Source organism: Xenopus tropicalis, chromosome 5 (assembly GCF_000004195.4).
Source record: "Xenopus tropicalis strain Nigerian chromosome 5, UCB_Xtro_10.0, whole genome shotgun sequence".
Lineage (NCBI taxonomy): Eukaryota > Metazoa > Chordata > Amphibia > Anura > Pipidae > Xenopus > Xenopus tropicalis.
Window position 1 is genome coordinate 149,536,738 of NC_030681.2, and position 72,089 is coordinate 149,608,826.

The following is a 72,089-nucleotide window of genomic DNA, read 5'->3' on the forward strand; positions in this document are numbered from 1 at the left end:
TGGAAGGACCGGTGAAGAGCGAGGAGAGGAGGAAAATAAACTTTGAAAAGAATCCATTCGTTTATATCTCTATGCAGATGAAGAAGCGGTGGAGGTCACGGTAATAGATACAATAAATAATTAACGCCTGCCCTGCAATAAATTATAGGGAAAACAGCATCCTGGAAAAAATAAATCAACTCATTTTACATTATTAACAGTGCCCACCTGTGTGGTAATGAATTCCTTACTGTCCTCTGCTACTGCCCAGTAATAATATTACACTCAAAAATAACCCCCACATATTACACCCAACAGGGTAAATATGCCTACTCTGTTGTATATTGGTAAATAAAAACCTACTCAGTATTTAGAACCGTAATGTTTGCATCCTGTGGAATATTTGTAATTACTGACAAATGATTTATAAAACCATCATTTACACTCGATGTTCATTTTTAAGATGGGGAGAAAGGATACCATGGATAAACCCAGAGATGGTTTAGGTACAGCCAAAATGCACTTTTTGGCCAAAAATACACAAGTGGGTACATTTATATCCACTTTCCCATTAAACTCAATGGCAGTTGGCAATATTAGACGCCTTTCAGCCAAAAGCTACCATAAGACTTAAGCTGGCCATACAATATAAAAGCACAAAGCATAGTTTTGTATGATTTTCGGACCATGTTTGGACTCCAAATTGCCGTCCTGATCATTTTCGTACCATGGCAATTGGTGGTTTAGTTGATCGGACAGGTTAGAAAATTTCAGTCGGATACGGATAAAATCCACTCATGTATTGTGTATCTGCTGATACCCTTAGGGGCCCTACAATGGGATTCACTTTGGTACCATTGGTGCCTGTAACTATTTCATGTTCAGAACATCCTCCCATTGGTTATATTTAGGGCTTTATCCTACAATTTCAGTCTGAATGTTAGTTTCAGATCGTTGCATTTATCCGAACGTTTGTCAGAAGACTAAAATCTGAACGTGTATGGCTGGCTTTAGGGTTGGAGCCTCCAACACTAGAGAAGGAGAAAATGAAGATACAGGTATGGGATCCCTTATCCGGAAACCCGTTATCCAGAAAGCTCCGAATTACGGAAATCCCATCTCCCATAGACTCCATTTTAATTAAATAATTCAGAATTTTAAAACTGAATTTCCTTTTTCTCTGTAATAATAAAACAGTACCTGTACTTGATCCCAACTAAGATATAATTACCCCTTATTGGGGCAGAACAGCCCTATTGGGTTTATTTAATGGTTAAATGATTCCCTTTTCTCTGTAATAATAAAACAGTACCTGTACTTGATCCCAACTAAGATATAATTACCCCTTATTGGGGCAGAACAGCCCTATTGGGTTTATTTCATGGTTAAATGATTCCCTTTTCTCTGTAATAATAAAACAGTACCTGTACTTGATCCCAACTAAGCTATAATTACCCCTTATTGGGGGAAGAACAGCCCTATTGGGTTTATTTCATGGTTAAATGATTCCCTTTTCTCTGTAATAATAAAACAGTACCTGTACTTGATCCCAACTAAGCTATAATTACCCCTTATTGGGGGAAGAACAGCCCTATTGGGTTTATTTCATGGTTAAATGATTCCCTTTTCTCTGTAATAATAAAACAGTACCTGTACTTGATCCCAACTAAGATATAATTACCCCTTATTGGGGCAGAACAGCTCTATTGGGTTTATTTAATGGTTAAATGATTCCCTTTTCTCTGTAATAATAAAACAGTACCTGTACTTGATCCCAACTAAGATATAATTACCCCTTATTGGGGGCAGAACAGCCCTATTGGGTTTATTTCATGGTTAAATGATTCCCTTTTCTCTGTAATAATAAAACAGTACCTGTACTTGATCCCAACTAAGATATAATTACCCCTTATTGGGGGCAGAACAGCCCTATTGGGTTTATTTAATGGTTAAATAATTCCTTTTTCTCTGTAATAATAAAACAGTTGATTCTTTAGTAGATTTAAGGTAGGAGATCCAAATTACAGAAAGACCCCTTATCCGGAATACCCTTGGTCCCGAGCATTCTGGATAATGGGTCCTATACCTGTACAAGAATAAAGGATATAAATGATAACCACTGTTTTTCTTATATACATCAGAGGACGGCCTGCCTTAGGAACTTTTTACAGGTAGCGTTGGACTGGGGAGTACAAGGAGCCTACCAGAACACCTTGGATCACAGCTTCACTCTCCAGACAATTATTCTTCCCCTAAGGAATCTTAGTCCTAGTCTATTCCATTCTCTATTTCTTCTCTTATTTCTCATACAGAAATGGAAAATGACCATGGTATAAACCTACAAGGCTAGTTAGCTGGTCAGCCACTTCCAACATTGCTGGGTTAGCAACTTATCCCATTGTTTAAAAATGTAAGAATTTATAGGTGAGTTCCTCAACCTAACCTATACTGCAACCAACACACTCATGCTGTGAGTCACTGACAGATTTCCCCTGCTCTGATTGGCTGATCCCAACAGCAATCACAGTGCCACCACTACTCACACAAGGCATGATTGGGTTGTTTGCAGCAGAAAAAAATGGGCTGAAGCTCAGCTCTCTTATAAACCATCACAAAAACGTGTTACAATATTTGATATATATAGACAGAAGCCTGAGCCTAACATCATTTATCAAAGTTTTAATTAAAAAATGTTCACAATTTAAGATTTTTTTGCACTAAAATTTGAATTATGGTTCAAAAACTTCAATGTCTGATATTTATTAAGTGCAAAAACCCCAGAAACTTTGTCCAAAAGTTTGTGAGTTTCTATAGAAGTCAATGGGAGTTGTCCTAGACAAAGTCAAGCCGTTTTTTACAATTCGAGATTTTCGAGTTTTTTTCGAGTTTATTAACTCTCAAATTCGAGGTATTCGAGTTTCTTTTTTATTTACACAAGTTTCCCATATTAATAAATAAGCAAACTTTCAAGTTTTTTCAAACTGGGAGTTTATTCGATTAAAAAGAAACTCTAAAATTGCTAAATAAGCCCATAAGAATCTGCTACGGTTTAGTAGATTTTTTTTGTATCGACCGGTTCTCTTTAAATAATTGTTGGCCAAATATTACGTTTGTAAAAAAAACAAATACCATTATTTTTTCCGCCAGACTCCCCCACACCCAACTCTAAACCATTCCATCAGCGCAGTGTTTGGTTTATTGAGAAGTCCTTACGTGAGGATGGAACCTATTCTATTATTCAATATAAATACAGTATAAAAAGGATTAAAAAAATCTCCCAGACTCTTTGTGACCCCCCAATTAAATAAAGGATGACCCTGAGACGCCCAAACTCTAGAGAGACATGAATATTCTCTATGAATCCATAGGCTTTTATGCACTCTTCTCATTCCCTTTCTACTCGTCTTGTCCAAACACTTCCAGCCAAACATTCCTCATTGTTATTTTATTTACCTTTTTTATAAAGATTTCATTTGCCTTATTTATAAAGATGAGCTTTGTCCGTTTGTGGCTTTGTTCTTTATACAATCGGATACAGAATGCCGAACTGCAAGGCAATTTCTTTGGGACCGTCTTCTCAATGACTATTTGTTGATAAAACCTTGGACCCTATCTACAAGGGCCTTCAGATCGATCTGAGATCAGGTTTCGGTGTCCCATAAGGTACGGCCAAATGTAACAAACAGGGTAGTAAGTTTATAACTAGTGATGGGCGAAAAGTTTCGCCAGGCATGGATTCGCGGCGAATTTCCGCGTTTCGCCATTGGCGGATTGTTTCGCGAAACAGATGAAAAATTTTGCAGCGGGAAAATTCGCCGCACGTCCAAAAATTGTCGCCAGCGTCAAAAAAGAATAGTCGCGGGTGACAAAATAATAGCCGCGGGCGACGAAACAATAGCCACGCGACAAAATAATAGCCGCGGGCGACGAAATAATAGCAGCAGGCGACAAAACAATAGCCGTGTGACAAAATAATAGCCGCGGGCGACAAAACAATAGCCGTGTGACAAAATAATAGCCGCAGGCGACGAAACAGTAGCCGCGAGACAAAATAATAGCCGCGGGTGACGAAACAATAGCCGCGCGACAAAATAATAGCCGCGGGCGACGAAACAATAGCCACGCGACAAAATAATAGCCCCGGGCGACGAAATAATAGCAGCGGGCGACAAAACAATAGCCGTGTGACAAAATAATAGCCGCGGGCGACGAAACAATAGCCGCGAGACAAAATAATAGCCGCGGGTGACGAGATAATAGCCGCGAGACAAAATAATAGCCACGGGTGACGAAACAATAGCCGCGTGACAAAATAATAGCCGCGGGCGACGAAACAATAGCCGCACGACAAAATGATAGCCGCAGGCGACGAAACAATAGCCGCGCGACAAAATGATAGCCGTGGGCGACGAAACAATAGGCATGCGACAAAATAATAGCCGCGGGCGACAAATTTTTTTTGTCGCACGACATTTTCGCCGTTTCGCAAATTCGCAAACGGAACAGATTCGCTCATCACTATTTATAACTTCCATACCAAGCACAAACCAATTCTACTGCAGTTTGATGAGTTTGTCTAATGTAGAAGTCAGCTCTTTGACTCCATTTCTTATACTACTCCTTGAAGGCATACCATTCACTCTTCAGCCAATCAGGGGGCTCGTAACATGATTGCACACTGTTGATTGGCTGGTCTGTCTATGAAAAGGAGATAAGCTCAGTAGGTATGCCTGTGTGGAGGGAGAGGGAAGCATTGATAGATTACTGTATACCCTTATATTTGTCACTCTCTGACATCACTAAATGGCAAATATAAGGATATGTTTAACTGTATATCTGTAGCTGTTGTGTTTTATATATTTATCATCAGAATAACATAAAACTTTGGCGTAAGATCCCTTCTCTGACACCCCAATTGTTTGATAGTCCATTTCTAGAATTGGACGCCATGACTGCTTTGCTGTTGCTTTATTGGGTCACATGTTCAAGTCTGACGCCCCCAAGCTACCGCCAAGTCACGTTCCTCCTTATGCAACACATGCAACTTTTTTTGTCGTGGCTGTGACTTTCTCCTCACTCTGTGGATTTTTGCTGTAGTTTCGGGAAAAAAATTGTCAGCGGCAAAATGTGGAATTTGGCAGAGAATCCACATTACCGGTGATGTTGCTCATTTTCTTTTTTTGCTGTTTCGCAAATTTTTCTGTAGTTTCGCCGATTTTTCTGTAGTTTTGCAAATTTTTCTGTAGTTTCGCAGCTTTTTCGGTGAAGCAAAACGGGACAGTTTCACTCATCACTAATCGGAGCCTTAAGGACTTCCAATCTGCCCTGGTGTAAAGAAGAGAAGCACAGAAGCAGTAAATGAGAGCAGGGATAAAGGGCTTTTTTTCAAGGCTTTTCTCTGCCTTCTTTTTCCTACCCGCAGCAGCCACAGCACTCTCCCTCTTACCAGCCCACGCAGGGTTGGACTAGGGGGTGCTGCCCCAGGGGCCCTGCAGATGCCCCACACCCCCTAACCCCTCCCGCTAAGCCTCCCTTTCCCCCCCCACAGGGGCCCCCACTGAGCCTCCCTACCCCCCCCCCCCACAGGTTCCCCCCCCGACATCCTCCCCTGAGCACACATAAGTTTTTTCCCGGTGGCCCAGTGGCCCAGTCTGACCCTGAGCCCTCGGGCCCTGATTGGCTTTTCTGCTTTAGGGGCACATTGACTAAAACTCCTAACATTTACTAAAAAAAAATCTGAAACCTCTAATGTTTTTGACAAAAGAAGGATCTTTAAGAAAAGGAAAAGGACCAGGGTCGGACTGGGGGGGTGAAGGGCCCACCGGGGCTCCCATCCCAAGGGCCCTGCAGGTGCCCCCAGCCGGGTGCGGCCAGCAGCTCTCCATTTGGTATTTTAGCAGCTATCTGGTTGCTAGGGACTTTTTTTACCCTAGTAACCAGGCAGTGGTTTAAAAGAGAGATGGGAATATGAATAGGAGAGGGGCTGCATAGAAAAATAAGTAATAAAAAGTAACAATAGCAATAAAACTGGAGCCTCACAGAGCAATAGAATTGGCTGCCGGGGTCAGTGACCCCCCATTTGAAAGCTGGAAAGAGGCAGAAGATGTTGACAAATAATTAAAAAACTTTAAAAATAAATTGCAGAGTTGCAAGGAATAGGGCATTCTACTGTACAACATCAGACTGGGCCACTGGGGCAATGGGAAAAAACCCGCTGGACCCCAGCTCTGGTGGGCCCTGGTGGCCCAGACCCAATCCTTAAAAGGCGCTCCACTGATCCCAGGTGTTGCCCCTGTGGGGTGTGGGTGTGAAGGTGGCGGGGGCCATTGGGGGTGCAGGGGCCCATAAGGCAGATGCCCCAGTGGTCCCTGCACCCCCCAGTCCGACCACTGATCCGCCGCTCCCCTGGGTGTTGGGGGCCCCTGCAGGGTGGGGGTGTGAAGGCGATGGGGCCACTGGGGGGTACAGGGGCCCATAAGGCAGAAGCCCCAGTGGTCCCTGCACCCCCCAGTCAGACCACTGATCCGCTGCTCTCCTGGGTGTTGGGGGCCACTGCAGGGTGGGGGGTGTGAAGGTGACGGGGCCACTGGGGGGTACAGGGGCCTATAAGGCAGAAGCCCCAGTGGTCCCTGCACCCCCCAGTCAGACCACTGATCTGCTGCTCTCCTGGGTGTTGGGGGCCACTGCAGGGTGGGGGGTGTGAAGGTGACGGGGCCACTGGGGGGTACAGGGGCCCATAAGGCAGAAACCCCAGTGGTCCCTGCACCCCCCCAGTCCGACCCTGCCATTCTATAACATACTAAAAGTTAATTTATAGGTGAATCGCCCCTTTAATAAACCTGCCCCATAAAGTCACAGCATTGCGACTTCTAGCAGTAAAAATCTGAATCCAGGAAAAAAAAAATCCTGATGGTCAGTAAATGGGCCCCTAAATCTAATCCCAGCATCACCCATTGTTTTCCTTATATTAATTCCCTGCTATTCGTTATTCCCCCCCTACAAGCCAATACAACCCCAGCAGCTAAAGCGCTCCTTCCCTGCACCCTTATGGCACAATTCCGCCTGAATTAAAAGTTAAATGTACAAGTATTTAGCGACTAATCCCTTTAAGTATGTGAAAGCCTAATGAAGACTCGTCGGAGGAAGGCAGACATATGCCGTTAGTTTGCCTGCGGGCTGGGATTCAGCGCATTGCCCTATTTATAGAGAGATATTCAGTAATAGCGCAGCGCTTTGTATCGGCCGCTCCGGATCGCCCGGTGCTGAATGGACAGCTCCTCTCCGCCGCTGCAATCGCTGATTCAAATCGCATCCGGAGCAGCTGCCGCTTCAGTCTGCGTCCAAACATCGTGGATTATTCTCCTTTTTATTGTCGGGATTAAGGAAATAATTAATATAGGAGCTTCTGTTTGTATTGCGACGCGATTTTATGGGGAAGGAAGGACTTGGTCGCACTTAGTAACGATTGCCTTGGAGACTGTACGGATTTTTCCTTTGTTAGCAGAACCAATAGGGCAATAGGAAAGTACCCATAAGCCACAGACTATATATACAGTATTTACATAGATATGTATCTATTATAAATCCATTATTCATGCTATTTCCATTATTAAAAGATAAATCAATTGTTATTAAACCAATGAGTGCAGCTCTGGGTTCTGGGGTTCTGGGGTGCTTCTCTCTTTATCTATAACCAGGTTAGGGTAGGATCACTTGAAAATATAGGAATACGTCTAAAAAATCCAGCTGGCAGGGCTGAACTGATTGCAGTTTATTCTAAATGCGCTCAGTGCAACCTGCCCTGCAACGTGTATGTATTAGACATACCCCTGAATTTTCAAGGGATCCGGTCACCCTAGGGGGATTTATTTCTCTTGCTGGTCCCAGTTCTTCCATATTGTTCCATTTAGTAGTGATCCAACAAATAAGGCAGTGACCCTTTATATTAGATCGGATTGGGGCCCTTGGGTGCCACCTATGGGTGCCACCTGTGGGTGCTAGTTAGGGCAATTGGTTTATCTTAACAATAAAAGCAAGTGGATGAAATGACCCAAGTGTAACTGTAGTCTGTCTTTCTCTCCATATAATAATGAGCTCTGCTGCAGCCTTCACCCCCATGTCACTTCCATAAGGAGTTAAAGTTCATGTGTTTATTGGCAGAAGTGCCCAGGGCAGGTTTTAGCTGGGGCAGAAAGGGCATTTGCCCTGGATCTCAGACCTCAGTGGGGCACCTTTGGGCATGAACATAGATCCAATTAGGAATGATGTATAACATTGTGCAATTAGTTGGACCATTTGTGTTTGTATAGGAGGGTTGAATTGCCAGTGGCCCCTGTTATAGCCACTAAGGAAGTGGGAAAGGAAAAACGTTTGGCCCTTTCAGTTTTTTACCCACAATGCAACATTCCTTCCAAACCGCAGGCATAGTTGTGTAGGGGTGACTTTACTGTACCTAATGGCGCTTTCTCACCCAAAACTGGTTGTGTCCTATTTAATGACTTTGTTGTAGGGGTGACTTTACTGTATTCAGGGGGATCCGCTGGGAAACGGCATGGGAACCAATAGTGTCTGGGCCTGACCCAATTGCACCCAAGTGGGAACAGTTTGCACCTGTCAGGGACATTGCTGGGCACATAAAGGGGCAAAAGTACAGATGAGGGGGCAATAGTACAGATGAGGGGGCAATAGTACAGATGAGGGGGCAATACTACAGATGAGGGGGTAATAGTACAGATGAGAGGTCACTAGTACAGATGAGGGGGCAATAGTACAGATGAGGGGGTAATAGTACAGATGAGGGGGTAATAGTACAGGTGAGGGGGTAATAGTACAGATGAGGGGGTAATAGTACAGATGAGAGGGCAATAGTACAGATGAGGGGGTAATAGTACAGATGAGGGGGCAGTAGTACAGATGAGGGGGTAATAGTACAGATGAGGGGGTAATAGTACAGATGAGGGGGCAGTAGTACAGATGAGGGGGTAATAGTACAGATGAGGGGGTAATAGTACAGATGAGGGGGTAATAGTACAGATGAGGGGGTAATAGTACAGATGAGAGGGTAATAGTACAGATGAGGGGGTAATAGTACAGATGAGAGGGTAATAGTACAGATGAGGGGGTAATAGTACAGATGAGGGGGTAATAGTACAGATGAGGGGGTAATAGTACAGATGAGGGGGTAATAGTACAGATGAGGGGGTAAAAGTACAGATGAGGGGGCACTAGTACAGATGAGGGGGTAATAGTACAGATGAGGGGGTGATAGTACAGATGAGGGGGTAATAGTACAGATGAGGGGGCACTAGTACAGATGAGGGGGTAATAGTACAGATGAGAGGGTAATAGTACAGATGAGGGGGTAATAGTACAGATGAGAGGGTAATAGTACAGATGAGGGGGTAATAGTACAGATGAGGGGGCAGTAGTACAGATGAGGGGGTAATAGTACAGATGAGGGGGTAATAGTACAGATGAGGGGCAGTAGTACAGATGAGGGGGTAATAGTACAGATGAGGGGGTAATAGTACAGATGAGGGGGTAATAGTACAGATGAGAGGGTAATAGTACAGATGAGGGGGTAATAGTACAGATGAGGGGGTAATAGTACAGATGAGAGGGTAATAGTACAGATGAGGGGGTAATAGTACAGATGAGAGGGTAATAGTACAGATGAGGGGGTAATAGTACAGATGATCGGGTAAAAGTACAGATGAGGGGGCCCTAGTACAGATGAGGGGGTAATAGTACAGATGAGGGGGTAATAGTACAGATGAGAGGGTAATAGTACAGATGAGGGGGTAATAGTACAGATGAGAGGGTAATAGTACAGATGAGGGGGTAATAGTACAGATGAGGGGGTAATAGTACAGATGAGGGGCACTAGTACAGATGAGGGGGCACTAGTACAGATGAGGGGGTAATAGTACAGATGAGAGGGTAATAGTACAGATGAGGGGGTAATAGTACAGATGAGAGGGTAATAGTACAGATGAGGGGGTAATAGTACAGATGAGGGGGTAATAATACAGATGAGGGGGTAATAATACAGATGAGGGGGTAATAGTACAGATGAGGGGGTAATAGTACAGATGAGGGGGTAATAGTACAGATGAGAGGGTAATAGTACAGATGAGGGGGTAATAGTACAGATGAGGGGGTAATAGTACAGATGAGAGGGTAATAGTACAGATGAGGGGGTAATAGTACAGATGAGAGGGTAATAGTACAGATGAGGGGGTAATAGTACAGATGAGGGGGCAGTAGTACAGATGAGGGGGTAATAGTACAGATGAGGGGGTAATAGTACAGATGAGGGGGCACTAGTACAGATGAGGGGGTAATAGTACAGATGAGGGGGCACTAGTACAGATGAGGGGGCACTAGTACAGATGAGGGGGCACTAGTACAGATGAGGGGGCACTAGCACAGATGAGGGGGCACTAGTACAGATGAGGGGGCACTAGTACAGATGAGGGGGCACTAGTACAGATGAGGGGGCACTAGCACAGATGAGAGTAAGTAGGTACAAGTACACCTAGTGGTTGTACAGTTAATACCCAATCATTTGTACTCCCTGCCAGTATATGTGCAACTGACACTCTGTATTTACATCTAATGTGTATTATATACTGTAGACCTGTAGAGTGTGTGAGTGTGAGTGTGTGTGTGAGTGCGAGTGAGTGTGTATAGAGAGCTACATCCCATAGGATCTAGTAACTATAATTCTAAATTCCTTCTCTACAGACTACAGTAAGGTTTAGCCAATAGCCCCATAATATCTCATTTTAAAATCCCCCTACACCCCAAGTGGCATAAATGGCTTATAATAAACGTTTAAAATCACGATCAATCCAGATTACAGATATTGGAAAGGACTAGGGGCTAAAACGGTGCGATATAAGTTGCAGTTATTACACAGCCAGCGATTCTGCCCTTCAGCTTCTCTGGTGCAGCCGCGGCCCCTGCAGCCAATGAGTTCCCTGTATAGGGGGGAATCTGTACCTTTAATTATGTTTGTATAATCCCCATCCCTGGGTCCAGCCGGGGACTCCTGTCCCCACTTCTAGGGGGGGAATTAGAGTGTTTGTCTGTAGCAGTTTAACCCTTATTTGCCAGAAACCCACATTTATACAGGAATAGGTTTCAGATATAATGTTATATATTGCTGAATTCTGTAATGGTTCATTAATATATCATTTTGCCTAATGAAAGTTATGCAGAGGGTTTATATCCCCTTTAATATGATTGTAAGTAAGGCTGACATATACATTTCTGACAGCTCAGACCATATTGTTTGGGGGGGGGGGCGGGGGATTTGCTATGGTTAATAAAGAAGATTTAGGCTGATTTTTACCCACTGTGAGTTCTATAAAGCCTTTGGCTCAATGAGATTCCTCTAAAGTTTGAGAGAGAGAGAGGGAGTGGGGCAGCCAGACATCACAGATGGGCACAAGAGCTTACAAACTATGCCCATATGGCCCTTGTGGGGTTCAGCCCTGGCAGGCAGCTTTCTTCCTATGCCAACATTGTGCTGCTCCCTGCCATCAAGTCCTGGGCGTTATTCATCCAAAAATGAATTATTGATATTTTCCCTTCTCTACAAAAAGAAATATTGATTTTGTTCAACTTCAGAAATTGTATTTTACTACATGAGAGTTTCCCAAAATGGGACAACACCCTGGCAATAAATAGGGTGTAGCTGGAATGAGGGGACAGATGGGTGCAACTCCCTGCATCTCCTGTATGCTCCTATCAGCCACATGATGGGGAAATATTTATAAGCAAAACCAAATTGGCCTTTATTTTGTTTGCCTTTGCTGAGTAGATCTCTCCCTATTCCTATAATTACCCTTCCAACTTATATATATATATTTTTTTTTTTTAGATAAAGGTCCCCGGTGAGGACCGAAACGTCAATCCAAATATATATATATGTATATGTATTTGGATACATATTTCTGGGATGGGGAACCCTCCAAAAGTAGGAGACAATACCTGGGTGCCAGTGCTCTCAGGGTTTGCACAAAAAGGAGTAAAGACTTGATCAATGCAGAAGGTGAAGTTTATTTATCCAACATTTCAGAACCTTCTTTAGGTTTTCCCTGATGAAGGTTCCAGTAAGGAACTGAAACGTAGGATAAATAAACTTCACCTTCTGCATTGATTATGCTTTTATATATGTAGATAGATGATAGATAGATAGATAGATGATAGATAGATAGATAGATAGATATTGGGATAGATAGATAGATAATAGATAGACAGATGGATAAATAGATAGATATTGGGATAGATAGATGATGGATAGATAGATAGATAGATAGATAGATAGATAGATAGATAGATATTGGGATAGATAGATGATGGATAGATAGAAAGATGGATAGATAGATAAATAGATATAGAAAGATTGATGAAAGATGGATAGATAGATAAATATTTGGATAGATAGATGATAGATAGATAGATAGATAGATAGATAGATAGATAGAGATAGATAGATAGATAGATAGATAGATAGATAGATAGATGGTAGATAGATAGATAGATAGATGATAGATAGATAGATAGATAGATAGATAGAGATAGATAGATAGATAGATAGATAGATAGATAGATAGATAGATAGATAGATGATAGATAGATAGATAGATAGATAGATGATAGATAGATAGATAGATAGATAGATAGATGATAGATAGATGATAGATAGATGATAGATAGATAGATAGATAGATAGATGATAGATAGATGATAGATAGATAGATAGATAGATAGATAGATAGATGATAGATAGATGATAGATATAGATAGATAGATAGATAGATAGATAGATAGATAGATAGATAGATGATAGATAGATGATAGATAGATAGATAGATATAGATAGATGGATAGATGATAGATAGATAGATAGATAGATATAGATAAGCTTTGTCCCTATTTAATAGACATTCAGATGCAGATTCCCAGCCTGCCTTGGTCCCCTGCCCCCCCCCCCCCCCCCCCCCATTGGGTGCTACAGTGCATTACAGGGGGCTGGATGGGCTAATCATGGGGGGGCCTGCTGACCCCACTGGCAGTTAGTGAGATGCCCCTGACTGCCCCTCGCACAATCGCTGAGCCCTATCCGTGTGCCTTTGTCCATTAGCTGAAAGGCAGAATGACAGTTGCTTTTACACCAGCAGCCGCACAGCAGCCCCAGCCAACCCTCCTTCCTCTCCTTCTTTATTTTCCTCCCTTCTCCGTGTGGCAGGGCGGATAGAAGCTCCAGCCCTTTGTTTGCCTGCGGCTCTTTATTAAGACACCTTCCTTATGTTTAACACTTGAAAGCAAAAGCCCCATTAGAAACCAATTAAACAAAGGGGGTTTGGGGATCCCCCTTTATCTCCAGGCTGGATCTTTTCCCTTATTCTAATTTCTATCACTGATTATTTCCCCCCCTTCCTTCACACCTTCAATTCTTTCGTTTTAAAATGTTCTTTTTTTCCTTTTCTGCCCGCTGTAAATTGATTTACAACAAGTGGGTTGATCGGCGCTAATGTGCATCATTGGGCTTCAATGGGGGAACATTCCACGTCATATAAAGGGGGCTTCTCTCCATAGCTTGGGATACAGTGTCAGGATTAATTCGTTTTATTAAGGTGTGTGGACATCATAATAATTAATATATATATATATATATATATATATATATATATATATATATATATATATACACAGTAAATAAATATATATATTTAATAGGAAACGAAAACTCCCGTTGTATCGAATTTATCCTTTAGATATCGATATCGATATCGATATCGATATATACAGTCCCGTGTTCGTATAGCCGATCTAATATTAGAAAGTCCGACATCTGAGCGGTACAACCACTATAAATACGGGCAAATCACAAGAAATGGCATCGGCAGATATATATCCGTTGTAAAAAGATAAAGTAATAAGAGATTAGGAGAGAGGGGAGAGGAAAAAAAAATGGCTAAATTGTCAAAAGATCCCACAGTTCCTTATTAGGGGAAGATACAATATTTATTCCGTGTCTCTTGGGATAAAGCTCTTCTATCTATTGTCCTCCCCATTCCTCACTGCTGATGCTTAATTTTCAAAACTTCTATATTACCAAGGGACCTACGACATCAGCGAAAGAATTACCCAGCAAGTACAAAATCTCATCCAGGCTGCTGGTTTCGAGCAGAGGGGAGAATATTTTGCTACAGGATTTTTCTAGCAGACTACGGGGGGAAACGAGATTCGTGTCTGGGGCCGATCGAACGAGCTTTTATTGGGGGGAAAAAAAATAGAATAGAATAGATATAAACGCGAACTTCGGATCTACTGACAAAAAAAACGAAAGAAGAAAAACAAATATTAAATCATGTCAACTTCATTCCCAGGACTGGTCCACGATTCCGAGGTATTTTGTTGTTTTCGTTTTTTATTTTTCTGTGACAGATTTTTTTTTTGTTATATATATTATCCCCCCCCCCCCTTTTTTTCCCCTTAATCCGTGTAACCGTTACAGTGACTTAAATATCTGCCTCCCCAAAAACTTACAGATATAAAAAGGGGGGGAGAGAGAAATTCGTTATGACATCTGTCGCCTGGAATGGCATTCTGCACAATACAACAGTTGTTATAACGAAATTGAAGAAGGGGGGGGGGGAGAGACAGATACAACAACAACAAAAAAAAAATAATCCCCTCGTAGAAAGACATAATATTGAGGCATGTTGCAAACGAATTAATCATTTCTGGGCATAGGATAAAATGGCTGGGGGGGACAGCGGATGCGATTAGTATTGGGAGCGACTGCGTTTTCTCACCTACGGAAATCTGCTTTTGTGATACAGTAAGTTTGATTTTCTTTGATGTGGGGGTCACTTTGAATATAACGTTGCAATCGGCCGAGGGGAAGATCAGTTTGGACTCTTCCCTGCGACCCTGCGATTTTACCGTTTCATCTGTAATATTATTATCGTCTAGAAACCTGTATTTTTCTCCTATGTTTATGGCTAATGCCTGACGGCTGTTAACCCCCTCCTGGTTGTTGCAAACAAATTGATTGGTAACCAATGTCGATAAAGGATCCGAAATAAAAACGATTTTTCGTAGCCCGGGACGGATTTATATCGTATTAGGGGGAAATAGCACGTCTTCTGTGTTATTTAAAACGACAAACCTATTTTATGTCTCTGTCTTTTTCTTCCCTTTCTCCCTTCCTTCCAGATACGTCATGACGGATCAAACAGCTATCGTTTGATGCAACTTGGTTGTCTGGAGTCTGTGGCCAACTCGACTGTCGCCTACTCTTCCACGTCTCCTCTAACTTACTCCACGACTGGCACTGACTTTACTTCGCCTTATTTCTCTACTAATCATCAATATACCCCCCTGCACCACCAGTCCTTCCACTATGAGTTCCAGCACAGCCACCCAGGGGTTAATCCAGACGCCTATTCCTTAAATTCCCTCCATCATTCCCAGCAATATTACCAGCAGATCCACCATGGGGAGCCCACAGATTTTATTAACCTTCACAACGCCAGAGCACTCAAGTCATCCTGCTTGGACGATCAAAGAAGGGACTTTGGCTGCTTAGACGCATATCGCAGGCACGACTTGTCGCTGATGAGCCATGGTTCCCAGTATGGGATGCACCCAGACCAGAGACTCCTGCCCGGATCCAGTTTGGGTCTCTCAGGTGCAGGAGGAGACGATTTCCAGGTAAAAAAAAAAAAACAACAAAATAATCAATATACGATTTGATCGCAAGTGATCGAATCGGCTGCCCAGGTATTTCCCTCTCTCCCTTGTAACTTGGGCGGGGCTCCTTACACAAAAAAAAATAGCTCATTGTATTCATACTACGGAAAGCTGTAGGGGGGAAATTGGGTTAAAAGCGAAGTAAAACCAAGAAATAAAATTCAATCTATTCGTTAAATGTTTCCAACGGTATTGGCGAATATAATTCCAGATCGAATGCCTGTTTGTGAATTCGTTTTTGCGCTGCTGGTTCTGCGGCTTGGAACAATGTAGGAGAAGGGAGGTCTATAAGAACATTATTGCAATAGTCGCAGGGAACAGACACGGCTTTCAGTAGCTATTGTAAGGATGGAGCGACTTAGTTGCAGCTACTAAACGCCAGAAAATCCCCTGCCATAGACAATACTGAGAATTGCCTCTGCTAAAACACACGTTGCGACAATTATCAGTAAATGATCAGCATTGTCTGTTTTAGTAGCCACGACAAGTAGCTGCTACTAGTAGCTCTGTGTGTCTTCACTTAAACCACTAAAAATGAGTCGTGAAAGTTGCTTAATTGTATATTTAAAATAGGTTATTTAGGGGTTTACTCAGCGATCTGCAATAGGGATTCTGAAAAGAATGTTAGAAATATATATATATATAATATATATATATATATATATATACAGTATATATATTTCTAATATTCTTTTATAGATATTTAGAGACACAAAGCTAAAATGATCATTAGGAATTTGGCGAATTAAGTGAAAAAAGATATGTTCTTTTTCACTTTTATATATATATATATATCTGCTTATCTATCTATATCTATCTATCTATCTATCTATCTATCATCTATCATCTATCTATCTATCTATCTATCATCTATCATCTATCATCTATCTATCTATCTATCATCTATCATCTATCTATCTATCTATCTCTCTATCATCTCTCATCTATCATCTATCTATCTATCTATCATCTATCTATCTATCTATCTATCTATCTATCATCTATCTATCTATCTATCTATCTATCTATCTATCAATCATCTATCATCTATCTATCTATCTATCTCTCTATCATCTCTCATCTATCATCTATCTATCTATCTATCATCTATCTATCTATCTATCTATCTATCTATCTATCTAATCTATCATCTATCTATCTATCTATCTATCATCTATCATCTATCTATCTATCTATCTATCTATCTATCATCATCTATCATCTATCTATCTATCTATCTCTCTATCATCTCTCATCTATCTATCTATCTATCTATCTATCTATCTATCTATCATCTATCATCTATCTATCTATCTATCTATCTATCTATCTATCATCTATCTATATATATATAACAAGATATGTTCTTTTTCACTTTTATATATCTACATCTGCTTATCTATCTATCTATCTATCATCTATCTATATATATATATATATATGAAACAAGATATGTACTTTTTCACTTTTATATATCTATATTTATATATCTATATCTGCTTTTATATATTTATCTATATATATATTTTTATTTATTTATTTATCTATCTATATCTGTTTCTATATCCCCCTGTATATAATTCGTTCCCCTACTCGCTGGCTGGGAGAGAGCAGGTTGTTTAACAGCAGAGCAGGGTGACTGGGTCACTCCAACATGACTTCTACCCTATTTACTCCATTAAATCACTTCAGACTGCTGTTTAGTCTCAGTTCCTAGTCTATTTAAGGGAATAATAATTGAATTCAATAGGGGATCCGATTTATCCCCTTCTCCTTTTCTAAGCACAGTCTGCTGCTGATTTCCCCCTATCTGTACAAATGTTTTTTTCTTTTCTTTTTTGCCTTTTAGCGAGAGCTGAGCTTGGCCCCTTCTCTCAAAAGAAGGGATTAGTGCATTTGCAAGGGGGGCAGACAATGGCTAAATCCCAGGCAAAAAGAGCACCGTAGTTTATCCAATTTTCCCTCTTAATACCATTCAACTAGTCATTTATGCAATGTCATCCGACCAAACAGCACAAGGAGAATAAGCTGGTTATAAACAGTAACTAATCCACAGGCAGTAAATCGCAGCTGCTCCTCTAGACAAATTATTTAGAAACCGTAAAGTTGCAGAGATCGGGGAATTCAACAGCCGAATGATTTCGTTGATGGAACCAGTGTAGAGTCTTATTATAAAAATAGTTCTATACTATTAGTCATAAAACAAATATAATAAAATGGTTATAAAAATATTAACGAGGCGATTTTGTTCGTGGGTTTTTAAACATCGCAGTAATCAAAATACGGGCTACTGTTCGTATAAAGTATTTTATGGTTTATTTAATCATTTCATTGCAACGAATGTAAAAAATTGGCTCGGCTCCCACAGAACATGAAGGGAACCCCCCGGATAAGTTTGCAGGGTGCTTACAAGTCAAACTGAACAGATGTAGAGGGTCTTGGGCCTGCGAGTCGCATCTTTCAGTCCCCTAAAAAGATTTTCCATGGGCAACAATGAAACCTGTCACACCTTGTCCAATCACAGGGGCTAATTTATGCGGCCCTTCAAGAATTCCTCCCTTTTTTATATTTATATATCGATTTCATAATCAGTTTAAAGCTCAGGGCTCAGAATTATGTTTCTGGAGATTTTTTTTTTTTTTTGTTCCTTTTTATTCTGCCACAAATTTGAAGAGGTGAGAAAAAAAAGAAAATAGAAGCAGTTAAATTAGTTGTTTGGAAAGAGACTTACTGATTGTGATCAGGGCTTTCCCAAGGCTTTGGGCCTGCTTAGGGCAGGTTACTAAATGTGTATCCAATTATTATTATTATTATTTTATTATTATTTTATTATTATTATATTTCTATAAAATATTCTCTTTATTACTCGATAGTCAGAAATAAGGTTGTTTGGTGCATATAACCCTAATATAGTGTCTAAAATATTATATGTCTGTATGAGTAAATATAAATAAATAAATAAATATATATATATATAATGTCCAATATATATATATTGATAATAGATGAGTGCAGATAATCTCTTGTTGTTGTCTATATATATATATATATATATACTGTATATTGTGTCTATACACACAAACACATACACTTCATATGAAATATATCATAAATAACTGTCATTTCGCTATTTGAAATATTAGAACATATACTGGATACATAATAAATTGGTGCAGACCCTAAAGGCGCAGTGGCATTAATTTGGTTTGTATATAAAAAACATATGAAATGAATACGCACCAACGGTATTTATAGGGTTAACTGGATTTTTGATATATGGGGAGAATGTTTAGACAATTGACAGTAATAGAGAGGGAGAGATGTACAAATTAAGAAAGAGATATAAAAAGCTGCTTCAGTCAATAAAAAGAGAGTTTATAGTATTTTATATAGCGACAATTTAACTCTATAAATATGAGTTTTATGTTTCACAGAAAGAAAGTGGAGACATGGAAAGAAATAGATGATATCGATATAAAATGACTAAATACAGCTGTATACATGTGACTATTCGCCGCTAGGATGAACAATAAAGAACTTAGGGAAAGCTGATGATATTGGCTGAATGGATGCGCTTTTATATGAATGTTTACCTATTTGCCCCTGTATCTTATTTAAGGGTTCGGTGGAGGCCCAGTGCGGATTAGTTCTCAACAGTCAAGGCGGAGTAATCAGAAGAGGTAAGTTGATATTTAATTGCTTAATGGAATTAAAATAAAATGTTATGTACTCAGCTCACCAATGCGCATTTACGCGAAATTATTACTATGATTCCAGACAGACGCCAGCGCTATACATTGCGCCCCCAAAGTGTGTACGGATATTCCATACAATCACCTATACTGGGGCTTTACTGAATATTCCAATTCCCCTTTCTAATAATCACCTTTTCGAGCATTGTCTTTGTGGGTGAAATTGCGCAATTGTCGCACTTACAGGTGAACTAGTCCGGCAATTAAACCCGCCCGTTATTTTCCTATTCTCTCTATTGTATTTCTTATTTGCAGATACAACTATTATGTCGTTTAGGATTTATTTATTTGTTGCTGAAGAATAAGTGGAATAAAGGCTAGTCAAAATGACTCCACATTTGCCATGCTTGGATGTGGGCATTATTTAACGTTTCCATTGATAGATAATAATAAGTAGCCATGATAAGTTCCCTACTGTAGGTCATTTTAGACGTAAAACGTATAAATAAATTGATGAACTGATATGGTATAAAATATATAACAAATGATAGCTACACAGTAATTTGGCACATATATACACATAGGCGCATTTACAGTAATTAACATTGGATTTTAGTATTGTCGGTATTTAATATTATGTATATAGCAGTTTAGTATTATGTATGTATGTGAGTGTATATATATATATATATATATATTGTCTGTGAGGGGGCTGGCAGTATATTAGTACCCCAATGAGGGAATCCAAGTCGGAATATATTCAGAGCAGGGGTCGCTGCGATTCCTAGAGGCTGCTGCAGGTTGCAGTGCAGGGTGGGATGCATATTTTAACTGTTAGCCTGGGGCTGGATAAGGCGCTAATGAGGCAGACAGCTGGTACAGTAGAACAACAAAGCGTGGGACTCGTTGCGCTTTGCGCATTTGGTGCTGAAATGGACAGCGCCTCTGCCCCTCGCTATTTCCCCCATTATCAGGGACTAGGAGCTTGCAATCAGTTGGCTCAGCCGAGCAGCGGGTTTAGCCTATGTATTTCTCCCCGCTATATGTTTTCTCCATGTATTTTGGAGTCCCCTTTGTTCACAGACTGAGCATTTTATCCATTGGAATTATTCTACCCATAGACTCCCATAAACTGTAAGCTCTAGCCAGCTCTTTCCTCCTTCATAGCTCAATGCCTATATATGCGCCTATTGTACAGCGCTGCGCAATATGCCTGCGCTTTATAATACATACGTGTCAATCATTTTTCCTACAGCTCTTTATTTCATCCTTTTTCGCTTATTTATTGCAAAAGACATTTTTCTTACATTCTAGAGCCCCAAACCAGCCACTTGTCTAGTTTATTCTCACTCTCCCCAACGCTTATTGATATGAGCTCCATATGATTGCACTGCAGTATCTGCAATAGCATATAGCTCACTGGGTTGTTTGTATACAATGTTGTTTGATAGAGCCATTCCCTGCCATTCTCATTATTTCCTGTCATTTTCTTTGATTATAATATTCACTCTCTGCAAGAATAAATTCTATTTTTGTGAATTTCTACCAAAATCGATTCTCTCTACACATATGGACTTATGCAAGGTATATGCCTTATTAATTACAGTAGCAATGCAAAGCAGTTTGGGTCTCCCTTTGTACATGAGTCTGGTGCTTTATTAAGGGAATAAAGGCAGAGAATGTAATGGCTGCACTGATTTATAATGTATAACCCGACACATTCCCAGAATAAACACCTCCCTATACACACAGAATAATGCAGTTTCAAGGTCTTCTGTTGAGAAAAAGAAGCATGGAATGTTATCAATAAATTCTACTATAAAATACATTTTTTCTGTTCTGGGGTTGATCACTACTCTAATGATAATTCTATGAATTTTGGTGTCTTCCCCATTAGCTCCTGTTAAATGGACCCCCCCAAACAGGGTGGTGGGAAATACAAGTCCTCTTTTATAATCCCACTTTGGATCCATGTTTTCTGTTACCATATATAATATTAAACCTACACATTTAGGAAGAAGGAAGGGCCCAAGTATTTTATGGGAACTCAGTGAGTTCTTAGGTGTCTTCCCCATTGCCTTCTGTTTAGGCCGGGACTGGCAATCTGTGGATTCGGGCAAATGCCAGAGATGCCATAGACAGTCACTATTTATTGGGCTCCATGTACTTGGAATACCAAGACCTACTCCGACTCCCAATCCAGACCTGCTTTTATTAAATGGACCCCCCCCCAAACAGGGTGGTGGAGAATACAAGTCAGTTTACATCCATATATTCTGTTCTGGGGTTGATGCCTATTCTAAAGGTCCCACATATAATAATAATAAACCTACAGAGTTTGGAAGGGTCCACATATTTTATGGGAACTCAGTGAGCTCTTAGGTGTCTTCCTCATTGCCTCCTGTTTAGGCCCAGACTGGCAATCTGTGGGTTCGGGCAAATGCCAGAGGGGCTGCTGTAAGGTGCCATAGATCAGAGATCCTCAAACTACGGCCCACGAGCTGGATCCCTAAGGTAATTTACCTGGGCCCCCATTGCGTCCTGACCCCTGGCTACTACCTGTCTGCAGACACAGTGGGGAGTGGGGGAGCAGGGAGCTGGAGGATGCAGTGGGGAGCCGGAGGACCCAGCGGGGAGCGGGTAAACAGGGAGCCAGAGGATGCAATGGGGGAGCCGGAGGACTCAACAGGGAGTGGGGAGCAGGGAGCCGGAGGACCCAGCGGGAAGCGAGTAAACAGGGAGCCAGATGATGCAATGGGGGAGCCGGAGGACCCAACGGGGAGTGGGGGAGCAGGGAGCCGGAGGACCTAGCGGGGAGCGGGTAAACAGGGAGCCAGAGGTTTCAACGGGGAGTGGGGGAGCAGGGAGCCGGAGGACCCAGCGGGGAGCGGGTAAAAAGGGAGCCAGAGGTTTCAACGGGGAGTGGGGGAGCAGCGAGCCGGAGGACCCAGCGGGGAGCGAGTAAACAGGGAGCCAGATGATGCAATGGGGGAGCCGGAGGACCTAGCGGGGAGCGGGTAAAAAGGGAGCCAGAGGTTTCAACGGGGAGTGGGGGAGCAGGGATCCGGAGGACCCAAGGGAGCAGGTAAACAGGGAGCCAGAGGATGCAATGGGGGAGCAGGGAGCTGGAGGACCCAACAGGGAGCGGGGGAGCAGGGATCCAGAGGATGAAGCGGGGAGCGGGGGGATGCAGCAGGGAGCAGTCCATATTTGGGGTCTATAGTCCGGCCCCCCAACAGTCTAAGAGACCATGAACTGGCCCAATGTTTAAAATGTTTGAGGACCCCTGCCATAGAAAGTCACTGCTGGGGGGCTGTGGGGGGGACTCTGTGTACTTGGAATTCCAAGGCCTATTCCGACTCCCAATCCAGGCCTGCTTCTGTTAAACAAACCCCCCCCTCCCCAAACAGGTTGTTGGGGAACACAAACCCCCCTATTTTCCTGTAGCTGCTGTTTCTAATCCCAGTTTAGCTAAACTATATTGCAGCAAAGCAGACGCCCAGATCCCCCTGCCTTCAGCTCCTGTTAAAAAAAAATATATATATATATATATAATAAACAAGAAGCAGTGGCGGCTTTTCGCCCGCAGCCTCTCCGACCATCACTCCCAATAATCTTTACTCTACCCCGGTGCCTGTGTATCGATGGCTTCTCCCTGCCTCGGGGCATCTCCTTTGATATGATAATAACCAGAATACCCAACTCTGCAGAGATCATATTAATGTTGCTCATACAGAGTGCAGCTTCTTGCCCTAGTTGAATATTCACATATTCCAATTTTTTTTCTTTTTTTGAAGACGAAGCTGCTATTTACAGGAGTCGTCTGTGGGTTTTTTTAATCATTAAAAATAATCTTTTTTTTAAAATAAAAGACTCCCCCCCCCCCCCCACCCGCCGCCTTTAGATCAGTGTTTGGAAGGATATAACTTACCCTTTGAGTGGGCTGGAGATATTATGAGCCTCCGTCTAAAATATTGGGATAAAAAGGAAACACAGTGACTTTTGCCCCCTGTTTTTTTTTTTTTCATACAATCTAAACTCTAAAAAAAAGTTGCCGTTAGTCTGTGTGATCATAAAGCCTGCAGGCCCCAGGCAAATTTCAAAAAAGCTTAAATACTGTTCTAGCCTCTAGGCCAGGAAGAGGACAAGACTATAGGCAATCGCGGGCTTTTTTTTTTTTTTTCCCTCTCCGATTGCCCGGGGCAAAATAAACTACAAACTACTTTGAATCAAAACATTTTTGGGGAATTAATATGATCTGAACTCTTTGCGTTTAAAAAGATCTTGAGTTTGTCAAATCGCTTAGAGGTGACTGACACTGAAGTAACGATGCATTTATTGCTATCTGGGAGCCATGTCAGATCTGATTTTGATTAAACACAAACAGGCCTTCTCGGCCCTACTGCTCCATACTGTCCTGCCTCTGAGCTGCCATACTGATTATCCTATGTGCCCAGGTACACCCCATACGGGAAAGGAGGGTTGGTTGGAACTATAGCAGGGTGACTGTTACCCCATTGTTTCTATATATCTGTAACCTTGTTATGGGCTAAGGGGGCCCAGCCTGAAGGCCAGTTAGGGGGGGATTTGGGGTGAGTGCTTATTTGTGCCCTGGGTACCCCTGGAACTATAGCGGGGTGACTGTTACCCCAATGTTTCTATATATCTGTAACCTTGTTATGGGCTAAGGGGGCCCAGCCTGAAGGTCAGTTAGGGGGGGATTTGGGGTGAGTGCTTATTTGTGCCCTGGGTACCCCTGGAACTATAGCGGGGTGACCCCAATGTTTCTATATATCTGTAACCTTGTTATGGGCTAAGGGGGCCCAGCCTGAAGGCCAGTTAGGGGGGATTTGGGGTGAGTGCTTATTTGTGCCCTGGGTACCCCTGGAACTATAGCAGGGTGACTGTTACCCCAATGTTTCTATATATCTGTAACCTTGTTATGGGCTAAGGGGGCCCAGCCTGAAGGCCAGTTAGGGGGGGATTTGGGGTGAGCGCTTATTTGTGCCCTGGGTACCCCTGGAACTATAGCAGGGTGACTGTTACCCCAATGTTTCTATATATCTGTAACCTTGTTATGGGCTAAGGGGGCCCAGCCTGAAGGCCAGTTAGGGGGGATTTGGGGTGAGTGCTTATTTGTGCCCTGGGTACCCCTGGAACTATAGCGGGGTGACTGTTACCCCAATGTTTCTATATATCTGTAACCTTGTTATGGGCTAAGGGGGCCCAGCCTGAAGGCCAGTTAGGGGGGATTTGGGGTGAGTGCTTATTTGTGCCCTGGGTACCCCTGGAACTATAGCAGGGTGACTGTTACCCCAATGTTTCTATATATCTGTAACCTTGTTATGGGCTAAGGGGGCCCAGCCTGAAGGCCAGTTAGGGGGAGATTTGGGGTGAGTGCTTATAACCTTGTTATAAGCTACAAGGGAGGGGGCTGTACAGGTATTGCAGGATTTAGTTCATTAATAGCATTAATAGCAATCTTTTTGTATGGATAGTGTTATTGCCGCATGGTGGCCTAACATGCTTTGACTTTGTCTCATTCACTGGCCTTCATACTGCCCTCCCTAAATCCAAAACTCATGGTGTTCTTGCCCCACAGTTTTGGAGCCACTGATTTGCTATCACTCACCTTGCAGTGGGCGACTCTAAGCCTAAAATGGGTCAGAACTACAAGATAATTATAAAGTAGATGAAATGGCTGATGCTATTAGATATTTGCATTTCCAAATGTATCTCTGGGCTGATTGTGTTTTTGTTTTCATTGTCCCATATGCCCATGGCCGCACCATAACTATTGCTGCAAGTATAAAGAGTGAGGGCTAAACTGGTGGCGCTAGAGAGTCAGAATTTTACTCGCTTGCTGTGGGTTCCGTATCCATCACTAAAAGGGCAAAATTAAGCACAGTACCCCTTACCTATTGGCCCAAACACTTATGTCCCCCATAACCACCTATAAACTAACCAACCCTAACCCCCTGTACAGGTAGTAGGGACTTGGCCCCCTTCTTACTGCAGGGGTCAACGATCTAATCAGTTGTGCTTATGGTATTGTAATAACCCTTGCAACCCCTTTAGTTACACCCCTTTGTTATTAATTATAAACACCCCGGTTCTACAGTGCCTAGAAATATATCAGAGACAAATACACGAATGATTTACATTATCCTTTCTAATATGAAAGAGTATGTAGCAGCGCTCAACGGGATCAATTATCAGGAATGCTCTGTAATATGGAAAACCATATTGCTTATTTATGCTGAGCCTCCTATGAATTTCTTGGTTGACCTTTTGTCTTCAAAATGGCCGATCAATAGTTATGGATATTGACCCGCCAACTGGTTGGAAAGCTTGTTCATCCAAACCACGGACTCCTTTGTTTCTGAGCTTTGGGTGACTTCCAAAGGGTTTCATTGAAAGACCTTGGTTGGCTCCAAACACCATAACAGATGCCAGAGCTGAGCCAGTAGCTTGAGGCCTAGCAGTCGGAGAAGGATAACACAGCTAGGCGAGTGAATAATACATGGTGTTTATTAGCTAGTGACAGAATACAAACAAGGGAACACATTAATATGAGACACGGAGGCCGCCTTCCCAGGGTAGATCCTTCAGAATGTGACTGAGGAGATCTAAGACATTGGGATCTTGAGTCTAATGAACAAAGTCAAGGCACGTCAGTGTGGCACAGTCCTTCATGATAACCCAATGGTGAGATTTGGAAGCCCATAGGATCATTGCCTTAGAAACTATTTCTATGTCCTTCGGCACACAGCTTAAAGTCTTTCAGACAGATGTTTTTCCTCCACCACCTCCCCCCCCCTCTTGTCTTGAAGGGGCACATTGACTATAGAGCCTAAAAAACGTCGACCTGTCATTTCGACAATGCCGACAAGGATAACAATGGGATATTTACAATTCATATTGAAGTGTTTCTTTTGCATGAAAGGAAAACGCTTGCTCCCTCGTCATAAAGAGAATAAATATGAGTCTATTGAAGTCCAATATGGCCGGACTCATCTTTCTTTCCTGACAGTTGCACCAGAAAGCCAAGGACTGGGCAGAACAAGTGGGGTTTTATTTCTTCCTCTGCAAAGGGTTAAATAGATTGTCCTTTTATCTAATAATGGACTGTATGACTGTATATGACGTTGTATAAAATATAAAGAATTGTGTGTACCCAGGCACCAGAGGAATAGTGGATAAGGATATTGGGAGTGGCCAAGGTTCCCTTGACTATATAGGCACAAGGGTTCTATCAGAACTTTGGGGAGGATAAAGAAAACTATTCCATGAAATACATGAATGAAGATGTCATTAGAACCACCAGTAGCAACTGGTTAGCTTATTGGTTATAACAATATATCTTACAATGGGTCAGGGAGCATTGGCACCCAAGGCAACAGTGGTATAGTCCATGTTGGTCACCAAGGGAGCTGTATTCATGGGAAGGATAAGGATGATTTGCTAGTGGAGGCTACCAAGAGAAGGCTTCCCGGGTATGAACCAATAAATTATATGTGGCAGTTGGTCTGTTTAGGGCAGGCCAAGCCTCCCTAGACCTTCTCCAAGGTCCAAAATGCAGTTGTAGGGACAATGAAAGTATATAAAACTGGTATTGATATGTAACTGGATTTTTTTATTTTCTGAAATTGCGCCCCCTAGGCAGGTACACCTAGTTTATTTACATTTTTAGTTGTGCAACTTTCAGAATTCAAACTGCTATCTGGTTGCTAGGGGGTTCATTACCCTAGCAACCCTGAAAAAAAGGATAAACGTAAAACATTAATTTATATGGGCTTTGCGAACACGGAAACTGTTTAGCGACAGTGAAAGAAACTTTGCGAATTGAGTTGTTTGTGACAGTGCAATGTAATAACAGTCTAATGAACCATATTACATTTCGAAATGCAAATTTTTATTCTTTTTTTGTGCGCATTTTTTTTTCATTTATGACTTTTATTACATTCTCCCCATTAGAATAACGCTAAAATTGTAGCTGTAGCAGTTAGTCTCATTGCAGGGTCAAAAATCCCCCCCGACAATCGAACAGCGTTTTCAATTTTAGGCTTTTGCAATTCGAAAATGGTTAAAAACAAAGACCAACTGAAAGCTGTTTAAATTAGGTCCATTTCTAACAATCTTATTGGTTATGTGAAATGAAATGTCCTGTTTATTTAAGAATTTACTCCCTGGTGTCTTTTACACCATATACAGATATACAGGTATAGGATCCATTATGCAGAATGCTTGGGACCAAGGGTATTCCGGATAAGAGGTCTTTCCGTAATTTGGATCTTCATACCTTAAGTCTACTAAAAAAAAATCGATAAAACATTAATTTAATCCAATAGGATTGTTTTGCATCCAATAAGGATTAATTATATCTTAGTTGGGATCAAGTACAGGTACTGTTTTATTATTACAGAGAAAAGGGAATCATTTAACCATTAAATAAACCCAATAGGGCTGTTCTGCCCCCAATAAGGGGTAATTATATCTTAGTTGGGATCAAGTACAGGTACTGTTTTATTATTACAGAGAAAAGGGAATCATTTAACCATTAAATAAACCCAATAGGGCTGTTTTGCCCAATAAGGGGTAATTATATCTTAGTTGGGATCAAGTACAGGTACTGTTTTATTATTACAGAGAAAAGGGAATCATTTAACCATTAAATAAACCCAATAGGGCTGTTCTGCCCCCAATAAGGGGTAATTATATCTTAGTTGGGATCAAGTACAGGTACTGTTTTATTATTACAGAGAAAAGGGAATCATTTAACCATTAAATAAACCCAATAGGGCTGTTCTGCCCCCAATAAGGGGTAATTATATCTTAGTTGGGATCAAGTACAGGTACTGTTTTATTATTACAGAGAAAAGGGAATCATTTAACCATTAAATAAACCCAATAGGGCTGTTTTGCCCAATAAGGGGTAATTATATCTTAGTTGGGATCAAGTACAGGTACTGTTTTATTATTACAGAGAAAAGGGAATCATTTAACCATGAAATAAACCCAATAGGGCTGTTCTGCCCCCAATAAGGGGTAATTATATCTTAGTTGGGATCAAGTACAGGTACTGTTTTATTATTACAGAGAAAAGGGAATCATTTAACCATGAAATAAACCCAATAGGGCTGTTCTGCCCCCAATAAGGGGTAATTATATCTTAGTTGGGATCAAGTACAGGTACTGTTTTATTATTACAGAGAAAAGGGAATCATTTAACCATTAAATAAACCCAATAGGGCTGTTCTGCACCCAATAAGGGGTAATTATATCTTAGTTGGGATCAATTACAAGGTACTGTTTTATTTCTACACTGAAAAAGGAAATCAGTTTTAAAATTCTGAATTATTTGATTAAAATGGAGTCTATGGGAGACGGGCTTTCCGTAATTCGGAGCTTTCTGGATAACGGGTTTCCGGATAAGGAATCCCATACCTGTACATGGATTGAATGCCGTTATAGGGTGGGGAGATCTGAGTTTGAAATGACCATATTGTCCCAATATTTTTGTTTGGGTTTATTTGTATTCACTTCCGCATAGGCTAAAGGCTTCAGTGTGACCAATATCCACCCCCTGTGTCCAGTGAGGGGCAGATCCTATTTAATCTAATTCAGTTGCAGACTGTGTTGGTTTTTCATACCGGCAGACAAAACCCATTTTGGAATATACACAATAGAACCCTTGACTCATTTGCTGCCAACAGAACCCATTTCCAGTGTGGCCTCCCTTTTCCAGCCTGAATGAGCCTCTGCCATTTATCCACCTCCATTGCTGTCGGAATTCAAACCCCAAATCCTACATTATTATTATTATTATTAACATTTATTTATAAAGCGCCAACATATTCCGCAGCGCTGTACAATAAGTGGGTTTCATACATTGGGCATACAGAGTAACATATAAAGCAATCAGTAACCGATACAAGAGGGGAAGGGAGCCCTGCCCAAAAGAGCTTACACTCTACAAGGAGTAACATATAAAGCAACCAATAACCGATACAAGAGGGGAAGAGAGCCCTGCCCAAAAGAACTTACACTCTACAAGGAGACATACAGAGTAACATATAAAGCAATCAATAACCGATACAAGAGGGGAAGAGAGCCCTGCCCAAAAGAACTTACACTCTACAAGGAGACATACAGAGTAACATATAAAGCAACCAATAACCGATACAAGAGGGGAAGAGGGCCCTGCCCAAAAGAGCTTACAATCTACAAGGAGTAACATATAAAGCAACCAATAACCGATACAAGAGGGGAAGAGGGCCCTGCCCAAAAGAGCTTACAATCTACAAGGAGTCACATATAAAGCAATCAGTAACCGATACAAGAGGGGAAGAGAGCCCTGCCCAAAAGAGCTTACACTCTACAAGGAGTAACATATAAAGCAATCAGTAACCGATACAAGAGGTGAAGAGAGCCCTGCCCAAAAGAGCTTACACTGAGTTTTTATAGTCCTCGGTAACGATCGTCTCCATATCACGGTGCAACGGCGAGGAGAAGCGGCGCCGTGCCGAGGAGCCGGCCCATTCCTTCCCATAGACGCCGTAAATAATACATTCCATCAACGCAGGCGGCATCGGGCTGCAGCGGAGACGTTGCCTTCAGCGATGCGATTGTTGTTGCCAGCGTGATTCTTTTGTGGGCTTGTTCATGATTTATTTCACAGGGCAATTGTCATTCATGTACATTAAATATATATAGTGAGCCGTCGTCTTCAAAGTAGGCGCCCAGACCAAGAATGAAAAAAAAAAATTAAAAGTACAAGCTTTGTGCTGAGTTCAACTTTAAAGTATAGTATATGTGTGTGTACGCAGTGCCGTAATTACCAGGGGAGCACCCAGCACCCATATCCGCTAGGGCCCAACGTAAACACTGGTGGCAGAATGGGGGGGCCCGGGTCTTTTTTTTTAACCAAAAGTCTAGTAGTTACGCCACTGAGCGCCCTATGCAGTCTTAAACCCAACTGCGTCAGTCTCTCTGTCTGTATTGTTTTGCTTATCTAATCATGGGTAACCACCAATATAAATCCGGAATTATAAAAACTGTACAGAAAGGAGGTCCCTCGGCCTTATGATGGCTGGTCAAGTTCTGTCCTGTATGTCTAACTGTTTTCAAGCTTCCAGTAATTATTAGGTGAAGACACACGGAGCTACTAGTAGCAGCTATTTGTTGTGGCTACTAAAATAGACAATGCTGATCATTTACTGATAATTGTCTCTACGTGTGTTTTAGTAGAGGCAATTCCCAGTATTGTCTATGGCAGGGGATTTTCTGGGGTTTAGTAGCTGTGAAAAAGTTGCTGCTACTAGTAGCTCAGTGTGTCTTCACCCTTAGTTATAAAAGATCGTGGTTCAATATCATGTTAATACCAGCTGCTTTGCCCTTTCTCAGCACCTTCTCAGATCCCAGTGAGGGACCTAAAGCTGGCCATCTACGAGTGGGCGATATCGGGAAAATTTAGGCTAATTCGATCGTTTGGCCTTGGGGCCAAAAGATCGAATTATAATGACGGCAATGGGGCAGTCGGTTAAGCGACCGCATCCTCGATCCGACTAAATCTTTTAACCTGCCCGATCGATATCTGGCCCGTTGTTGCTGCCCCGACAAGGGCCGATAAGCTGCCGAAACGGTCTAAGGGACCGATATCAGCAGCTACAATCGGCCCGTGTATGGGGACCTTAACCCGAAGACCAGTTAGGATGAGATTTAGTGCCTATTTGGTCTTTGATAGGGTGACCAGATCAATTGACAAGTCTAGAAAATGCAGCTAACAGGGCTGAACTGATTGCAGCTTATTTTGAATACAATCAATGCTGCCCTGCAACATGTATTTATTAGACGTATCCCTGAATGTTCAAGTGATCTGGTTACCCTATATAGGACCAAATAGATATACCTGGAAGTCCAGCTGGAAGGTCATTTAGGGTAATAGTTGCTCATGGGAAATTCATACTAATAAGAAGACCATGCTCATAAGAAGACATCTACAGTCTCCATCCCTTGGCCGTGACGTGACTTCCACATCAATACTCACCTACATGTTATTATCCAACATGGTCTGAGTCCCCCAAATGTATTTTGCACTCCTGCACATATCATTAAATGGGTTCATTTTTACGATTGAAATCTTGGGGGCGAGGGCTATTGTTGGGAACTTTGCATGGGAAGATCTGCTGGTGCTTTAAGAACAGATCTATCAACACATAGTTGACAAGAGAAACCTTCCCTCTGGCAATGGTGCCAAAATACATGTGTGGAAGAGACTACAGGGCATAACAACTATGTATTTTTTCTAAAAAGAGTGCAGCATGATACCCAAAATTTTACTTTGATCTTTACCAGTGATGTCATAAAACATCAAACTAACAATTACATCAAACTAACAATGTCATATTACTGTCTCTAGGTGGCACCTGTGTGGTGAATCCTACTGATCTCTTCTGCTCGGTTCCTGGGCGCCTCTCCCTTCTAAGCTCCACCTCGAAATACAAAGTCACCATAGCCGAAGTGAAAAGACGCCTTTCGCCGCCAGAATGCCTCAACGCTTCTCTACTAGGGGGCATATTGAGAAGGTATATGTTTTTTTAAGAAGTCTTCTTTTAGAATAGAGTTTACCTGCCCCAAGTCAGATATATCATGATGTGACACTATCCAACTTAGGTTTGTGGGTACAGAACTTTTGGGAGCAAATAACCTATAATAATAATAATAATGTATTAATTTTTATTGAAATTGAGGTTCTATGGATATTCTTATGAACAGACACCACTAGGGAGGATCACGCAGACTTGTATTAGTTCTTAACTCATTGAGTTTGGGACTGGGGGTTCATTCACTCAAAGTACCAATGGTGAGGAAACAACTTCAGCTTCTCTTTATCTAGTAGGGAAGGGAAGCTAGACAAGTAGGTGGATATGAGGGTGACTGGTCCAATGCTAGTTTTAGGGCTACCGGAAGTTTAGATTTCCCAATCAACTGCAAGTTGAGGAATTTTATGGTAGCATGGGTGGGTGGACATAAGGGTGACCAGTCCAATGCTAGTTTTAGGGCTACCGGAAGCTTAGATTTCCCAATCAACTGCAAGTTGAGGAATTTATGGTAGCATGGGTGGGTGGACATAAGGGTGACCAGTCCAATGTTAGTTTTAGGGCTACCGGAAGCTTAGATTTCCCAATCAACTGCAAGTAGAGGAAGTTAATGTTTGCATAAACTTTGATCATGATGTTGACTGTAAAATATTGGGTATTGAAATATATCAACATTAATAGCCTGAGATTATCTCAGTGGATCTTCTCATTTTTCTATATCTTCTGTTGTTGTGGTGGAGGTGGTGACTGTCAATTACACCTACCTAAACCTGAAATGTGAAGTGCTATCTGGTTGTTGGGGATCAAGACTGCCCAACAACTTATACTCTAATTGTGAAGTTAATTATGTAGTCATCTTCCTGTATGTCAGACCTTTGGTTTATTCTATTTGAATCACCAATTCTGTATCTGTTGCTCTTCTACTGGATCCCTATTTGGAGTGGTCCTGTAGTGGTATTACCACTATAACCTATAAACCATAGAGCGTGTCCCAGAATTAACTCAAAGAACTCTACAACATTTCAATTGTAAGATAAAGAAAACCAGCAGATATACAACAGAAAAAATAACCTCAGTTAGATGGTTGTCTCATCTGATCATCTCATGATCCTTGTTCTCCAGCCAAGCTATGACGAAGATTCTTAACCCAAATTCTATTATTTCCTATAGAGCAAAATCCAAAAATGGGGGCCGCTGTTTGAGAGAGAAACTTGACAGACTGGGTTTAAACTTACCCGCTGGAAGAAGAAAAGCTGCCAATGTAACTCTATTGACTTCACTGGTAGAAGGTAAGTTTGAAATATATTTCCAGCCTGTGCCCCTAATATTGTTGTTCATCTTCAAACCCCCATCGCCTCTTGACAGGAGTTCTGGTTCAGCAATTACTGGGGTACAAGGGGTACAAGCTTGTAAATCTTTGTACAGATATTCTTTACATTCATAATATTATCAATGTACATAGCATTTATATGATCCATGGCAGTGATGGATGTATTTGGCCAAGTAGAAGAATCATCCAAACAACTGACTCTCGGTCCACGTTCAGATAACAAGGGGGCCTGTGCTAAGTGCCAAATTAAGATTTTCTATCTGCCTCTATCAATATATGAATGAGACCTGGAAGGCCATTGGTTGTCTTATTAGAGATAAGGAAAATATTTTTTTCCAAAATGTATTGAATGTTGGTGTTTTTGTCACTTTGTAATACTTGGTGGAGATCCTTGGTGGAAATAATCTGTTTTAGAACAATATTTTTGCAACTAGGCATCAATCGATCCATTGGGACCCCAGGGTAGCGGATTGATCTACTGGATCTCCTGGTTCAACCTCTAGTCTGAAAAGAAAGTCCATTTCCTAGACCAGGACTGTTCTGTAGTCACATATCGGATAAAATTGCAGCTTCACAAAGTCTTTCTTTCAACTCTTTGTCCATTACTCTGAGCCACTGATTGCAGATAGAGCCGATGATCTTCTGAGGCCTTTGAATACTCTAATTTAACCCATATCCACTTTGGTTTAGTTTATTTTAACTCATTCTATGGGCTGGGTAGGGGGCAGAGCAGTTTGGTGCCAAGATTTCTCATGATTTCCCATGATATAATATTATCAATAGTATAAAAAAATATTTTTGGGGGCTTAACCCCCCCCCATTGTTGTCCAGCATGTGGTCAAGCCCTATTATCTTACATCCAAGTTAAGGCTACATTATAATAGGGTGGTGAAAAGGTAGGCTTTTGAGTATTTCCCCTATATCTAAATCTCTCTCAAGTCTACCCCCCCCCAACAGTCTAAATAGATGGAACTCATTTTTTTCAGCAATTATTATCTTTTGATTTTACTTTTTTTACTGGGCGAATACCCCTTTAATGGAAAGATACTGTATAATAGAAGAAACACTGCTTCGCTATGAAAGGTCTTAGCCTTCAAATCTCTACTTGCCAACCATGTAGAATCTATGTTTCAAGCAATGCTGATTTCATATTACAGGTATAGGACCTGTTATCCAGAATGCTCGGGACCAAGGGTATTCCGGATAAGGGGACTTTCTGTAATTTAGTCTACTAAAAAATCCATAAAACATTAATTAAACCCATTAGGATTGTTTTGCATCCACTAAGGGGTAATTATATCTTAGTTGGGATCAAGTACAGGTACTGTTTTATTATTACAGAGAAAAGGGAATCATTTAACCATGAAATAAACCCAATAGGGCTGTTCTGCCCCCAATAAGGGGTAATTATATCTTAATTGGGATCAAGTACAGGTACTGTTTTATTATTACAGAGAAAAGGGAATCATTTAACCATGAAATAAACCCAATAGGGCTGTTCTGCCCCCAATAAGGGGTAATTATATCTTAATTGGGATCAAGTACAGGTACTGTTTTATTATTACAGAGAAAAGGGAATCATTTAACCATGAAATAAACCCAATAGGGCTGTTCTGCCCCCAATAAGGGGTAATTATATCTTAATTGGGATCAAGTACAGGTACTGTTTTATTATTACAGAGAAAAGGGAATCATTTAACCATGAAATAAACCCAATAGGGCTGTTCTGCCCCAATAAGGGGTAATTATATCTTAGTTGGGATCAAGTACAGGTACTGTTTTATTATTACAGAGAAAAGGGAATCATTTAACCATTAAATAAACCCAATAGGGCTGTTCTGCCCCCAATAAGGGGTAATTATATCTTAGTTGGGATCAAGTACAGGTACTGTTTTATTATTACAGAGAAAAGGGAATCATTTAACCATGAAATAAACCCAATAGGGCTGTTCTGCCCCAATAAGGGGTAATTATATCTTAGTTGGGATCAAGTACAGGTACTGTTTTATTATTACAGAGAAAAGGGAATCATTTAACCATTAAATAAACCCAATAGGGCTGTTCTGCCCCCAATAAGGGGTAATTATATCTTAGTTGGGATCAAGTACAGGTACTGTTTTATTATTACAGAGAAAAGGGAATCATTTAACCATGAAATAAACCCAATAGGGCTGTTCTGCCCCAATAAGGGGTAATTATATCTTAGTTGGGATCAAGTACAGGTACTGTTTTATTATTACAGAGAAAAGGGAATCATTTAACCATGAAATAAACCCAATAGGGCTGTTCTGCCCCAATAAGGGGTAATTATATCTTAGTTGGGATCAAGTACAGGTACTGTTTTATTACTACAGAGTATAAGGAAATCAGTTTTAAAATTCTGAATTATTTGATCAAAATGGAGTCTATGGGAGACAGGCTTTCCGTAATTTGGAGCTTTCTGGATAACGGGTTTTTTTAGATAAGGGATCCCATACCTGTACTAGATTCTATGTCTATAGATTCCTTGGCTTTGTCTCTTGCTTCAAACATCAAAATCTAGATGGTAAGCTCCATAGGACAGGGTTTGGCTATCACTCAACATTTCTGCGTACAACTCGGGACATAATTAGTGCCACAATGTAGTGATATCATAAACTGACTTTGTTATTTATTCTAAATGTGCCTGAGTCTGTTCCACAGCCTACGAGTGTATTTCCCTATCAGCCTTGCCGTAAATCAGATATTCTTAGGAAAGGCACCCGTGATTGAAACACAAATTGCTTTCCTGTGGAGACAGAGCATTAAAAATATAACAACGTGTTATTTGCCAAACGTCCCAGTAAATTTCTATAATTTATACCTGATTATATGATTGTGTAATGAAGCACTCGTAGAGGCTCGGCCATAAAAATAAATGAGTGCTGTGCAACAAGCAATAAAAGTGGCGGGTCCTGAATGGAGCTTTATATCATGAAGGCCAATAAAATGAGGTAGTGAGTGGTGAGTCCCGCATTATCCTTTCTTAATTAGAAAAGAATATATTCCTTTTGGAGTCATTTAGAAATATAATCTGCAACCTGTTCTTCTCCAGCCGCTGCGGCTAAACTACAAACCCCAGCAGTCTGAGCTTCTGGTTGATCCTTGTTACCCTATACTAATGCACTCTGAGATAGTTCCATCCCTTCTTCTGGCATCTTGACACTTGACACTATTATCACTTCCACTGGTATCCTTTGGGCACCAAATGGCCAAAAGTATGTGGACACCGTCGTCTCAGCTCATTACTAAACCAAGGGTATTAATATTAAGTTGGCCTTCCTTTTGCTGCTATAACAGCCTCTATTTTCAGAAGGTTTCCACTAGTTCAGTGATCCCCAACCAGTGGCTCGGGGGGAACATGTTGCTCCCCAACCCCTTGGATGTTGCTCTCAGTGCCCCCAAACCGGGGAGTTATTTTTGAATTCCTTACTTGGGGGCAAGTTTTGGTTGAATAAAAACAAGATTTCCTACCAAATAAAGCCCCTGTAAGCTGATAGGGTGCATAGAGGCCCCTAATAGCCAATCACAGCCCTTATTTGGCTCCTCCATGAACTTTTATGGTGCTTGTGTTGCTCCCCAAGTCTTTTTACATTTGACTGTGGCTCACGAGTAAGAAAGGTTGGGGAGCCCTGCTCTAGAGGTTGGAACGTTGTTGATGGGATTTGCTTCCATTTATGGACATAAAAAGTTGGGGATCAGGCCTGGCTCACAGTTGGTTCTCCAATTCATCCCACAAGTATTCAGTTGGGTTGAGGTTAAAGGTGCCCATACACAGGCCGATTGTAGCTGCCGATATGGGTCCTTTAGACCAATTCGGCAGCTTATCAGCCCGTGTAGGGGCAGAAATGAGGGGCCTGCCCGACCCATATCTGGCCTGAAATTGGCCAGATATCGATCAGCCAGGTTAAAAGATTCAGTCGAATCGGGGACCGCATTGGCTCGTTGATGCAGTCCCCGAATCGACTGCCCCATTGCCGCCGATATAATCCAATTGTTTGGCCCTACACGCTCCCCCATATCGCCCACCCATAGGTGGGGATATCGGGTTAAGATCCGCTTGCTTGACGATCTTGCCAAGCGAATGAATCTTAACGTGTATGGGGATCTTAAGGCTCTGTGAAGGCTGGTCAAGTACTTCCACTTCCCTCTCTGGAAGGGAAGTTCCTTTCCATGAATAAATAAATAGCCAATTTTAATAGTTAGAAGGGTTATCTCCTTGTAGAGTGTAAGCTCTTTTGGGCAGGGATCTCTTCCCCTCTTGTATCGGTTATTGATTGCTTTATATGTTACTCTGTATGTCTCCTTGTAGAGTGTAAGCTCTTTTGGGCAGGGCTCTCTTCCCCTCTTGTATCGGTTATTGATTGCTTTATATGTTACTCTGTATGTCTCCTTGTAGAGTGTAAGCTCTTTTGGGCAGGGCTCTCTTCCCCTCTTGTATCGGTTATTGATTGCTTTATATGTTACTCTGTATGTCTCCTTGTAGAGTGTAAGCTCTTTTGGGCAGGGCTCTCTTCCCCTCTTGTATCGGTTATTGGTTGCTTTATATGTTACTCCTTGTAGAGTGTAAGCTCTTTTGGGCAGGGCCCTCTTCACCTCTTGTATCGGTTATTGATTGCTTTATATGTTACTCTGTATGTCTCCTTGTAGAGTGTAAGCTCTTTTGGGCAGGGCCCTCTTCACCTCTTGTATCGGTTACTGATTGCTTTATATGTAACTCTGTATGTCTCCTTGTAGATTGTAAGCTCTTTTGGGCAGGGCTCTCTTCACCTCTTGTATCGGTTACTGATTGCTTTATATGTTACTCTGTATGTCTCCTTGTAGATTGTAAGCTCTTTTGGGCAGGGCTCTCTTCACCTCTTGTATCGGTTATTGGTTGCTTTATATGTTACTCCTTGTAGATTGTAAGCTCTTTTGGGCAGGGCTCTCTTCACCTCTTGTATCGGTTATTGGTTGCTTTATATGTTACTCCTTGTAGATTGTAAGCTCTTTTGGGCAGGGCTCTCTTCACCTCTTGTATCGGTTATTGGTTGCTTTATATGTTACTCCTTGTAGATTGTAAGCTCTTTTGGGCAGGGCTCTCTTCCCCTCTTGTATCGGTTATTGGTTGCTTTATATGTTACTCCTTGTAGATTGTAAGCTCTTTTGGGCAGGGCTCTCTTCCCCTCTTGTATCGGTTACTGATTGCTTTATATGTTACTCCTTGTAGATTGTAAGCTCTTTTGGGCAGGGCTCTCTTCCCCTCTTGTATCGGTTACTGATTGCTTTATATGTTACTCCTTGTAGAGTGTAAGCTCTTTTGGGCAGGGCTCTCTTCCCCTCTTGTATCGGTTACTGATTGCTTTATATGTTACTCTGTATGCCCAATGTATGAAACCCACTTATTGTACAGCGCTGCAGGATATGTTGGCGCTTTATAAATAAATGTTAATAATAATTCAGTTGATATATAATTCCTATGCGCTACTTTTTCTTCGTAGGGGAAGCTTTACACTTGGCCAGAGATTTCGGGTACACGTGTGAAACAGAATTCCCAGCAAAGGCAGTGGGGGAGCACTTGGCTAGACAACACATGGAGCAGAAAGAACAGACTGCAAGGAAGAAGATGATCCTAGCCACAAAGTAAGCAAAGGTTTCAAAATGGGGTTTAGGGGTCCTCAGTAGTGATGAGCGAATCTGTCCTGTTTTGCTTCGCCATAAAATTCACAAAACGGCAAGAAAATTTGCGAAACAGTGAAAAATCCGCAAATCGCATTTGTCGCACAATTTTTTTTGTTGCCCACATCTACTTTTTGTCACTGCGGCTAATTTTTTGTCGCCCACATCTATTTTTTGTCGCCGCGGCTAATTTTTTGTCGCAACCGCGGCCAAGTTGACACGCAACAAAAAAAATTCTGTGTGCCAAATTTTCACAGAAGTTTCGGGAAACAATTTGCCAATGGCGAAATGCAGAAATTCGCTGCAAATCCATGCCTGGCGAAAAAAATTCGCTCATCACTAGTCCTCAGAAGTCTAAAAATTCCATTTGGCGCCACTTTACTTTTGCACCAATGAAAAAATGATACTATTCGTACTGATTTGGCGAAAATCTATTTTCTAAGCTAAATCTTTTTCCCAATTTAGGCAAATTTGTAAAGAATTCCAAGACCTACTCAGCCAGGACCGATCACCCCTTGGATCCTCTAGACCTACGCCAATTCTAGACCTCGACATTCAGAGGCATCTAACGCATTTCAGGTAAGTTCCGGTCGGGGCAAAAGTTCTCCATTCCTAAAGGGGGCGTCGTTTTTTCGAAGTTATTCCTTTGCCAAATCTATGTCGGAAAGTTATCTGCAAACAGGTAGAACGGCTTTTCTGCATCCCTATAAGAAGCGCTTTGTTGTTGCTCTCTTGGAAAAGCTCATATTGAATATTTATCACTGATTGCAAGGAAATTTCATTTCTTCCTGCCAGGCATTTAATAAATATATGCAAAAGAAAGTTTTGCTCGGAATATCTCCCCGAAGTAATCTTGTGCTATTGATTGCTTTGGAGGAAGCTTACTGAGCCGCCTCAGAATATCTCAACTGTGTCTGGGTTTAATACTTTGCTCGCCCTTATATTATATATATATATATTCCATTTGAAATCACTTGCTCCGATAAAATGAATGTCAGGGAAGGTTTGTGATCCATTAAATTATGGAGCGGTGTCGGCAGGCCTAAATTTCCCGTCTTTCGGCTCATCGGGTGATTATAATCGTGCTTAATTCTGTTTGTGCCGCGCTGGTTACGGCAGCTTGGCCAATCAATATTAAGCATTCAATGACCAGAGTTAAAAATCAGGCCCAATAAGGTACATCGCTATTTTAATCAGAACAAAATCCATATTCTTGACAAAAATGGTCTCTACGTGAAACACAGAAGTGTTTGTGCACATAAGTGGCAACCGCTGAACACGGATCTTGCTGAAGGCGTCGGAATTGTCATTGCTCAAATATCTTTCTGAGACAAAGACAATCCCCAAATGAGTTCCAGGAACTGTCAAGGACCATTGCCGAATCATCACTTTCACCGGCAGTTGTCAGATCAGCAATGGGAAGTGTCGAGCCTTGAGTGAAAACTATTCCGTCTGTTTAAGAACAGCCATTTAATTGCATTCATCAAAATATGTGGTCTAGAGTTTCGGCAAAGAGAAAGTGGGGCAAGCAAAGCCTTCTAGGGCATTGCCGTCTTATGATTGTGGCACACAGAGGTTCTCAACAACTCCAATAATTAGATGGGGTGTCCAAATACTTTTGTGAATATAGTCTAGAGGTCTAAATCATTTATTATAGGAAAAACCCATCAGTCAAGTTTATCGACCACATTTGGCCGTCCATGTGTATGCCCATTTCCAAAACTTCATACCCATGGCAATGTTAGCCATTTGGAGTTTACCTTGGCATAGTATAAATCAGAGACCCCCAACCAGTGGTTCAGGAGCAACATGTTGCTCACCAACCAGCCCAGTGGCCTCATTTCTAAATTTCTGTCTTGGGGCAAGTTTTGGTTGAATAAAATACAGGTGTTCTGCCAACTACGGCCTCCTGTAGGCTACCATTCCACATAGGAGCTACCAAGTAGCCCTTATTTGGCCTTTTCATGCTTGTGTTGCTCCCCAACTGTTTTTACATTGGAAAGCAGGGCTGCCATCAAGGGGGCACAGGGGGGACAGTTGTCACGGGACGATTGTGGCTTTAAAGGGGGCCCGGCCGCGATACAGTTTTTAAGCTCGGGATCCCTTTTAAAAGTTACAGGCCCTTGGTTCATTGGTGGTCAGTGGGGTGCAACCTAATAAAAGAGTAGCTGCAGCGGCAAGACGGGGGAGCTGGAGGATGTTGTGGAGAATGCTGGGGGAGCTGAAGGATGTTGGGGAGAATGCTGGGGGGAGCTGAAGGATGTTGGGGAGGATGCTGGGGGCAGCTGGAGGATGTTGGGGAGGATGCTGGGGGGAGCTGGAGGATGTTGGGGAGGATGCTGGGGGGAGCTGAAGAATGTTGGTGAGGATGCTGGGGGGAGCTGAAGGATGTTGGGGAGAATGCTGGGGGGAGCTGGAGGATGTTGGGGAGGATGCTGGGGGAGCTGGAGGATGTTGGGTGGATGCTAGGGGGAGCTGAAGGATGTTGGGGAGAATGCTGGGGGGAGCTGAAGGATGTTGGGGAGAATGCTGGGGGGAGCTGAAGGATGTTGGGGAGAATGCTGGGGGGGGCTGAAGGATGTTGGGGGGATGCTGGGGGGGCTGGAGGATGTTGGGTGGATGCTAGGGGGAGCTGGAGGATGTTGGGTGGATGCTGGGGGGAGCTGGAGGATGTTGGGGAGGATGCTGGGGGGAGTGGGAGGATGTTGGGGAGAATGCTGGGGGGAGCTGGAGGATGTTGGGGAGAATGCTGGGGGGAGCTGGAGGATGTTGGGGGGGATGCTGGGGGGAGCTGGAGGATGCTGCAGTGGGGAGCGGCCCATAGTATGGGGACACTGGGGGAGGACCAGTAATGTGTTAGGGGGTCCCTGCCCTGGCACCAATACAAAACGTAACCCCTGGCTACCAATGTCTGTGTGTCCTTTGTACTGATGGGAGGGGCCATTGGGGGACAGGGCATGGGAGAAGGGCCCAGAAAATTTTGTTTTGAGGGGCCCCGTGATTTCTGATGGTGGCCCTGTTGGAAAGTGATTCATGGGTAAAAAAAAGTGTGGGGACCGCTGGTGTAAATGATGTCCCAATAGCGATATCCTAAAAAGAGTGATACCGTGCCCCCCCCTAACTGTTCTCCTCTCTCCCTGCAGTCTGATCACCCACGGCTTCGGAACGCCAGCCATATGCGCGGCCCTGAGCACCTTCCAGACCGTCCTGAGCGAGATGTTGAACTACTTGGAAAAACACACGACAAACAAAACAGGGGGGGTGCCGGAGAGCGGGCAGGGGGGCACAAACTCAGAAAAGGGACCTTTGCGCAAATCTTCTGAGGTTCTGGTCAAAGACGCCAAAACAGAAAAGGCCGACTAACCTCTCCGAGCCGGCCAGAGATTCCTGCTGCTGAAAAGTGTTTTTTTATATATAACATTAGGTTAATATATTTTCAAAGGACCAAATCCAACCTGCTCGACTTTGTAAATTCTCTGATCCAACGTCACCCCCCCCCCCCCCGAATATAACGACAGCGCGTATACACGAGAAGCCCTATTGACTCTATTGCAGACCTTTATTTTCTACCACCGGGGGGCATCTTCCTGGGAGAAACCTTCCTCGGGGCACCACTACGTTTTATTTTGGAATGTTGATTATATCTTTTTTTTTTTTCCAATTTTAATAAATGATAAAAAAAATAAACTGTTTGTTACTGGAAATGTGCAACTGATTTACCCACCACCTTGGAAATACTTATAGATAAAAATAAAATTGTAAAAATAAAACTGTATTTCTGTTGTAACTTGTCACGAGGCCCAATGTATATGTTGTGAGTGATATCCCTTTATAGTTATATATTATATATATATTCATTGTTATAACTTACAATGTATTTTGGCCATTGAGTGCCTAAGGCAACAATGGACCTCCGGAACTTGTAGGAGTTTTTTTCCAAGGGCTTTCCCCCTACTTGCCTATATATACATCCAGCCCTGTATAGTAACATAGTAAGTTAGGTTGAAAAAAGACACATGTCCATCACGTTCAACCATAATGCCTATATATACCCTGCCTAACTGCTAGTTGATCCAGAGGAAGGCAAAAAACTCTCTAATTTGCCGCAGAGGGGCCTCAATACATGTCCACTTTTTTCTCCATATGTTCCTGGTAGCCAGGAGTGCTCCAGTTAGAAGCAATCTGCTTTGCTCTAAAGATGGCGGCACCATGTGATGTCATCATGAGGCGGTGGCACAAAAATTCAAAATATAAATATGCTAAAGACCCAAGTTCAAAGCCTGAATATAGGTTTTTCTTCATGAAGTTCTAGGCTACACAACTGCTGTTTTTCCAGTTCTTGACTTTTCTGCCGGGTTCCTGAATACCTTGATTGCTGCCTGCCTGGACCTTTAGCCTGAATATGACTTGAGCTTTCTTAACCCCTTGGATATGGTGCATTAGATGTTCTGAATTCCTTGGTCCTTGGTTTTTGGGCCTTCACACTGCTCAACTCCTCCATTCCTCCAGGAGCCACTGGCTTTTTCCCTTTTCTCCAACTTCAACTGTCCCTCCTAAACCTTTCCTTCTAACTCAGGGATCCCCAACCAGTGGCTCAGGGGCAACATGTTGCTCCCCAACCCCTTGGATGTTGCTCTCAGTGCCCCCAAACCAGGGAGTTATTTTTGAATTCCTGACTTGGGGGCAAGTTTTGGTTGAATAAAAACAAGATTTCCTACCAAATAAAGCCCCTGTAAGCTGATAGGGTGCATAGAGGCTGCCTAATAGCCAATCACAGCCCTTATTTGGCTCCTCCATGAACTTTTATGGTGCTTGTGTTGCTCCCCAAGTCTTTTTACATTTGACTGTGGCTCACGAGTAAGAAAGGTTGGGGATCCCTGTTCTAACTGCTTCTTACTTATGGAATTCTATCCCAGATTCCTCCATTAGAACCTTTCCTTCAGCCTCACAAATCTAAACTGCTCTTATTGTGTCTAAAGGTGGCCATACACTTAGCAATTTTGATCTTTCGTGCCATCATTGGTCGCACGAAAGATCGTTCCCACCCTGCAGTGCCGCTCAGGGCTGAATCGTCGGATATGGGGGTAGAAACAATAGAAATTCTACCTCCTTCTGCTGATTTAGCCCTGAAGGTAGATTTTCCTTGGGCTCCTTCAATGGCGCCCAGGCAAAATCTTTTAACCTGCCCGATCGACGAGTTGATCATTATCTGCTGAATGGAATCCGAAGCCTTTTTTGTTTGTTCTACTTACTGTCTACAGGAAAACTAGGACTCACATAAAATGAAAGGCCTTGACGTGGCACGTGAGCTTACATATTTTGGCCAAAAAGTGGTACTAACACCTCATTTTTTGTAAAAAAATATTTTTAAAGGCAAACTAAGCGCAGGCAAACTTTCTCCTTCTTTTTATCAAGTCTCTAAACTCAAAAATCTGAGGTATTAGAGTTTTTTTTATTCGAACGAGCACCAAAATCAAATTCACAGACTCAAAAATTGATAAATAAGCGCATAAGGGGCAAATTTATTAAAATGTAATAAAACAATTTCCACCACAATTTAAGGAGATCTTGAAAATTGAACCAAGAAACCCTAAAACCTGTTGATCTGCTGTAGAAGTCAGTGGAAAGTAAATGTTTAACTATCAGGCTCTTTTGTTTTTCGAGTAGCGGGAACATTTTACAGGAGCAATTTCCATTTCTTTTCATAAATATGTCAGAGGCGCATTTATCAACATTCTCATCATTTTCGTGGATTTAGAGGTTTTTGAAACTCTGAAAAAACTCATTATCTCTAAAACCATGAATGCCATGATGTGCTGGAGAAGCCACGTAGGGTATTCGGCCACTTTCCCCAAACCACCAGTGCGTCTTTGGCACGGATGCAACAGAAGCACCAACTGCCACCTCACTGACTAATCTGTCAGCTGCCAACACACTGGAATTGGGACTGCACATGGTGGAGCACCTTGAGCAACGTTGGGTGGTTAGCACCTACCTGCTGGAGCACAGTGCCAGAGATACTCAGGGGGCACAGCTGGGGTACTTAGGTGCAAAGCAGTGTTGGCAGATGAGGCAGCTCTGCCCAGTACTTGCCCCCTTTGAGCAGGTCACATGCTTCATTAGCAGGGATAAGGGATGTCATACCCCTGGTTTTCCTCCTCAAGCCTGCCAGAGAAAGGGGAGGTGCCTGAGGAGGAAGAGGAGGAGAGGGAGTGCAGGCCCCGTAGGCAGACAAAAGGACCTAGGAGGCAGGATGAGGAGGAAATGGTGCCCAATGGGGAGGATGAAGGAGAAGAGGACTGGGTGCCTGCAGGGCAGAGGGAGCAGAGCCGGGTACATACCACCCACACCCCCCATCTATTGTCTGCAACTGGGAGGGCACGGGGCAGGAGGAGGAGTCAGATGACCCACTGGATCCAGAGGGAAGTCGGAAAGAGGATGGCAGGGGCACCTATTCTACATGGTTGCCCATATGCAGAGAGGCATCAGGAGTCACCCCAACATCTGTTCCATCAAGACTGGTAAGATTACTAGGTGGCGACCATGCTTGACCCACAGAACCAGGCTGGGGGAGTTCCTTGTACCCAGTCAGAGAGAGGCGGGTGGGTCAATTGAAGAGGGATATGTGCTCTAAACTGGCGGAGGCCTTCCTTCAGCCTGACACTTTTCAGGCATCCACTACTCACATCCAGGCTAATGGTTGCCCTTTTATTAGCCCAATGGGATCACCTGACTGTAGCTGGGAAGGGTGGGAGCTACAACATGGAGCCGGCCACTGCTCCTGTATAAACTATAACAAAAAAAAGGCCAATGGGCTAATAAAAGGGAAATTATTTGGAGATAAATCTCAGACCGGGGGTGAGTGAGTGTAGGACAGGCCAGACTGGGGGTGAGTGAGTGTAGGCCAGACTGGGGGTGAGTGAGTGTAGGACAGGCCAGACCGGGGGTGAGTGAGTGTAAGACTGGCCAGACCGGGGGTGAGTGAGTGTAGGACAGGCCAGACTGGGGGTGAGTGAGTGTAGGACAGGCCAGACCGGGGGTGAGTGAGTGTAGGACAGGCCAGACCGGGGGTGAGTGAGTGTAGGACAGGCCAGACCGGGGGTGAGTGAGTGTAGGACAGGCCAGACCGGGGGGTGAGTGAGTGTAGGACTGGCCAGACCGGGGGTGAGTGAGTGTAGGACTGGCCAGACCGGGGGTGAGTGAGTGTAGGACAGGCCAGACCGGGGGTGAGTGAGTGTAGGACAGGCCAGACCGGGGGTGAGTGAGTGTAGGACTGGCCAGACCGGGGGTGAGTGAGTGTAGGACAGGCCAGACCGGGGGTGAGTGTAGGACAGGCCAGACCGGGGGTGAGTGAGTGTAGGACAGGCCAGACCGGGGGTGAGTGAGTGTAGGACAGGCCAGACCGGGGGTGAGTGAGTGTAGGACTGGCCAGACCGGGGGTGAGTGAGTGTAGGACAGGCCAGACCGGGGGTGAGTGAGTGTAGGACTGGCCAGACCGGGTGTGAGTGAGTGTAGGACAGGCCAGACCGGGGGTGAGTGAGTGTAGGACAGGCCAGACCGGGGGTGAGTGAGTGTAGGACAGGCCAGACCGGGGGTGAGTGAGTGTAGGACAGGCCAGACCGGGGGTGAGTGAGTGTAGGGCTGGCTAGACTCGGGGTGAGTGAGTGTAGGACAGGCCAGACCGGGGGTGAGTGAGTGTAGGACAGGCCAGACTAGGGGTGAGTGAGTGTAGGACAGGCCAGACTGGGGGTGAGTGAGTGTAGGACTGGCCAGACTGGGGGTGAGTGAGTGTAGGACTGGCCAGACTAAGGGTGAGTGAGTGTAGGACAGGCCAGACCGGGGGTGAGTGAGTGTAGGACAGGCCAGACTAAGGGTGAGTGAGTGTAGGACTGGCCAGACCGGGGGTGAGTGAGTGTAGGACAGGCCAGACCGGGGGTGAGTGAGTGTAGGACAGGCCAGACCGGGGGTGAGTGAGTGTAGGACAGGCCAGACTAAGGGTGAGTGAGTGTAGGACAGGCCAGACTGGGGGTGAGTGAGTGTAGGACTGGCCAGACTAAGGGTGAGTGAGTGTAGGACTGGCCAGACTGGGGGTGAGTGAGTGTAGGACTGGCCAGACTAAGGGTGAGTGAGTGTAGGACAGGCCAGACTGGGGGTGAGTGAGTGTAGGACTGGCCAGACCGGGGGTGAGTGAGTGTAGGACAGGCCAGACCGGGGGTGAGTGAGTGTAGGATAGGCCAGACCGGGGGTGAGTGAGTGTAGGACTGGCCAGACCGGGGGTGAGTGAGTGTAGGACAGGCCAGACTGGGGGTGAGTGAGTGTAGGACAGGCCAGACCGGGGGTGAGTGAGTGTAGGACAGGCCAGACCGGGGGTGAGTGAGTGTAGGACAGGCCAGACCGGGGGTGAGTGAGTGTAGGACAGGCCAGACTGGGGGTGAGTGAGTGTAGGACTGGCCAGACTAGGGGTGAGTGAGTGTAGGACAGGCCAGACTGGGGGTGAGTGAGTGTAGGACTGGCCAGACCGGGGGTGAGTGAGTGTTGGACAGGCCAGACTGGGGGTGAGTGAGTGTAGGACAGGCCAGACCGGGGGTGAGTGAGTGTAGGACAGGCCAGACTGGGGGTGAGTGAGTGTAGGACTGGCCAGACCGGGGGTGAGTGAGTGTAGGACAGGCCAGACTGGGGGTGAGTGAGTGTAGGACTGGCCAGACTAGGGGTGAGTGAGTGTAGGACAGGCCAGACTGGGGGTGAGTGAGTGTAGGACTGGCCAGACCGGGGGTGAGTGAGTGTAGGACAGGCCCAGACTGGGGGTGAGTGAGTGTAGGACAGGCCAGACTAGGGGTGAGTGAGTGTAGGACAGGCCAGACTGGGGGTGAGTGAGTGTAGTACTGGCCAGACCGGGGGTGAGTGAGTGTAGGACAGGCCAGACTGGGGGTGAGTGAGTGTAGGACTGGCCAGACCGGGGGTGAGTGAGTGTAGGACAGGCCAGACTGGGGGTGAGTGAGTGTAGGACTGGCCAGACTAGGGGTGAGTGAGTGTAGGACAGGCCAGACTAGGGGTGAGTGAGTGTAGGACTGGCCAGACTAGGGGTGAGTGAGTGTAGGACAGGCCAGACTAGGGGTGAGTGAGTGTAGGACAGGCCAGACTGGGGGTGAGTGAGTGTAGGACAGGCCAGACTGGGGGTGAGTGAGTGTAGGACTGGCCAGACTAAGGGTGAGTGAGTGTAGGACTGGCCAGACTAGGGGTGAGTGAGTGTAGGACTGGCCAGACTAGGGGTGAGTGAGTGTAGGACTGGCCAGACTAGGGGTGAGTGAGTGTAGGACAGGCCAGACTGGGGGTGAGTGAGTGTAGGACTGGCCAGACTGGGGGTGAGTGAGTGTAGGACTGGCCAGACTGGGGGTGAGTGAGTGTAGGACAGGCCAGACCGGGGGTGAGTGAGTGTAGGACTGGCCAGACTGGGGGTGAGTGAGTGTAGGACAGGCCAGACTGGGGGTGAGTGAGTGTAGGACAGGCCAGACCGGGGGTGAGTGAGTGTAGGACAGGCCAGACTAGGGGTGAGTGAGTGTAGGACAGGCCAGACTGGGGGTGAGTGAGTGTAGGACAGGCCAGACCGGGGGTGAGTGAGTGTAGGACAGGCCAGACTAGGGGTGAATGAGTGTAGGACAGGCCAGACCGGGGGTGAGTGAGTGTAGGACAGGCCAGACCGGGGGTGGGTGAGTGTAGGACTGGCCAGACCGGGGGTGAGTGAGTGTAGGACTGGCCAGACTGGGGGTGAGTGAGTGTAGGACAGGCCAGACCGGGGGTGAGTGAGTGTAGGACAGGCCAGACTGGGGGTGAGTGAGTGTAGGACAGGCCAGACCGGGGGTGAGTGAGTGTAGGACAGGCCAGACCGGGGGTGAGTGAGTGTAGGACAGGCCAGACTGGGGGTGAGTGAGTGTAGGACAGGCCAGACCGGGGGTGAGTGAGTGTAGGACAGGCCAGACTGGGGGTGAGTGAGTGTAGGACAGGCCAGACCGGGGGTGAGTGAGTGTAGGACAGGCCAGACCGGGGGTGAGTGAGTGTAGGACTGGCCAGACCGGGGGTGAGTGAGTGTAGGACTGGCCAGACCGGGGGTGAGTGAGGGGAGGGGCCAGACCGGGGGTGAGTGAGTGTAGGACAGGCCAGACTGGGGGTGAGTGAGTGTAGGACAGGCCAGACCGGGGGTGAGTGAGTGTAGGACAGGCCAGACTGGGGGTGAGTGAGTGTAGGACAGGCCAGACCGGGGGTGAGTGAGTGTAGGACAGGCCAGACTGGGGGTGAGTGAGTGTAGGACAGGCCAGACCGGGGGTGAGTGAGTGTAGGACAGGCCAGACCGGGGGTGAGTGAGTGTAGGACAGGCCAGACTGGGGGTGAGTGAGTGTAGGACAGGCCAGACCGGGGGTGAGTGAGTGTAGGACTGGCCAGACCGGGGGTGAGTGAGGGGAGGGGCCAGACCGGGGGTGAGTGAGTGTAGGACAGGCCAGACCGGGGGTGAGTGAGTGTAGGACTGGCCAGACCGGGGGTGAGTGAGGGGAGGGGCCAGACTGGGGGTGAGTGAGTGTAGGACAGGCCAGACTAGGGGTGAGTGAGTGTAGGACTGGCCAGACCGGGGGTGAGTGAGGGGAGGGGCCAGACTGGGGGTGAGTGAGTGTAGGACTGGCCAGACCGGGGGTGAGTGAGGGGAGGGGCCAGACTGGGGGTGAGTGAGTGTAGGACTGGCACAAAATGGGTTATTGCCCTATATATATTGGTAATGGGGGAGTGCAGAGGGGCTCTTGGTTCGGTCTATTTGTATTTTGTGGTCACAGCCTCATTGCACCCCCCCTAATGGTTTCAAATTTAGTGGTTGAGCACAATTTCCCCTTTCTTTGCTATATGTATATACTGTATGTATGTGTATGTATATATATATATATATGTATTGTGCCCAAATCATTATACAAGAAGTCAGTTTGCCGCTGGGGGGGGGGTCAGACTAAATAACAGATGACAAGAGCTGAACACATAAACAGAAGTAAATGAATATATTTTATTAATTAGCCCACATACAGGCACTCACTGTTTGTAAATAATAAATCCCGCGCTAACGTGGCAGCTTCTTGTCGGCGCGGAGGCGCCAGTCCCGCAGGCAGTGCCCCACTTAGTGCTGTGAGTAAATTACTGACCAAACTCCATGGCACGTGGCAATAGCTGACAGGTTTCCATGGCAACAGTGCCAATGGGGCACATACACAGGTTCTACATAAACACCAGGCCCTGGTTCCTGTCTGTTGTCAGGAGCGACGGCTTTGGGTCGATAGGGGGGTCTGTATGGAAATGGCGCGTACTTAGCGGGAAATCAGCCTCACGTAGAAGCAAGAATTGCATTTATTTCTTTATCTTTATACAGGGGCTGAACTAACGCTGCAAAAACAGGAGCCATATTTACAATTAAACAGCGGGAGGATTCAGCTGGGCAAGCCCCGCCCATAACGGCAAAGTTACACCTATGGCTAAAATACCCCCCCCCAAACTGACTCCTTGAGCCCGGCCTACAGTATGTGAGATGTGTAAGGTCCATCTGTAGCCAAACTGCCTGTAGATCAGGTGTAGAATGTGGCATCAGTCTGGGGTCCCCCCCCCCCCCGGTACCGCCAGCTCATAGGCACTTGCACCCCAGCCATGGGGGCCCTGACACTGTCAAGAATCCCCCCACTGCCCCCTTGTGCATAATGTGTATCTCCTATCTGCTTGGCACATGGGCAGAACATAGGGGAGCATGACGGAACATGGGGGTACATTGGGGTACAGAATGGAACATTGGGGTACAGGGTGGAACATGGGGGAGCATGGTGGAACATGGAGGTACATTGGGGTACAGAATGGAACATGGGGGTACAGAGTGGAACATGGGTGCACATGGGGGTACAGTGCAGCACATGGGGGTATAGGGCAGCACATGGGGGTACAGGGTGGCACATGGGGGTATAGGGTAGCACATGGGGGTACAGGGCAGCACATGGGGGTATAGGGCAGCACATGGGGGTACAGGGCAGCACATGGAGGTATAGGGCAGCACATTGGGGTATAGGGCAGCACATGGGGGTACAGGTCGGAACATGGGGGTACAGGGTAGAACATGGGGGTACAGGGCAGCACATGGGGGTATAGGGCAGCGAATGGGGGTATACGGCAGCACATGGGGGTACATGTCGGAACATGAGGGAGCATGGTGGAACATGGGGGTACATGGTGGCACATTGGGGTCCAGGGTGGAACATGGGGGAACAGGGCAGAACATGGGGGTACAGGGCAGAACATGGGGGTACAGGGTAGAACATGGGGGTACAGGGTGGCACATGGGGGTACAGGGCAGAACATGGGGGTACAGGGCAGAACATGGGGGAACAGGGCCGAACATGGGGGTACAGGGCAGAACATGGGGGTACAGGGCAGAACATGGGGGTACAGGGCAGAACATGGGGGTACAGGGCAGAACATGGGGGAACAGGGCCGAACATGGGGGTACAGGGCAGAACATGGGGGTACAGGGCAGAACATGGGGGTACAGGGCAGAACATGGGGGAACATCAGGGTACATGTGAGGTATATTCATCTTCTTGGCTTAGCCTGCTTGTTCTCCCCAGTCCCCCCAAAGTAGAGAGTTTAGGGGTGAAACAGTTTAGTTGCACGTATATCACCAACTTTGGGGGGACATGGTACTGAAAACTGGGCAGAAACTCTCAGAACTGCAATAACCCTGCCCCTAACGCCATCAGGCGCGTCCCTTTGTCTGGGTTTAATGCCCAGCAACCCCCTGCTCTGGACCTGTTATCCATAAAATGCTGAATATCTTTAGTCATTTACAAACAGCAACACCATTCCTGGAACCCCCCCTTTGTCTCTTTCATTCTCCAAACCAGTCGCACTGATACATTTGTAAGCTACAGGCTCCCTCTGCTGGTCAGTGCTGGTAATGCAACACCGTGTTTGGAGTCTTTGAAAGTTAGTTTCAAATTTGGACGCAAATTGTCTTTTTTTCTACCCACAATGCAACTCCCCCTTCATACAAATCCAGCACAATAGCAGCAAAAAACTTCCTCCACAACTTTACCGATAAAAGGTGCAAATTCGAACCAACTATTTGTAAATCGTTCATGGCATGATGGACCCGGTGTCAATTTCATTGCACCAGCATGTGAGGTGTTAATGAGATGGAATTATCATCTGATTCACAAGGCCCAATCAGATGCCCCCCCCCTAGCAGAACTCTGGAGAAATGACCTCATCTTCAATTCATTCAAATTGCTGCCTGGTTGCTAAGGTAAATTGGACCCTAGCAACCTTCTGAATTTCCAAATGGAAACAAAAAGTAATGATGAGTAATATTGAAAGCTACTTGGTCCCAAGAGTAGTGTTGGTAGGGCCACATAATTGGCATACTATGTTCATTTCACATTGACAAAGTCATACAGAGCAGCTTTGGGGGCTCCAGACACACAGGGCTCACTAAAACATCATTGTGCCAGGAAGGTATCCAATTGCAGCTCTAGATGTCTAATCAGTCACAGCTTTAGGGTTTGCTGCCCTCTTGTGGCAAAGCCAGGCATTACCCCAAGCCTTTCTATTCACGTGAACCCCAGGCCAAAAGGCAAAACATAATAGAAATCTTATTTCTTCATTGGATTAAGGAAAAACCTTTCTAGATTGAATAATGTTTTATCTGAAGAATCTTTTGCCTTCCAGAAGCAATTACATTTAGATATGGTCAGGAGAAAATGTTTTATCAAACGACAAAGTGCAGAGAAAAATGAGATTCGGAGATTTCTGTGCAGTTCTTGGTTCCTAACATGATATTTCACATTCTGTGGATGTAATACTCTCAACTACTATCTCTTGTTTCTTTTATACGCAGAGAGAAATAGATAAGGTCTTGTTTCACTTAGGGGCCTATTTGTTGTGCTGTGTAAAATGAAATTTGTCAAAAAAAATTGTGTACAAAGCGGTGTAAAATAACTGGAGACATTCACTATCGCCATCTTCCAAGATCCAGTGGAAGAAAAAATGCGTAAAAGAATTTGTAGATTGTATTTGTTGAACCTAAAGCCTGGTATCAGCAGCCTAAAACTGCAAATATCAATATGAAGGTAATTTGCCAAGTAAGTTTACATCAGTTTATCTTTTAGGTACCTATTTGTGATGAGCATACGACTCACAAAACATGCAAAAGAATGGAAACAAAACATGCAAAAAAAATGGAAACAAAACATGCAAAAGAAAGGACCCCTCTAATGCCACAAGCCTAGAGCAAAAGGTCTCTGTGTCCAGCCAAAAAAATTGGCCCTGTTGCCCATGGTCTATGATTGTTACCCAAACATCTAACAAAGATATTTGTGGGCACAGTTACCTGGTGTGCTGCCCTCTTGTGGTGTGGGAGAGTATTGCCGAGACAGAGACTTCTTTCTATAACCAGTAATGGTGTGGGTGCCCCACTGGTGTTGTACTGCCCCAGTGGCCCCCAAACTGCACTGCATGTATGAGCTAAAGGGGCCCAGCCTGAAGGCCAGTTAGGGGGGATTTGGGGTGAGTGCTTATTTGTGCCCTGGGTACCCCTGGAACTATAGCGGGGTGACTGTTACCCCAATGTTTCTATATATCTGTAACCTTGTTATGGGCTAAGGGGGCCCAGCCTGAAGGCCAGTTAGGGGGGATTTGGGGTGAGTGCTTATTTGTGCCCTGGGTACCCCTGGAACTATAGCAGGGTGACTGTTACCCCAATGTTTCTATATATCTGTAACCTTGTTATGGGCTAAGGGGGCCCAGCCTGAAGGCCAGTTAGGGGGGGATTTGGGGTGAGTGCTTATTTGTGCCCTGGGTACCCCTGGAACTATAGCAGGGTGACTGTTACCCCAATGTTTCTATATATCTGTAACCTTGTTATGGGCTAAGGGGGCCCAGCCTGAAGGCCAGTTAGGGGGAGATTTGGGGTGAGTGCTTATTTGTGCCCTGGGTACCCCTGGAACTATAGCGGGGTGACTGTTACCCCAATGTTTCTATATATCTGTAACCTTGTTATGGGCTAAGGGGGCCCAGCCTGAAGGCCAGTTAGGGGGGGATTTGGGGTGAGTGCTTATTTGTGCCCTGGGTACCCCTGGAACTATAGCGGGGTGACTGTTACCCCAATGTTTCTATATATCTGTAACCTTGTTATGGGCTAAGGGGGCCCAGCCTGAAGGCCAGTTAGGGGGGATTTGGGGTGAGTGCTTATTTGTGCCCTGGGTACCCCTGGAACTATAGCAGGGTGACTGTTACCCCAATGTTTCTATATATCTGGCTGCAGATACTACTGGGTGTAGATAACACAGGGCACAGGGCTGGGTCAGGTCTCTCCAGTCGTTTCTAGTTACAGTTTATCATTACATAACATTTTACATAGACAATAATCATATTACTCTCTCTAGGATCCCATCCAGCAAGTCTCCATTCAAGCCTGTATCACTGATTTATAGGGATAGAATTCCCACGGGGGATACTCTATAATCCAGTAATGCAGAAAGCGAACAGAACCCTTGTTATTCTGCTCAGCGAATGTCTCGGCGTCAGAAATGTTCTCTCTGTCGGCCCTGTATCTCCCGCATCTGCCGGGTGTCTGGCAAAGGCTCATTGTGTATTCAGCAAATGACAAGTAAATCTATATTATATGTACTGGGAACTTTATCTCTCTGTTTGTAGGTGTCTATAGTGATCACTGGGGCCTCCAAACAAGAATATTGGGAAAATATTGCCAAGGTTGGATCTGGGGGTATCACTGTTAGATTGTTAGCTTTTCGGGTTTGGGCCAGGGGCAATGAACACATTGCTGTGTGCTGTGTCCCATAAATAACGTAGAACTACCTTATGTAATTAATCATGTATCCCCACTGCTACTATAGGCACCATCTCTCCCTACTATACCTGCTATCCCACAGCCCCAGTCCCTTCCCAGAGGCTATTATCCCACTGCTACTATAGGCACCATCTCTCCCTACTATACCTGCTATCCCACAGCCCCAGTCCCTTCCCAGAGGCTATTATCCCCCCACTGCTACTATAGGCACCATCTCCCCCTACTATACCTGTTATCCCACAGCCCCAGTCCCTTCCCAGAGGCTATTATCCCCCCACTGCTACTATAGGCACCATCTCTCCCTACTATACCTGCTATCCCACAGCCCCAGTCCCTTCCCAGAGGCTATTATCCCCCCCACTGCTACTATAGGCACCATCTCTCCCTACTATACCTGCTATCCCACAGCCCCAGTCCCTTCCCAGAGGCTATTATCCCCCCACTGCTACTATAGGCACCATCTCTCCCTACTATACCTGCTATCCCACTGCCCCAGTCCCTTCCCAGAGGCTATTATCCCCCCACTGCTACTATAGGCACCATCTCTCCCTACTATACCTGCTATCCCACAGCCCCAGTCCCTTCCCAGAGGCTATTATCCCCCCACTGCTACTATAGGCACCATCTCTCCCTACTATACCTGCTATCCCACAGCCCCCAGTCCCTTTCCAGAGGCTATTATCCCACTGCTACTATAGGCACCATCTCTCCCTACTATACCTGCTATCCCACAGCCCCAGTCCCTTCCCAGAGGCTATTATCCCCCACTGCTACTATAGGCACCATCTCTCCCTACTATACCTGCTATCCCACAGCCCCAGTCCCTTCCCAGAGGCTATTATCCCCCACTGCTACTATAGGCACCATCTCTCCCTACTATACCTGCTATCCCACAGCCCCAGTCCCTTCCCAGAGGCTATTATCCCCCCACTGCTACTATAGGCACCATCTCTCCCTACTATACCTGCTATCCCACAGCCCCAGTCCCTTCCCAGAGGCTATTATCCCCCCACTGCTACTATAGGCACCATCTCTCCCTACTATAACCTGCTATCCCACAGCCCCAGTCCCTTCCCAGAGGCTATTATCCCCCACTGCTACTATAGGCACCATCTCTCCCTACTATACCTGCTATCCCACAGCCCCAGTCCCTTCCCAGAGGCTATTACCCCCCACTGCTACTATAGGCACCATCTCTCCCTACTATACCTGCTATCCCACAGCCCCAGTCCCTTTCCAGAGGCTATTATCCCACTGCTACTATAGGCACCATCTCTCCCTACTATACCTGCTATCCCACAGCCCCAGTCCCTTCCCAGAGGCTATTATCCCCCACTGCTACTATAGGCACCATCTCTCCCTACTATACCTGCTATCCCACAGCCCCAGTCCCTTCCCAGAGGCTATTATCCCCCCACTGCTACTATAGGCACCATCTCTCCCTACTATACCTGCTATCCCACAGCCCCAGTCCCTTCCCAGAGGCAATTATCCCCCCACTGCTACTATAGGCACCATCTCTCCCTACTATACCCGCTATCCCACAGCCCCAGTCCCTTCCCAGAGGCTATTATCCCCCCACTGCTACTATAGGCACCATCTCTCCCTACTATACCTGCTATCCCACAGCCCCAGTCCCTTCCCAGAGGCTATTATCCCCCACTGCTACTATAGGCACCATCTCTCCCTACTATACCTGCTATCCCACAGCCCCAGTCCCTTCCCAGAGGCTATTATCCCCCCACTGCTACTATAGGCACCATCTCTCCCTACTATACCTGCTATCCACAGCCCCAGTCCCTTTCCAGAGGCTATTATCCCACTGCTACTATAGGCACCATCTCTCCCTACTATACCTGCTATCCCACAGCCCCAGTCCCTTCCAGAGGCTATTATCCCCCCACTGCTACTATAGGCACCATCTCTCCCTACTATACCTGCTATCCCACAGCCCCAGTCCCTTCCCAGAGGCTATTATCCCCCACTGCTACTATAGGCACCATCTCTCCCTACTATACCTGCTATCCCACAGCCCCAGTCCCTTCCCAGAGGCTATTATCCCCCCACTGCTACTATAGGCACCATCTCTCCCTACTATACCTGCTATCCCACAGCCCCAGTCCCTTTCCAGAGGCTATTATCCCACTGCTACTATAGGCACCATCTCTCCCTACTATACCTGCTATCCCACAGCCCCAGTCCCTTCCCAGAGGCTATTATCCCACTGCTACTATAGGCACCATCTCTCCCTACTATACCTGCTATCCCACAGCCCCAGTCCCTTCCCAGAGGCTATTATCCCCCCACTGCTACTATAGGCACCATCTCTCCCTACTATACCTGCTATCCCACAGCCCCAGTCCCTTCCCAGAGGCTATTATCCCCCCACTGCTACTATAGGCACCATCTCTCCCTACTATACCTGCTATCCCACAGCCCCAGTCCCTTCCCAGAGGCTATTATCCCCCACTGCTACTATAGGCACCATCTCTCCCTACTATACCTGCTATCCCACAGCCCCAGTCCCTTCCCAGAGGCTATTATCCCCCCACTGCTACTATAGGCACCATCTCTCCCTACTATACCTGCTATCCCACAGCCCCAGTCCCTTCCCAGAGGCAATTATCCCCCCACTGCTACTATAGGCACCATCTCTCCCTACTATACCCGCTATCCCACAGCCCCAGTCCCTTCCCAGAGGCTATTATCCCCCACTGCTACTATAGGCACCATCTCTCCCTACTATACCTGCTATCCCACAGCCCCAGTCCCTTCCCAGGGGCTATTATCCCACTGCTACTATAGGCACCATCTCTCCCTACTATACCTGCTATCCCACAGCCCCAGTCCCTTCCCAGAGGCTATTATCCCCCCACTGCTACTATAGGCACCATCTCTCCCTACTATACCTGCTATCCCACAGCCCCAGTCCCTTCCCAGAGGCTATTATCCCCCCACTGCTACTATAGGCACCATCTCTCCCTACTATACCTGCTATCCCACAGCCCCAGTCCCTTCCCAGAGGCTATTATCCCCCCACTGCTACTATAGGCACCATCTCTCCCTACTATACCTGCTATCCCACAGCCCCAGTCCCTTCCCAGAGGCTATTATCCCCCCACTGCTACTATAGGCACCATCTCTCCCTACTATACCTGCTATCCCCACAGCCCCAGTCCCTTTCCAGAGGCTATTATCCCCCCACTGCTACTATAGGCACCATCTCTCCCTACTATACCTGCTATCCCACAGCCCCAGTCCCTTCCCAGAGGCTATTATCCCACTGCTACTATAGGCACCATCTCTCCCTACTATACCTGCTATCCCACAGCCCCAGTCCCTTTCCAGAGGCTATTATCCCCCCACTGCTACTATAGGCACCATCTCTCCCTACTATACCTGCTATCCCACAGCCCCAGTCCCTTCCCAGAGGCTATTATCCCACTGCTACTATAGGCACCATCTCTCCCTACTATACCTGCTATCCCACAGCCCCAGTCCCTTCCCAGAGGCTATTATCCCACTGCTACTATAGGCACCATCTCTCCCTACTATACCTGCTATCCCACAGCCCCAGTCCCTTCCCAGAGGCTATTATCCCCCCACTGCTACTATAGGCACCATCTCTCCCTACTATACCTGCTATCCCACAGCCCCAGTCCCTTCCCAGAGGCTATTATCCCCCCACTGCTACTATAGGCACCATCTCCCCCTACTATACCTGCTATCCCACAGCCCCAGTCCCTTCCCAGAGGGTATTATCCCCCCACTGCTACTATAGGCACCATCTCTCCCTACTATACCCGCTATCCCACAGCCCCAGTCCCTTCCCAGAGACTATTATCCCCCCACTGCTACTATAGGCACTATCTCTCCCTACTATACCTGCTATCCCACAGCCCCAGTCCCTTCCCAGAGGCTATTATCCCACTGCTACTATAGGCACCATCTCTCCCTACTATACCTGCTATCCCACAGCCCCAGTCCCTTCCCAGAGGCTATTATCCCCCCACTGCTACTATAGGCACCATCTCTCCCTACTATACCTGCTATCCCACAGCCCCAGTCCCTTCCCAGAGGCTATTATCCCCCCACTGCTACTATAGGCACCATCTCTCCCTACTATACCTGCTATCCCACAGCCCCAGTCCCTTCCCAGAGGCTATTATCCCACTGCTACTATAGGCACCATCTCTCCCTACTATACCTGCTATCCCACAGCCCCAGTCCCTTCCCAGAGGCTATTATCCCCCCACTGCTACTATAGGCACCATCTCTCCCTACTATACCTGCTATCCCACAGCCCCAGTCCCTTCCCAGAGGCTATTATCCCCCCACTGCTACTATAGGCACCATCTCTCCCTACTATACCTGCTATCCCACAGCCCCAGTCCCTTCCCAGAGGCTATTATCCCACTGCTACTATAGGCACCATCTCTCCCTACTATACCTGCTATCCCACAGCCCCAGTCCCTTCCCAGAGGCTATTATCCCCCACTGCTACTATAGGCACCATCTCTCCCTACTATACCTGCTATCCAACAGCCCCAGTCCCTTCCCAGAGGCTATTCTCCCCCCACTGCTACTATAGGCACCATCTCTCCCTACTATACCTGCTATCCCACAGCCCCAGTCCCTTCCCAGAGGCTATTATCCCCCCACTGCTACTATAGGCACCATCTCTCCCTACTATACCTGCTATCCCACAGCCCCAGTCCCTTCCCAGAGGCTATTATCCCATTGCTACTATAGGCACCATCTCTCCCTACTATACCTGCTATCCCACAGCCCCAGTCCCTTCCCAGAGGCTATTATCCCCCCACTGCTACTATAGGCACCATCTCTCCCTACTATACCTGCTATCCCACAGCCCCAGTCCCTTCCCAGAGGCTATTATCCCCCCACTGCTACTATAGGCACCATCTCTCCCTACTATACCTGCTATCCCACAGCCCCAGTCCCTTCCCAGAGGCTATTATCCCCCCACTGCTACTATAGGAACCATCTCTCCCTACTATACCTGCTATCCCACAGCCCCAGTCCCTTCCCAGAGGCTATTACCCCCCCACTGCTACTATAGGCACCATCTCTCCCTACTATACCTGCTATCCCACAGCCCCAGTCCCTTCCCAGAGGCTATTACCCCCCCACTGCTACTATAGGCACCATCTCTCCCTACTATACCTGCTATCCCACAGCCCCAGTCCCTTCCCAGAGGCTATTATCCCATTGCTACTATAGGCACCATCTCTCCCTACTATACCTGCTATCCCACAGCCCCAGTCCCTTCCCAGAGGCTATTATCCCCCCACTGCTACTATAGGCACCATCTCTCCCTACTATACCTTCTATCCCACAGCCCTAGATCTAAATTAGGCCTCACTCCCCATTTCCTGTCCCACCCACAAAATAAATCCTATAACCAATCAGTTTCTTTATATCACTACCCTCACCCCACCCACATTCTTCTGCTTTTTAAATTATGTATTAGATAATTAATCCTCTGATTCATTTTGTTTTACTCTTTTTTTTTAATGCCAACTGGGCCCCAATGATACAATCACTGTAAGGACACAATACAGGGGTTGGGTTTTCTATGTGTTTTCCACCTGTTTATTCTATGGGATCCCCCTGATTGCAATGCACTATGCAGTAGATACATTGTGGGTTATAGGTATCAATGTGTGTATTATGCCCCCTCCATGGTAACCCATAGTAACCAATTAGCAGTTTCTCTGTGATGGCCTACTGCCGTTACCTTAATTAAAGCTAGCACCTCATTGGTTGGTACGGGTTACTGGCCAAGATCAAACGCTTTCCCTTTTATCACAAAACCTTTTTATGTTGAACTTTATATTTCACGTTCTGCTCCGCTGATTAATCTGCAAATTCCCTTGTCCGGTCCAATGAAAAGAGAGGATTTCTCCAAAACCTGTTCAGCTGCTAAACGCCACATTGGCTTTATCCCTGGGACTTTGCACCTGATAATTACATCTAAACACTGGGGAACATCAAACACTGGGTAATTGGGAAGGGGAAAATGAAATGTTACAGTTGGTTCAGAAGGATGAGATATGAGAGGAGCTGAAAGGGTTCGTTAGGCTCCAGCTTTTCCCTGAAGCAAATGAGCTGAGCAGAGAGTTGGTCCCTTTGACTTGCCGTCCTTACCTGCACTTACTTATATAGGAACCCCCTTATTGCCCTGCTTAGTATTTATAGTCATTCACTTCCCTTGGTGCTGAGACCCATGGACCAGATCTGTTCCTTCAAGAGATATTTATGGTCCAAGATCTCCATAGACCTTTTTGTATGGCAACGTTGTTTTATAATAATATGAAATGAAAATAGAGCATCATTGGCCCACGACATGGAAAACCTTGGGAAGCAAAGGTCTAAGTGACTCCTAGACATTGGCTTATAACCACCCTATCCACTGTAGTAGGCTTGTTCCTCCTCAACTTGCTTGACTCTGAATGGTGCCCAAGCTACAGGCAGGTAAGGTGTTGGGGGGGAGACAACTATGTGCCACCCCCAGCCACCCCTCACATATAGAGCGCTGCCCAATGCAGGAAGCATTGTATTGATATAGAAAATGCAGGTCCATATAGAGGAATACAAGGGCCAGTGATAGCCATCTGGATATAAGGCCCATAGAGTGATGTTCTCACCAAGTTGAGGGGAAGGACTAAAGTACCAACTGGATGACTTTGACATCTCCCCTTTTTAGTGGAGTCTTTTAGTTTCTAATATAGGGTCCACTAAAGGCACAGAAGGGGCCAACACAGGGTTGGAGAGGGTTGTCCAGGGCCCACCAGCACTGCAACTCCAAGGGTGTTCCTTGCAAACTTAAGGGCCCTCCTCCTGGTGTCCTCCCATATCGTCTCCTTAACTTTGCTGCTGTGATCAAGGGATAGAGGAAAGCCTGGATGGGGGAGAAGGCCTGGGTAGGTGGGACCCATGAAGGCTTGGGCCTACCGGATCCTGCAGGTCCAGTCCAACACTGTGCCCACAACAATGCAAGAAGGCTGGGGCCACTTCAGGGAATCCTGACCTGTAATTCCCCAAGATGGTTTTGAACCCAAACCTCCAGAATAACCCTAAGCTTCTGCAATTGCAGTGAATATAAATGCACTTTCTACTTTTATTTATAGAGCTCCACTGACCATGGTGGCCCAAGGCCAATTACTCCCTGTCATCCCCTGGAACTGACCCTCGGGCCAGCATTTCTAGTAGAGGTTCTGATAAAGTCACACAACATTCTGTGGCCGAGCTCCAGAATAACTGTTCCTCTGGGCAGTCAGATGCAAGATTTTGCTTCAGGTACCTGGGTACAAAGAAGAGTCAACTGGGCACAAATGGGTGCAGCTGGAGCCTGTGATAGAAAGGGTGGCACTTGGGTGGGACATAAGCGTGCACTTACATTGGGTACCTATTGGCGCAACACACAAAGTCCCATTTGGTCAAGGCAGGAGTGAGGAACAATTGCCCCTATGTTCATAAATCAGCCCCCTAGATCTTAACCAGTGCTGCTCACTTTCTGCCCCAGTATGTGCCCAAAGCAGTCTCAATTGCATGTACAAGGGGTTTCCAAACTATAATATCTGAGTACATTATTATTATTATTATTATTATTAACATTTATTTATAAAGCGCCAACATATCCCGCAGCGCTGTACAATAAGTGGGTTTCATACACTGGACATACAGAGTAACATATAAAGCAACCATTAACTGATACAAGAGGGGAAGAGAGCCCTGCCCAAAAGAGCTTACACTCTACAAGGAGTAACATATAAAGCAACCAATAACCGATACAAGAGGGGAAGAGAGCCCTGCCCAAAAGAGCTTACAATCTACAAGGAGACATACAGAGTAACATATAAAGCAACCAATAACCGATACAAGAGGTGAAGAGGGCCCTGCCCAAAAGAGCTTACAATCTACAAGGAGACATACAGAGTAACATATAAAGCAATCAATAACCGATACAAGAGGGGAAGAGAGCCCTGCCCAAAAGAGCTTACAATCTACAAATACAGAGCCCCCCAGAAAGCCGGAGGCACCCCTACATGCTGTGTAACTGCCTGAATCTTAGCCGTCGCCTCCCTAGGTGCCTAATGCTGGGGCACCACACCCAACAAGCCTTATTGATGCTTTATTGAGGAGTAATGGCGGCCAGTTTATGGATAGGACCATGGGGCCATGTCAATACTACAGATTAACCAGCAGTCCTATCAGATTGGATTGGATCTCTCTAGAATTTGATCTTTTAATGCTTCTCATAAGGAAATGGAGATAGAAGTAGAAGAAGCAACAATTCTCTTTGGGTCTGTTCAGGTCTGCTCCTTTAGCCCAATTGTCCAATAAACCAATGCTAGTTGGCCAAGTAAGGCAATATGTAACTGGCCCATGGCTACCTCACATAGCACATAGGGTTTTACATGGAAAAGTGGAGAGTTTGGGAATTATTCACTTGCATTTCATAAAGGAGAAATATTAGCACTTTCCCCAGAACAATAGGAAGAGTTTGTAGGGTAAGTCTACTTGCAGCATTTAAGAGCGGGCCCCTGATCCAATAATTGGGGGGACCTGCTAATTTAGTAGTATGAGGCCCCATGATTACTGATGAAGGCCTTGTATTGAACTCTCTAGTTCTAGGGTGCAGGACTGTTTTAAGGTTTGGTGCTGCCCCCTTCAGGACAGTCTGCACATTGTGAAAGATATTGGTAAAACCCCCTTTCCCTCAGCTCCGTAGCCCGGTGGGTGGGTTTATATATATATACACACACACCACACACACACATATATATATATATATAGGCACCCGAGGGCCACTACCCTAACACTACCCCCCCCCCAGGCATGTGCCCTCTGATGCCTATAAAGAGAATATGGCAACACAAGGGGCACATTTTATGCTTATTGTGGGGCTTCAAGCTGCCCTAGGACTAGTGAATGGGATCTAATAGAGCTGTAAGTCTCTAACAGCAGGGTCCTGTAGTTCTACTGTTCTGCAACCATTGTTAACATGTATGGGATCTACTATATGGAAACCCATTATCCAGAAAGTGCAAAAAGCTGCCAATGCCATTTGCTCCACTCTACTAACTCCCCAATGCCTTTGCATAGAATGATAACCAACCCATCATAAATCATTTTATGTTTTTCCCCAGTAGATTTAAGCCATGCTGCTCCTCATTACAGAACAACCCCTTATCTGGAAACTCCATAGGCCTAAGGCATTTCAGATAACAGAATCCGTTCCCGTATTATCACAAAGCAATGTCTGGCATCTTATTCGGACGAACGTCCAGGTATCAGTCGTACATTTAAACACAAATATCTAAAACGAACATTTAGACTGAAATAGTAGGATAAAGCCCTATAAATGTGAACTAGTGATGAGGCATGGATCTGCCGCGAATTTCCGTGATTCGCCATTGGTGGATTTTTTCACGAAACGGATGAAAAAATTTGGCGCAGAAAAATTTGCTGTGTGTCAAAAAATTTTTTCTCTGTGCATCTTTTTCAACGTTTCACTAATTTTTCGTCATTTCGCCCAAGGATATCGTCGGACTGAGGGGTACAGGGCCCACTGGGACTTCTGCCTCAGGGGCCCCTGCACCCCCCATTGCTCCCCCCACCTTCACATCCTTGTAGGTCCCCCAAGGATATCTTCGGACTAGGGGGTACAGGGCCCACTGGGGCTTCTGCCTCAGGGGCCTCTGCACCCCCCAATGGCCCCCCATCTTCATGCCTTTGTAGGTCCCCCAAGGATATCGTCAGACTGTGGGGTACAGGGCCCACTGGGGCTTCTGCCTCAGGGGCCCCTGCACCCCCCATTGCCCCCCACCTTCACATCCTTGTAGGTCCCCCATGGATATCGTTGGACTGCGGGGTACAGGGCCCACTGGGGCTTCTGCCTCAGGGGTCCCTGCACCCCCCATTGCCCCCCACCTTCACATCCTTGTAGGTCCCCCAAGGATATCGTCGGACTGCAGGGTACAGGGCCCACTGGGGCTTCTGCCTCAGGGGCCCCTGCACCCCCCAATGCCCCCCCCTATTCACATCCTTGTAGGTCCCCCAAGGATATCGTCAGACTGTGGGGTACAGGGCCCACTGGGGCTTCTGCCTCAGGGGCCCCTGCACCCCCCAATGGCCCCCCATCTTCACTCCTTTGTGGGTCCCCCAAGGATATCGTCGGACTGCGGGGTACAGGGCCCACTGGGGCTTCTGCCTCAGGGGCCCCTGCACCCCCCATTGCCCCCCACCTTCACATCCTTGTAGGTCCCCCATGGATATCGTTGGACTGCGGGGTACAGGGCCCACTGGGGCTTCTGCCTCAGGGGCCCCTGCACCCCCCAATGCCCCCCTATTCACATCCTTGTAGTTCCCCGAAGGATATCGTCAGACTGGGGGGTGCAGGGCCCACTGGGGCTTCTGCCTCAGGGGCCCCTGCACACCCTAATGGCCCCCGTCACCTTCACCACCCCCCAGGAGCCCCCAACACCCTCTGACCCCTCCCCCGAGCGCACCTAAATGAAACTCACCTGTGGTGCGTTGGGGGAGAGAGACCAGCGGATCGCAGGAGTGCCCTGGGGGGCTCAGATCAGGGCCGCCGGGACCCACTAGGGCCAGGGCCTCTGGGTTTTTTCCCGCGGCCCAGTCAGATACACAATATATGCGCAGATTTTATCTGACTGAAATTTTCTAACCTGTCCGATCGCCATGGTACGAAAATCATTGGAACGATAATTCTGAGCCCACACATGGTCCGCAAATGGTATGTTTACGGGCGGCTTTACTTGCTAATGTATAAAAAATAATGCTAGAGGCGATTAGCTTTAAAAAAAAATGAAAACATTGGCAACCTTAGTATTGTTACTTCCCCTTTAAAGTAGATTTTAAAGAATTTAAAACGCATTTTCTCAACCAAAATTTGTGCTGTTGGAATGTAAAAGTATAGGCTGTGAGTGTAATAAAGATCTGGGGGAGCCGGCAGGGTGCGCTACACTAAAGTGGCCGAGAGAGGGCGGTGTTGATCAGGGAAAAGGCTTCTATAGACTCCAGTGTTATTCCCAATATTGTGTGATGTTGCAGCAGTGGGTCCCTCGCATCTGGCATGAATTCTACGGGCTGAACCCTAATTGTGGGGCTTATGGAAACACAAAAGTTGCCTTATTCGCGTAAATGAGAATATCAAAAAGAAACCCCATGGAACCAGCCACATGTTTGGCATTTCCAGCGAGTGTTTCATATAAGCTGACACTCTCCTGTTGTATATAATAATAATAATAATAATATAATAATAATATGGACACTGCTTGTATTCTCTGCATTAATGAAACAGACTGCCTGGCTGAGGGGTAAAATAAAAATAAGAATAACCCAAATGGAAACATTTATCACAAATATTTTTTTTGGGGGGAAATAGTCACTTCCATTAGATAATTAGCAGCCAAAGATGATAGAATAGGTATATAAATGTGCAAAGGTATTAATTACTATTGTAAATGGATGGTGTGGGCCAGTGATGCCTGTACCCTGTGTATAAATGTGGGATCGATCTACTATCCTAATAATAATAATAATAATAATAATCCCCCCACTCTGGGTGTTTTGGGGCAAAGTTTACACTGACCCCCATTTCCCTGTGACTTAGTACTTAATATCCCCCCAAAAAATCTCTTTCCCAAGTGATTTGCTATCACAGAGCCCCCCCTGACAGTTTGTAAATCTGAAATTAAATCCTGACGTCATAGCTTTCTGTTGCGTCACTGCTGATCTCACCTATCAATGTTGATGTTTTAGGGTTTAAGGAGCCCATTAGACTGCGATAATCACTTTGTGGAGGGTTTATCTGCCGCCCTCTCCTACCCTCATTGCACTGCGGGTCGCAGTCTGAGCCCAGAAGCTGCTTCTCCATTGTCGCAAGTAGTGAAGCGTCCTGTTACTTTGTATCAGCCGCAAATATAAATCTATTGCTCTGATTCTCCTTGTGCCAAAATAAAGGCTACATTTACTGCTAAAAGTGTCATTAACGAAACACTAAATGAATAAATACATGTATATTAAATTCAGCCCCCTAGTAATTCAGTCTAATATAATAATCCCAATAATCCTCCATTTGCAGACTTGTACCTATGTATTCCTATTTATTTTGTATTATTAAATAGGTACTTTCGTTCTTTTTTATATAATATACCCAGTCCGTTTAATAAAATAATTCGAATCAGATATTTTCTATTTATTTTCCCTTTTTGTTTATTGTATTTTATAATGCTTATCGACAGCAGCCAGAATAAAATGGGAATATAAAAGGTAAATACGGCCGTTAAATATGAAGATTTAAATGTGATTCAAATGTTTATTAACATAAAAAAGTTATATATATATATATATATATATATATACTGTAAATATATATACGATAGACGTGTGCTTTGCATCTACCTTCGTGTGTATTAGCCCATTTATATGGCTGCTACCTATTACTATTTCTATTTCATATATATGTATACATACAATAGTCGTGTGCTTTGCATCTACCTTCGTGTGTATTAGCCCATTTATATGGCTGCTACCTATTACTATTTCTATTTCATATATATGTATACATACAATAGACGTGTGCTTTGCATCTACCTTCGTGTGTACTAGCCCATTTATATGGCTGCTACCTATTACTATTTCTATTTCATATATATGTATACATACAATAGACGTGTGCTTTGCATCTACCTTCGTGTGTATTAGCCCATTTATATGGCTGCTACCTATTACTATTTCTATTTCATATATATGTATACATACAATAGACGTGTGCTTTGCATCTACCTTCGTGTGTATTAGCCCATTTATATGGCTGCTACCTATTACTATTTCTATTTCATATATATATGTATACATACAATAGACGTGTGCTTTGCATCTACCTTCGTGTGTATTAGCCCATTTATATGGCTGCTACCTATTACTATTTCTATTTCATATATATATGTATACATACAATAGACGTGTGCTTTGCATCTACCTTCGTGTGTATTAGCCCATTTATATGGCTGCTACCTATTACTATTTCTATTTCATATATATATGTATACATACAATAGACGTGTGCTTTGTATTTACCTCAGTGTGTATTAGCCCATTTATATGGCTGCTACCTATTACTATTTCTATTTAATAATATACAGACATATGTATAAATATATAGGTATGAAAATCTGTGTGTAATTGTATGTATAAATGGATACATTTTTGGTTCAGCTTTGTGTTACTCCCTGAGCCCTGACTGTAATATCCAGCAGCCCCCATGTATATCCATTCCTGTGCCCCCAGCCAGAGTCCCTGTGCCCCCACACACATATATGCTGAATTGTAAGTGCTACTATGCTGTGTGGGAGCTGCCTGCACAGCCCATTGTTCCCAGGCAGGAGTTGCAATGCTCTGTATAGTAGTGGGGGAGTCTGACTTGGTGCCTACCCCCCCCCTATCACCAATTGTAGTCGGATCCTTACAGACAAGGACACAGTGAGAATCCAGACATCTGCTGCTCATATGAATCGTCTCACCTCTCCCTGAAAGCTGCCATCATGCTCTGGAAACTAGTGGAAAATGTCAAGTATGAAGATATCTACGAGGTAACCGAATCCTTTCTCCTTATTCCCCTTTTGCCCAAGCAAGAGGCTGATTATTATGGGATTAAACAGCCAGTAGATTATTTACATGGGGGGGCTACTCTATTAATCTGCTTTACTGCTTATAGTTTGGGCAGATCTTTCCCCTCAATACTGGGGATTTATTCTTCTCACAATTTGGATTTTATTTTCATTTTTTTTTTATTATGTATATCGTTTTATGCTGTTACAAAGGGGATTGGTGAGCTATTAAACCAACACTAATAGCCAAAGATAATAATGTTTATTAGTTTTAGTTTCCTTCCCAAAATCCCAATTGAACTCTATTGCTCACCGAGGCTCTGGGTTACATTGAGTTGCTATGATAAGTTTCTATATAGAACTTGTATTATATGCAGAGAGTTTATAGAGGGGGCTGATGTGACAGAGGGGCTTCTGCTTGGTAACAATGTGTCTGGGGTCAGACCCTGGGGTTGGGGGGCTTCAGGGATGAACTGTTGAAGTGAGACCCCCAAAATAAGTAGAGGTCAGCCAGCAATGCTCTGGGAGTAAATAGAGGTATACATAACATATAAGGGATAAATAACAAGTTAATACATTGATTTTCTGTGGTTAGACCCTGGGGTTGGGGGGCTTCAGAGGTGAACTGTTGAAGTGAGACCCCTATTCATAGCCAAAATAGCCAAAATAATCAGAGGTCAGCCAATAATGCTTCATAGTTGGGGGGTTTGTTAGTGGTCTAGGAGTAAATAGAGGTATAAATAACAAGTTAATACATTGATTTCGATGTATATAGAGATATATAGACAAATGATAGATAAATAGATAGATGATAGACATATAGATATAAAGATGTTTATTGCATATACATAGTTGGGGGGTTGTTAGTGACTGGGTACTGAGTAAATAGAGGTATAAATAACATATAAGGTATAAATAACAAGTTAATTCATTGATTTCGATGTATGTAGAGATATATAGACAAATGATAGATGATTGATAGATAGATAGATAGATAGATAGATAGATAGATAGATAGATAGACATATAAATATGAAGATGTTTATTGCATATACATAGTTGGGGGGTTTGTTAGTGACTGGGTACTGAGTAAACAGAGGTATAAATAATAAGTTAATACATTGATTTCGATTTATATAGAGATATATAGAGAAATGATAGATAGATAGATATAGATAGATAGGTAGACAGATGGATATAAAGATGTTTATTGCACACACATATATATATATATATATAGTGGATAAAACTAGTGAAGGATAATTAAATTCAAAGTTACAGTATTATGAATAACAGTTATCCCTTTTGTGAATGAGGCGCAAATGGCCAGTTGGACTCCCAGGGCTAATGACACCCGGCTCAAACATACAATATATTGGCTCTGAATAGCTGCATTTAGGGGGATTATTAGCGGAACGATGGGTGTAATTGGGTTTATAGCTCTTTCACTCTGCAGTGACCCCGCATTTTGAATGGTTGCGCATTTGTAATTCCATATACAAGTATTCTGTTTACTTGTTTATTCGTATTTGTTGTACAACGACCTCATTTTACAAGAGTTTCATTTTAAATGTTTCCCCATACAACTTTTTTTTCTGAAAATTCATCCATAAACCCCCCATAAGATGGGTGTCAGGAATCAGCACTTTTCTATCCAATTGCGCTCATTATAAATTCCTTGTTTACTGTCAACGCATTTCTCGTCCCCAAATCATGGGTTAAAAAAAAAACAAAAAAAACCTTACATTTCTGGTATGAAAGGGGGAGAAAAACAGCAGCTAGTTTGGTATTTCTGCCTCACAAGACATCAAACGAATTCTCTCTATTGCCCCTGGCTTTTTTTTTTTTCTTTTTTTCTTTTTTTTTTTACACAAAACTAGAAATTCACTTTCTGCAGAAAGTCCCTGCACAATTCCTGTCTGAACTAAAATATAAATATCGGGTAAAAGTACGTTTACCAAGTATTTTTTTAGAAAATAGGAAAATACGCAGCGTTATTACGCACCGCACAAAAATAAAAAATACGCCGGGGTGAAATCATTTGTTTATTTGTTTGCGATAGTCTAGCATTAATCACCGGGGGCTATTATCAATGTCTAATTAAGTGCAGGATGAGGAAATCGTTTTATTTCGCTGGGAGCTCTTGGGTTGTAGTGGTTGCTTAATCCCACACACAGCAGTGTGGCAGCTCACACCCACCCCTACACACACACTCAATGGCTGCTCTGCAAGTTTAATTGACACTGGGGGGGGGATCTTGCTCTGGATAACTTTTAGCCAGACTTCCTACAGCCAGCCCCCTTGTCTGATTACATCTAGTAATTCTCCAGCAAGCCCCCACGTCACTCACAATGGGGTTGGAGAGACCCAGGGCTCCGTGCGTTATTGCGCCTCCATTGTCGCTTTAAAGTAGTCGTGTAATATTAATAGTCATGAATATCAATGATTATGAGGCGGTGTAGAGAGACTGAGGGAAGGGGCTAGCAGGCAGTGTGTGAGTAGCCCTGGGTAGAAGAGGATTCATCTGCAGCTCACAGGCACCCAGGATAAAAAAAAAAACCCATAGAAAGAACAATACACCGTTTGCTATTTTTTTGGGGGGCCCTATTTTGATGGATAGCCGTGGAATTATCTCCAGCCGTGTTTGCAGAATTCCATAGCCCACTCGTTCATTCCATTTAACCGTTGGCTTGCCTTCTCCCTCCGCACAGATGTTAGTCCACACCTATTCCGCTATGGTGAGTTTTTTAGTTTTTATTTTTTTTATTTTGTCTTTTGCGCCTTTGGCTTTTGTAATTTAGGACAATAATGTGCTGCCTGGATTCCTATTATCGGTGGAGGGGAAGGGGGAAAAAAAAAAAATAACTGCTTATTGCTGTTGGCAATTTGGACTCTAGTTATGTTTAAATACCCTTTTTTTTTTCTTTCTTTCTTTTTGTCCATTGGATTTTTTTTTTCTTTCCAGGAGTTTCTCCTCTGTTTTCAGATTTCTTTATTTCCCCCTTACTCATTTTTTCCCATTTCGGCTTTTTGAAAACAAAGCGATTTTGTCGTTTAATGTCTGCGCTGCGATCGTTTCCAATTTCAATTATACGGGGTAAAAGGGGATTTCACACTTTTTTTTTTTTTTTAATTCAGCTTTTCTTCGATTTTTGATCATTTTCGTTTTCTTTTGATTCGTGGATCACAAACGGATTGGACACGGGAAAGATGGCAAATTCATTTTGCTTAGGAAATTGATTTTTACGCATTTGTTTAGAAACGATGAAACGCCTTATGGACTATCCTATTATATTATTAATATTATTATATTATTATTATTATTATTATGACTTCATAACCTTGCAGTTTGATTTTGAAATCGTAGAATCAAAATTTAAAATGAAATACAGACATAGACATCTTTAAAAGAGACTGCTGAAAATGTTCTTTTTTTTCTAATGAAAGAAAATCCTGTTCCAGGCAAGGTTCCAATTGACATTAACGAAACATTTGCAATGG

General features: G+C 44.6%; 2 protein-coding genes across 4 annotated transcripts in view; both read left to right on the forward strand.

Moving 5' to 3' along the window:
* Positions 1-14,262: 14,262 nt before the first annotated feature.
* On the forward strand, positions 14,263-42,815 carry tfap2d (transcription factor AP-2 delta). Of its 2 annotated transcripts, none has more exons than XM_002933582.5 (8): positions 14,263-14,401; positions 15,214-15,711; positions 19,370-19,430; positions 31,864-32,029; positions 33,215-33,333; positions 38,873-39,014; positions 39,516-39,629; positions 42,194-42,815. In XM_002933582.5, the coding sequence occupies exons 1-8, from the start codon at positions 14,363-14,365 to the stop codon at positions 42,411-42,413; spliced, it is 1,359 nt and encodes a 452-aa protein (XP_002933628.3). In that variant the 5' UTR covers positions 14,263-14,362; the 3' UTR covers positions 42,414-42,815. The 2 variants fall into 2 exon arrangements, with proteins under 2 accessions (XP_002933628.3, XP_031758928.1); XM_031903068.1 differs by lacking the exon at positions 14,263-14,401 and adding an exon at positions 14,647-14,836.
* Positions 42,816-68,395: 25,580 nt separating this feature from the next.
* The window catches only part of tfap2b (transcription factor AP-2 beta), a 23,319-nt gene continuing 19,625 nt past the window's right edge, over positions 68,396-72,089 (forward strand). The window contains exon 1 of one of the 2 annotated variants that reach the window (XM_012964047.3): positions 68,396-68,570. In XM_012964047.3, the coding sequence (XP_012819501.1) occupies positions 68,523-68,570 (48 nt within the window). In that variant the 5' untranslated portion in view covers positions 68,396-68,522. 2 annotated transcript variants of the gene reach the window in all.

Coding starts and splice junctions, on each gene's coding strand:
- tfap2d (XM_002933582.5), top strand. CDS start 14,363: ATGTCAACTTCATTCCCAGGACTGGTCCACGATTCCGAG. Junction 19,431..31,863: donor AGGCGGAGTAATCAGAAGAG/GTAAGTTGATAT, acceptor TACTGTCTCTAG/GTGGCACCTGTGTGGTGAAT. Junction 39,015..39,515: donor AAGATGATCCTAGCCACAAA/GTAAGCAAAGGT, acceptor TTCCCAATTTAG/GCAAATTTGTAAAGAATTCC.